Source organism: Triticum aestivum, chromosome 6D (genome assembly GCF_018294505.1).
Source record: "Triticum aestivum cultivar Chinese Spring chromosome 6D, IWGSC CS RefSeq v2.1, whole genome shotgun sequence".
Lineage (NCBI taxonomy): Eukaryota > Viridiplantae > Streptophyta > Magnoliopsida > Poales > Poaceae > Triticum > Triticum aestivum.
In genome coordinates this window covers 432,476,858-432,536,915 of record NC_057811.1, presented here as the reverse complement: position 1 = coordinate 432,536,915, position 60,058 = coordinate 432,476,858, and the positions used below count along the sequence as shown (strand labels likewise).

Here is a 60,058-nt window from a genome sequence, read left to right as displayed (position 1 = left end):
CCCCCAAACGATTTTACCTAGCTCCGCCAGTGGTTACCAAAGAATGAAAAGTACCCGTTTTAATTAGTTGAGTGACCAAATTTTGACGATTTTGAATTGAGGGCACGTTTGGTTCCTGGGAAAGCGGTCGCCTTGCCTCGCGAAGCAAAAAGCAGACAACCTGTTTGGCAAACGAAGGGAAGGGGAATAGGAGTTTAACTCTAATTCCCTTTCCCCATCTCAATTACCAGCCCTCCCCCAGGTAATAGATAAGTGGGACTTTTAGGCCAACTCCATCGCACGACCCCAAACGGGCGTCCGGTTTTGACCGGATTTTGTCCCTTTGGGATGGCAATGGGTTCGCCCATGTCCACTTCTGTCCGTTGGGTCGTGGGTGCACCCAACGCGTGGCCGCACCCCAAATCATGTCCGTGTTGGACGTGATTAAAAAAACAGAAAAAGGTAAAATAAAATGCCTAAAAAAGTAAATAAACGCAAATAAAAACATAATTAACATAAGTTAGGGTTCACGGCCACAAAACGGCCCAGTTTCACGGTTCGCATTGCCATAATTAACATAAAAACAAAATAAAAACGGTCGCTGCCCGCGCGCTCCTGCCATGCCCGTCGAAGCCGTCGCTGTCGCCGTCTTCAGTGGCCGCCGGTGTCGTCGTCGTCGCTGACGAGGTCGACGTAGTCCGGCGGCGTCCAGAGGTGGACCGGCGATGCGTGGTAGACGGGTGCGGGCTGGAAGGCGGCAGGTGCCTGCACCACCTCCTCCCGTGGCGACGCCTCCCGCTCCGGTGACCGCGGCGGCGTGGGGCACCAGTTCACGCCCCCCACGGCGTCCACCATCTCCGGAGCCGTACACAACCAGCTCCACTGCTGGCCCACCAAGACCGGGTGGAACGCAGCCACCAGCACCTCCTCCATCACCTCATCCTTCGCCACCATCTCCAGCTCGGGGATGGAGACGTCGCCGGCCGCAGAGAGGGCCATCATCTCCTCGAGGCCCTCCCATTGGCGCTCATCGTGCGTGCGCATGGAGTCCTCCAAGACACGCGCCATGAGATGAGCCTCCTCCCCGCTGTCATGCGAGGAGGTGGTGGTGGCGACGGAGATGGCGAAGGTGACGGCGTGGGCGTGAGGCCGCGCACCCGCGTACGCCCGCGCACCTGGGGAGCACGCTCTGGACGTGGCCGCCGCGGCCCCGTCGACGTCCCGGCGAAGAAGGATGCCCACCGTGTGTCGTGCTCGTCCCGGAACCACGTGTCCCACAAGGGCGAGTCAAGGGCGTGATACGTCTCCAACGTATCTATAATTTATGAAGTATTCATGCTATTATATTATCTGTTTTGGATGTTTATGGGATTTATTAAACACTTTTATATTATTTTTGGGACTAACCTATTAACCCAGAGCCCAGTGCCAGTTTCTGTTTTTTCCCTTGTTTCAGTGTTTCGCAGAAAAGGAATATCAAACGTAGTCCAAACGGAATGAAACCTTCGGGAGAGTTATTTTTGAAACGGAAGCAATCCAGGAGACTTGGAGTGTACGTAAGGGAAGCAACAAGGAAGGCACGAGGCAGGGGGCGCACCCTCCACCCTCGTGGGCCCCTCGTGGCTTCCCTGACCGACTTCTTTCGCCTATATGTCCATATACCCTAAAAACATCGGGGAACAGAATAGATCAGGAGTTCCATCGCTGCAAGCCTCTGTAGCCACCAAAAACCAATCGGGACCCTGTTCCGGCACCCTGCCGGAGGGGGAACCCTCACCGGTGGCCATCTTCATCATCCCAGCGCTCTCCATGACGAGGAGGGAGTAGTTCACCCTCGGGGCTGAGGGTATGTACCAGTAGCTATGTGTTTGATCTCTCTCCCTCGTGTTCTTGAGGTGATACGATCTTGATGTATCGCGAGCTTTGCTATCATAGTTGGATCTTATGATGTTTCTCCCCCTCTACTCTCTTGTAATGGATTGAGTTTTCCCTTTGAAGTTATCTTATCGGATTGAGTCTTTAAGGATTTGAGAACACTTGATGTATGTCTTGCATGTGCTTATCTGTGGTGACAATGGGATATCACGTGATCTACTTGATGTATGTTTTGGTGATCAACTTGCGGGTTCCGCCCATGAACCTATGCATAGGGGTTGGCACACGTTTTCGTCTTGACTTTCCGCTAGAAACTTTGGGGCACTCTTTGAAGTTCTTTGTGTTGGTTGAATAGATGAATCTGAGATTGTGTGATGCATATCGTATAATCATACCCACGGATACTTGAGGTGACATTGGAGTATCTAGGTGACATTAGGGTTTTGGTTGATTTGTGTCTTAAGGTGTTATTCTAGTACGAACTCTATGTTAGATCGAACGGAAAGAATAGCTTCATGTTATTTTACTACGGACTCTTGAATAGATCGATCAGAAAGGATAACTTTGAGGTGGTTTCGTACCCTACCATAATCTCTTCGTTTGATTCTCCACTATTAGTGACTTTGGAGTGACTCTTTGTTGCATGTTGAGGGATAGTTATATGATCCAATTATGTTATTATTGTTGAGAGAACTTGCACTAGTGAAAATATGAACCCTAGGCCTTGTTTCCTAGCATTGCAATACCGTTTGTGCTCACTTTTATCATTAGTTACCTTGCTGTTTTTATATTTTCAGATTACAAAAACCTATATCTACCATCCATATTGCACTTGTATCACCATCTCTTCGCCGAACTAGTGCACCTATACAATTTACCATTGTATTGGGTGTGTTGGGGACACAAGAGAATCTTTGTTATTTGGTTGCAGGGTTGCTTGAGAGAGACCATCTTCATCCTATGCCTCCCGCGGATTGATAAACCTTAGGTCATCCACTTGAGGGAAATTTGCTACTGTCCTACAAACCTCTGCACTTGGAGGCCCAACAACGTCTACAAGAAGAAGGTTGAGTAGTAGACATCAAGCTCTTTTCTGGCGCCGTTGCCGGGGAGGTGAGTGCTTGAAGGTATATCTTTAGATCTTGCAATCGAATCTTTTTGTTTCTTGTTTTATCACTAGTTTAGTCTATAAAATAAAACTACAAAAAAATGGAATTGAGTTTGTCTCATACGTTTCATCTTTTTAATATCTTTCGTGAGTATGATGGAAAGGAAAATTGTGCCAAAGTGTTAGAAGAAGAATGCATTACAATGTTTGGCACTAAATCTTTGAATGATGAGCATGATTGCAATGGTGTTAGTATGAACTCCTTGAATATCTATGGTACTAATGATGATTGCACTAGTCATGATGAAAATATCTCTTATAAGCATGTCGATTTTTGTGGAGTGCATAGAGTTTGCAAATACATACCAAAAAGGGAAGATAGATTTTGCAAGAGGCATAAGCATTTAGAAACTAAATTGTTGCGAGAAAGGCTAGAGGTTTCTGCTGAAAATTAAAATTTTCTTAGCCGTACTTGTGAACTTTGCAATGAACGGGGTCATTTAACTCTCCGATGCAAATTGTTTCATGATCTAATCATGTCCAAAATTTGTGATGACTTGATTTCCCTTGCACGTTATAATGAACTTAGGTTGCTTATGGGTTACAAAGAAATGAAACGTATAACTAAGAATCTTCCAGAATTTGCCCGTTATAAACTTCTTGATTTTGATCTAGAGAAAATTTATATGTATTGTGCGGTGAATTGCATTGAAAATCCTTATATTGCCAATTACATAAAGACAAGAAAACAAATAGAAGATGAAGAGAATACTAATGAAAGGGAAGAGACTTCCCAATATCCTCCTATTCTTATGATGAATCAGGTAACGAGGAGGAGCCTTCTATTCAACCAATCTCATTAATAAGGAGCTTCAAAAAGAGTATTGAACCCACACATGATGTGGTGAAGAAGAAGAAAAGAAAAAGGAAGAGAGGTAAAAAGATATCTCTCCCAAATAATGTTGCTCCTATTATTGTTTTTTTAACCACTGAAGCAGTAGGAGAGGCTCCTACTGCTAATTAAATAAAAGAATCAGCAACTGTACATGAGTGTTATGTTACAAATCCATCCCACTTTGTGGGTGGAAGGGAGGGGGTGGAGCTACACTTAGATCTTTATTACAAGGTTTGCAAAAAGGAAAGTAAGAAGGGTTTATTCTTATCTCCCACCCTATAGGTAAGGAGAGCTAGGTCTTCTTTCAATCTGGAGAGCCAGGAGCTTGTGGATGGGGTTATGCCTCCAAAGTGTTTATTGTTCCTTTCTTTCCAAATGCTCCAAGCAGATTGAAGGAGAATCTCCACAAATAAGGGTCTGTTCCAAGAAGTTTTAGCAGATTCCACCCAGTCCAACCTATTACCTTGAGTGGTCCCTTGCATTCCAATTTTGGCCCAACAATGCAAGCTAAAGGGACATTCAAAGAATAGGTGCTCCACTGTTTCATCAGTGCATGTAGGGCAAAGCAGGCAGCCGAAAGTGTTACCAATGTTATAATGTCTGTGTTTTAACATGTTTCTGGTGTTCAGCCTGTCTGAAAGTAGGAGCCACCCAAAAACTTTGAGTTTCATCGTGGTTTTTGACTTCCATAGCCACGAAAATGCAGGGTGAGCTTGGATGTCTCTGAAGTAGAAATCATAAAATTTGTTGGCCGTGTAGAAGTTGGAACCCCAGGTGTAGATCCATTCATCATGTATTAGTTGATCTTCGAGCTGAACGTCTGAGGTCAAGTGATGTAAGTCTCTGGTTTCGGTGTGTGCCTGCTCAGACAGAGGCAGGTGAAACGTTTCTTGCAAACTGGTGGTTCCCAGAAACGCAGGAACAGAGATGTCTTCATCCTTTGCAAAAGAGAAGGCGCGTGGGTGGGTTTCAGCCAGGATTTACCCATCCACATATCTTTCCAGAAGAGCGTGGTTGCACCATTATTCACATTCACCTGGGTGATTCCTCTATACATAGGCATTAACTTTGAAACGTTCCGCCACCAGAAGGAACCACAAAGATCGGTTGCATGGGGTATCCGGGAGGTGCAATAAGAGTTCCAAATCAGCTCCACCCAGGGTAGATCGCAATGATTGTAAAACTTATGAAGGAACTTGAGTAGAAGGGCCTCATTCTAGATTTTAAGATTTAGAACCCCAAGTCCACCACACTTCTTGGCTTGCAAACCATATCCCATGCAGCTAGGGAAGTGCATTTGTCACCTTGATCCGTTTTCTTTGTCCACAGACATTTTCTTCTTATCTTGTCCAAAAGTTCAGCAATTCCAGCTGGAAGCTTGAGTGTGCACATAGCGAAAATGAGCAGGGAGGTAATAACTGAGTTGAGCAGGGATAGCTTGCCAATGTAGGATATCATATTCAGTGTGGCAGATAACCTCCTTTCCAGCCGACAAACCAGAGGCATGAGATCGTGCAGGGAAGGTTTAGTAGTCCCCATGGGGAGGCCGAGGTACGTAAATGGCATCTTTCCCACCACACATCCAAAAATATGCGCCAGGTTGTTGTAAAGCGTTTCATCACAGTTGATCGGGACAAGTGTGGATTTGTGGAAGTTTATTTTTAAGCCAATAGAAGTGGCATAGTCGGTCAGAATGCCTTTGATGATTGTAGCCTGAGAGGGACAAGCCGGCATTGCAAGGATCGTGTCGTCCGCATATTGAATAATAGGGTATTCAGTTTGGGTAGTGCATGGGAAGGGTAACTTCATGAGGACTCAAGCAAATGCATCATTAATTGCAGCTTGTAGCAGATCCGCGACTAGGACAAAAATGAGGGGGGACAAAGGGTCACCTTGGCGAACACCACATTTGCAATGAAATTGTCTCCCGGGTACGCCATTAAGTAAGACAGCTGACTTTCCCGAGGCAAAGATGCACTTAATCCATCCAAGCCACTTTTCATTAAATCCCATGTGGCGCATGATCTCAATCATGGCATCATGATCAATGGTGTCGAAGGCCTTAGCAAAATCCAGTTTAAGTAGTATGATCTCTTTCTTGGAGGCTTGGCACTGATAGATGTATTTGAAGGCCCAGGCTAGACAGTCTTGGATCGTGCGCCCCTTGAGGAAACCATATTGATTGCGGTGCACAATTTTTAGGACGATTCATTGCAGTCGGTTAGCCAGCAGTTTAGTTATTACCTTAAGACAGCAATTAAGTAGTGATCGGTCTGTATTCATTAATTGTTGAAGGCGCATTAACTTTTGGAATGAGGGTGATTAGGCCTTCATTGATGCTCTCTAGGTTCAGATTACCCTCAAAGAACTGGTTGCAAAGCTTGTAAAAGTCCTCCTTGATCACCTCCCAGCAAGTTTTAAGGAATACACTTGTAAATCCATCAGGGCCCGGAGCCCGATCGGCCGACATCGTTTTGATCACATGGTCTATCTCTGCCACTGTGAAAGGTACAGTGAGTTCATCAAGGCCATCAATTTTTTTGATGAGTCTGGGCAAGTCAAACTTCATGTCATGCTTGGTTTTAGTGCCAAGTCGATCCTTGAAGGTCTGAAAGATGATGGCATCTTTGCTTGCGTGGTCCTCCGCACAAAAACCAGAATCAGTGGTGAGGGAGGGTATGTTGTTTCTGCGATATCTCTCTGAAGCCATTGCTTGAATTTTTTTTTGAATTTTCATCACCAAACTGGACCCACCGAATTGTGCAACGCTTCTTCCAGTATTGCCGTTGATATGAGAGAAGCCTGTGCCCTGAAATTGGCTTCTGGTGTTGTGAGATGTCTCTTGTTTTCCAAGCCATCAATTTCAAGCAGAGCCTTATTAGTGTTCTCAATAGCGATGGATAACTTAGAGATGTTCTTGCTCCAGCTTTTGAGGTCGTGTCTTAGGTGTTTAAGCTTTTTCCACAGATTTGACGCCATATTTGTAGAGTGCACAGGTTTGGCCCGGGCCCTCTTGACAATATCTAGAAACCCCGGGTGATGGATGCAATAAGATTCAAATCTGAACAACTTGGAGCGTGGGATCTTCGTTTCAATAGCGATGACACAAGGAATATGATCAGAGACCGGCCTACTGAGGGGTTTAACAATAGTGTTGGGATATGAGGTGGTCCAATGATTACTAGTGAAGAACCAATCAATTTGCTCGAGGAGGGGTTCAGTTTGCATGTTGCTCCAAGTGTAGGCTCTGCCTTTGATTGGCAATTCAATTAAAGCCTGTGATCTGATGAAATCATTGAAAGTTATCATGTCGCCAAAATGACCACCTGGTTTGTTACGATTCTCGGGCCCTCTAATGAAATTGAAATCTCCACATAGGAGCCAGTCTTCATGAGCAGGTATATCGAGTGAAAATAGCCATGCAATGAAGTTATTTCTTGGCTCCTATTATTGTTGTGCCTCATGAAAATGAATCAAAAATAATTGTGGAAGATGATGCACTTAATGATGATCTCGTTATGCCTATTGCTTGTTGTGATGATTATGATTGGGAAGATAATGATACTTCTTATGATCTTGAAAATCTTTTTGGCACTTGCTTGGAAGAATATGATAATAATGTTTGCTATATTATTGGTGCTATCCATACTATTAATGATGAGAGTGATTATGCTTATGATATGAAAAGGCCCAAGCTTGGGGATGCTATGTTTGATGAGAATGACATGTTTGAGAATGTATTTGCTGAAATTAATGTTTGTCCCAAGCTTGGGGATGCTACGTTTAATGAAGATGATATTTTTAGCCTCCCAAGTTTTGATGAGCAAATCTATTATGAGGATAGCATGCCTCCTACTTATGATGATTATATTGATGAAAGTAGGTTTGGAAGAGTGTCAACTTTAGGAAGTAATGATCCCACTATTTTGGAGGATGTTTAATCTTATTGTGATGAATATGAAAGTGGATTTGGAGAGGTCATGACTTTATTTAGTGATGATTCCACTATCTTGGAAGAGGTTTCACTCGATTATGATGAGAACAAAGTTGCTACTTATGATGATTATTGTGATGAAACTTATGCTATAAAAAGTAGTGATGACTATATTTATAAAACTTTTCATGATTATGATTCCCCTTTTTCTGAACATTACTCTTTTAATGTGGAAACAATTTATAGTATTCAAGTCTCTTATGATACTCCCACTATCCCGAATGAGAAGAATTTTGCTTATGTGGAGAGTAGTAAATTTTCTATGCTTGTTGATCATGAAAAGAATGCTTTAGGTGCTGGTTATATTGTTGAATTTATTCATGATGCTACTGAAAATTATTATGAGGGAGGAATATATGCTTGTAGGAATTGCAATAATATCAAGTTTCCTCTCTATGTGCTTAAAGTTTTGAAGTTATGCTTGTTTTGCCTTCCTATGCTAGTTGATTATTGTTCCCATTAGTTGTTTGCTCCCAAAATCCCTATGCATAGGAAGTGGGTTAGACTTAAATGTGCTTGCCATGTGTTTCATGATGCTCTCTTTATGTTTCAATTCTTATCTCTTATGTGAGCATCATTCAAATCATCATGCCTAGCTAGGGGCGTTAAACGTTAGCGCTTGTTGGGAGGCAACCCAATTTTATTTTAGTATCTTGCTTTTTGGTTCTGTTTAGTAATAAATAACCCATCTAGCTTCTGTTAAGATGTGGTTTTATGTTTTAATTAGTGTTTGTGACAAGTAAGACCTATAGGATCTTCTTGGATGATAGTTATTTGATCTTGCTGAAAATTCCAGAAACTTTCTGTTCACGAAAACAATTGTTTAAAATCATCAGGAAGTGATAAAATACTGATTCCAATTTCAGAAGATCAATAATCAAATTATCTAGGTCGTCCTATTTTGGTAGAATTTTTTGAGTTCCAGAAGTTTGCGTTAGTTACAGATTACTACAGACTGTTCTGTTTTTGATAGATTCTGTTTTTCGTGTGTTGTTTGCTTATTTTGATGAATCCATGGCTAGTAAAATAGTTTATAAACCATAGAGAAGTTGTAATACAGTAGATTTAACACCAATACAAATAAATAATGAGTTCATTACAGTATCTTTAAGTGGTGTTTTGTTTTCTTTCGCTAACGGAGCTTACGAGTTTTCTGTTGAGTTTTGTGTTGTGAAGTTTTCAAGTTTTGGGTGAAGATTCGATGGACTATGGAATAAGGAGTGGCAAGAGCCTAAGATTGGGGATGCCCAAGGCACCCCAAGGTAATATTCAAGGATAACCAAGAGCCTAAGCTTGGGGATGCCCCGGAAGGCATCCCCTCTTTCGTCTTCGTTCATCGGTAACTTTACTTGGAGCTATATTTTTATTCACCACATGATATGTGTTTTGCTTGGAGCGTCAATTTATTTTATTTTGTTTTGCTTGCTGTTTGAATAAAATATCAAGATCTGAAATTTTTTAAATGTTAGAGAATCTTCACACAGTTACATAATTATTTAACTACTCATTGATCTTCACTTATATCTTTTTGGAGTAGTTTGTCATTTACTCGTGTGCTTCACTTATATCCTATGAGTAAATGGTTGAATGATTTGAATGTCATAAATCTGAAATTATATATGTTTCATATGCTTATCCTATGGGGAGTAATGACTCTACATATAAGAAGTAGAGGTGGTAAATTTCTTGAAGGTTAGCAAACATTGTATTGGTCACTTGAACAATTCATGAAAGAATATTGAAAGAAGAGAGATTTCACATATAAATATACTATCTTGGACATCTTTTGTAATTGTGAGCACTCATTAAAATATGACATGCTAAAAGGTTGATGTTGGACAAGGAAGACAACGTAATGGGTTATGTTTTCTTATATCCGAAATAAAGTATATTGTCATGGATCGCCCAACACGTTGAGCTTGCCTTTCCCCCTCATGCTAGCCAAATTCTTTGCACCAAGTAGAGATACTACTTGTGCTTCCAAACATCCCTTAAACCAATATTGCCATGAGAGTCCACCATACTTACCTATGGATTGAGTAAGATCCTTCAAGTAAGTTTTCATCGGTGCATGCAATAAAAATTGCTCTCTAAATATGTATTCCGGAACTTCCCTCTAAATGGGAAGGCCCTTACGTTATCGAGGAGGTCTACCCTTGGGGGCACTTGGGCAGGAAAACTTGTCTCTAAATGGGAAGGCCCTTACGTTATCAAGGAGGTCTATCGTTCCGGTGCCATAAAAATCAACAACTTCGAAGGCACAAATCCGAAGGTGGTGAACGGTCAAAGAATTAAACATTATATCTCAGGTAATCCTATAAATGTTGAAACCAATGTTATTGAAACCATAACCCGGGAGGAATACATAAGGGACACTTTCCGGAACGTTTCAGACTCTGAAAAGGAATAGGTATGTGGTACGGTAAGTAAACCGACTCCAAAACAATTTTTATGGCAATATTTCTCCGTTTTGGAATTTTTAGAAAAATAGAAAAATAAGAAGCAGTCTGGGAAGGACACGAGGTCTCCACGAGGGTGGAGGGCGCGCCCTACCCTACTGGGCGCGCCCCCCCTACCTCGTGGGCACCTCGTGTGCTCTCCGAACTCCGTTTTCTTGCACGATACGTATTTTGGTCGGTAAAAATTCATTATATAATCCCCCGAAGGTTTTGACCCCTGTATCACGCAAATATCCTCTGTTCTTGTTTCGAGCTGTTTTTCTGACAGATCTAGATTATCATGAAGTCTCCAAGTGCCCCCAAGGACAAGTTCTTCGAGAAGGTCATCAACCCTTACCTCGCGGAGGTGCTGCGACACCCTCAAACCATTGAGATGCGTGATGGGTTGCTGCACATCCGCGATGTTGAGGGACCGAAGGGGACCGGAAGCGTGGAGACGAGGCTCGAAGCAATGGAGCAACAAGTTTTCAGGTGCCAAGGGATGGTGGAACGTGGTCTCAACTCCAACCACATGATGATCGCGGAGTTCACCAACAACCACAAGCTGGATGCCAACAACATCGGGGAGACCATCTTCAAGCTTCACGAGAAGATCGAGCACCTTCAAGCCCAAATCTATGACCTACAAAACCAAAACTGTGAGTATGAATATAGATTCAAAAGGATGAGTTTGGCTGCAGATTTGAGGATCCCGGAGACTCGATCATCCTTCTATGATGGTGAGCCTATGCCTTGGAAGATGGACGACAAGCCCGCATCATCACCTTCCTCGCCAACAAAGGAGACATAATCACATGGGTATGGGCACTCCCCTTGGCAACTGCCAAGCTTGGGGGAGATTCCCCGGTATCGTATCACCATCACACTCCTATCTTTACCGTTTTTATTAGTCAGATCCTATTAGTAGTATCTTGATCTAGTAGAATAAAGTTTATGGCATGATCTAGTTTTGAGTTTTGCTTTATGATCTCTCTATGTAATCGAGTCTGTGAGATATATAATAAAGATTAGTGTTGAGTCAAGGGCTTGATTATTTTGCCATGGTCTTGAGTGAATAAAAGAAACGAGAAAAAGAATAAAATGAAATAAAGAGATCATATTGATCTTATTGAGAGTAATGACTTCACATAGAAAGAGTATGATGATTAACAGTTGTTGGGAGTTGGCAAACATTAGCTTTGGTCATTGTTGCAATTAATAGGAAGTAATAAAGAAAGAGAGGTTTCACATATAAAGATACTATCTTGGACATCTTTTATGATTGGGAGCACTCATTAAAATATGACATGCTAAAGAGTTGATGTTGGACAAGGAAGACAATGTAATGGGTTATGTTTTCTTATATCTGAGATAAAGTATATTGTCATGGATCATCCAACATGTTGAGCTTGCCATTCCCCCTCATGCTAGCCAAATTCTTTGCACCAAGTAGAGATACTACTTGTGCTTCCAAAAACCCTTAAACCAGTTTTGTCATGAGAGTCCACCATATCTACCTATGGATTGAGTAAGATCCTTCAAGTTGTCATCGGTGCAAGCAATAAAAATTTCTCTCTAAATATGTATGATTGATTGGTGTGGAGGTAATAAGCTTTATACGATCTTGTGATGTGGAAGAAATAAAAGCGACGGACTGCATAATAAAGGTTCATATCACAAGTGGCAATATAAAGTGACGTTCTTTCGCATTAAGATTTTGTGCATCCAACCTTGAAAGCGCATGGCAACCTCTGCTTCCCTCTGCGAAGGGACTATCTTTTATTACCTTCTACCTTATGCAAGAGTCATGGTGATCTTCACCTTTCCTTTTTATATTTTATCCTTTGGCAAGCACAGGGTGTTGGAAAGATCCTGATAGATATATCTAATTGGATGTAAGTCAGCATGAGTTATTATTGTTGACATTACCCTTGAGGTAAAAGGTTGGGAGGTGAAACTATAAGCCCCTATCTTTCTCTGTGTCTGATTAAAACTCCATAACCACAAGTATTGCGTGAGTGTTAGCAATTATGAAAGACTAAATGATAGTTGAGTATGTGGACTTGCTAGAAAGCTCTGACATAGACTCTTTCTGATGTTATGATAAATTGCAATTGCTTCAATGACTGAGATTATAGTTTGTTAGTTCTCAATAAAGTTTCTGATTCGTACTTTTGCATTGTGAGTAGATTATTACTTGAGCATAAGAAATCATATGACAATATCCATATATGTTGCTGCTATGAGAATAATCATGATGCCCTCATGTCCGTATTTTATTTTATCGACACCTCTACCTCTAAACATGTGGACATATTTATCGTTATCGGCTTCCGCTTGAGGACAAGCGAGGTCTAAGCTTGGTGGAGTTGATACGTCCATTTTGTATCATGCTTTTATATCGATATTTATCGCATTATGGGTTGTTATTACACGTTATGTCACAATAATTATGCCTATTCTCTCTTATTTTACAAGGTTTACATAAGGAGGGAGAATGCCGGCAGCTGGAATTCTGAGCTGGAAAAGGAGCAAATATTAGAGACCTATTCTGCACAACTCCAAAAGTCCTGAAACTCCATGAAAGTTATTTTTGGAAATAATAAAAAATACTGAGCGGAAGAAATACGTCAGGGGGGCCACCACCTGTCCACGAGGGTGGGGGCGCCCCTACCCCCCAGGGCGCGCCCCCCTGCCTCGTGGGCCCCCTGTTGGCTCTCCGGTGGCCATCTTCTGCTATATGAAGTCTTTCGTCCGAAGAAAAATCATAAGCAACCTTTCGGGACGAGACTCCGCCGCCATGAGGCGGAACCTTGGCGGAACCCATCTAGGGCTCCGGCAGAGCTGTTCTGCCGGGGACACTTCCCTCCGGGAGGGGGAAATCATCGCCATCGTCATCACCAACGCTCCTCTCATCGGGAGAGGGCAATCTCCATCAACATCTTCACCAGCACCATCTCCTTTCAAAACCCTAGTTCATCTCTTGTATCCAATTCTTGTCTCCAAGTCCGGGATTGGTACTAGTAGTGTTGATTACTTCTTGTAGTTGATGCTAGTTGGTTTATTTGGTGGAAGATCATATGTTCAGATCCTATATGCATATTAATACCCCTCTGATTATGAACATGAATATGCTTTGTGAGTAGTTACGTTTGTTCCTGAGGACATGGGAGAAGTCTTGCTATTAGTAGTCATGTGAATTTGGTATTCGTTCGATATTTTGATGAGATGTATGTTGTCTATCCTCTAGTGGTGTTATGTGAACGTCGACTACATGACACTTCACCATTATTTGGGCCTAGAGGAAGGCATTGGGAAGTAATAAGTAGATGATGGGTTGCTAGAGTGACAGAAGCTTAACCCCTAGTTTATGCGTTGCTTCGTAAGGGGCTGATTTCGATCCATATGTTTCATGCTATGGTTAGGTTTACCTTAATACTTTTGTTGTAGTTGCGGATGCTTGCAATAGAGGTTAATCATAAGTGGGATGCTTGTTCAAGTAAGAACAGCACCCAAGCACCGGTCCACCCACATATCAAATTATCAAAGTACCGAACGCGAATCATATGAACGTGATGAAAACTAGCTTGACGATAATTCCCATGTGTCCTCGGGAGCGCTTTTCTCTATATAAGAGTTTGTCCAGGCTTGTCCTTTGCTACAAAAAGGATTGGGCCACCTTGCTGCACTTTATTTACTTTTGTTACTTGTTGCTCGTTACAAATTATCCTATCACAAAACTATCTGTTACCACTTATTTCAGTACTTGCAAAGAATACCTTGCTGAAAACCGCTTATCATTTCCTTCTGCTCCTCGTTGGGTTCGACACTCTTACTTATCGAAAGGACTACGATAGATCCCCTATACTTGTGGGTCATCAGGGGGAACCCTCACCGGTGGCCATCTTCATCATCCCGGCGCTCTCCATGACGAGGAGGGAGTAGTTCACCCTCGGGGCTGAGGGTATGTACCAATAGCTATGTGTTTGATCTCTCTCTCTCTCGTGTTCTTGAGGTGATACGATCTTGATGTATCGCGAGCTTTGCTATCATAGTTGGATCTTATGATGTTTCTCCCCCTCTACTCTCTTGTAATGGATTGAGTTTTCCCTTTGAAGTTATCTTATCGGATTGAGTCTTTAAGGATTTGAGAACACTTGATGTATGTCTTGTCGTGCTTATCTGTGGTGACAATGGGATATCACGTGTGTTGGGGATCGTTGCAGAATTTTAAAATTTTCTACGCATCACCAAGATCCATCTATGGAGTTTACTAGCAACGAGAGGGAAGGAGTGCATCTACATACCCTTGTAGATCGCGAGCGGAAGCGTTCAAGTGAACGGGGTTGATGGAGTCGTACTCATGGTGATCCAAATCACCGATGACCGAGTGCCGAACGGACGGCACCTCCGCGTTCAACACACGTATGGAGCAGCGACGTCTCCTCCTTCTTGATCCAGCAAGGGGGAAGGAGAGGTTGATGGAGATCCAGCAGCACGACGGCGTGGTGGTGGAAGTAGCGGGGATCCCGGCAGGGCTTCGCCAAGCGCAAGCGGGAGGGAGAGGTGTCACGGGAGGGAGAGGGAGGCGCCAGGGGCTAGGGTACAGCAGACCTCCCTCCCCCCCACTATTTATAGGGGCCCTGGGGGGCGCCGACCCCCTGGAGATCCCATCTGAGGGGGGGCGGCGGCCAAGGGGGGTGGCTTGCCCCCCAAGCCAAGTGGGGCGCCCCCCCACCCCAGGGTTTCCAACCCTAGGCACAGGGGAGGCCCATGGGGGGCGCACCAGCCCACCAGTGGCTGGTTTCCCTCCCCACTTCAGCCCATGGGGCCCTCCGGGATAGGTGGCCCCACCCGGTGGACCCCCGGGACCCTTCCGGTGGTCCCGGTACAATACCGATAACCCCCGAAACTTTCCCGGTGGCCGAAACTGGACTTCCTATATATAATTCTTCACCTCCGGACCATTCCGGAACTCCTTGTGACGTTCGGGATCTCATCCGGGACTCCGAACAACTTTCGGGATTCCGCATACTAATATCTCTACAACCCTAGCGTCACCGAACCTTAAGTGTGTAGACCCTACGGGTTCGGGAGACATGCAGACATGACCGAGACGCCTCTCCGGTCAATAACCAACAGCGGGATCTGGATACCCATGTTGGCTCCCACATGTTCCACGATGATCTCATCGGATGAACCACGATGTCGAGGATTCAATCAATCCCGTATACAATTCCCTTTGTCAATCGGTACGTTACTTGCCCGAGATTCGATCGTCGGTATCCCAATACCTTGTTCAATCTCGTTACCGGCAAGTCACTTTACTCGTACCGTAATGCATGATCCCGTGGCTAACTCCTTAGTCACATTGAGCTCATTATGATGATGCATTACCGAGCGGGCCCAGAGATACCTCTCCGTCACACGGAGTGACAAATCCCAGTCTCGATCCGTGCCAACCCAACAGACACTTTCGGAGATACCCGTAGTGCACCTTCATAGTCACCCAGTTACGTTGTGACGTTTGGCACACCCAAAGCACTCCTACGGCATCCGGGAGTTGCACGATCTCATGGTCTAAGGAAATGACACTTGACATTAGAAAAGCTCTAGCAAACGAACTACACGATCTTTGTGCTATGCTTAGGATTGGGTCTTGTCCATCACATCATTCTCCTAATGATGTGATCCCGTTATCAATGACATCCAATGTCCATAGTCAGGAAACCATGACTATCTGTTGATCAACGAGCTAGTCAACTAGAGGCTTACTAGGGACACGTTGTGGTCTATGTATTCACACATGTATTACGATTTCCGGATAACACAATTACAGCATGAACAATAGACAATTATCATGAACAAGGAAATATAATAATAACCATTTATTATTGCCTCTAGGGCATATTTCCAACAGTCTCCCACTTGCACTAGAGTCAATAATCTAGTTACATTGTGATGAATCGAACACCCATAGAGTTCTGGTGTTGATCATGTTTTGCTCTAGGGAGAGGTTTAGTCAACGGATCTGCTACATTCAGGTCCGTATGTACTTTACAAATATCTATGTCTCCATTTTGAACACTTTCACGAATGGAGTTGAAGCGACGCTTGATATGCCTGGTCTTCCTGTGAAACCTGGGCTCCTTGGCAAGGGCAATAGCTCCAGTGTTGTCACAGAAGAGAGTCATCGGGCCCGACGCATTGGGAATCACCCCTAGGTCGGTAATGAACTCCTTCATCCAGATTGCTTCTTGCGCTGCCTCTGAGGCTGCCATGTACTCCGCTTCACATGTAGATCCCGCCACGACGCTTTGCTTGCAACTGCACCAGCTTACTGCCCCTCCATTCAAAATATACACGTATCCGGTTTGTGACTTTGAGTCATCCAGATCTGTGTCGAAGCTAGCATCGACGTAACCCTTTACGACGAGCTCTTCGTCACCTCCATATACGAGAAACATATCCTTAGTCCTTTTCAGGTACTTCAGGATATTCTTGACCGCTGTCCAGTGTTCCATGCCGGGATTACTTTGGTACCTTCCTACCAAACTTACGGCAAGGTTTACATCAGGTCTGGTACACAGCATGGCATACATAATAGACCCTATGGCCGAGGCATAGGGGATGACACTCATCTTTTCTCTATCTTCTGCCGTGGTCGGGCATTGAGCCGTGCTCAATTGCACACCTTGCAATACAGGCAAGAACCCCTTCTTGGACTGATCCATATTGAACTTCTTCAATATCTTGTCAAGGTACGTACTCTGTGAAAGACCAATGAGGCGTCTTGATCTATCTCTATAGATCTTGATGCCTAATATATAAGCAGCTTCTCCAAGGTCCTTCATTGAAAAACACTTATTCAAGTAGGCCTTTATACTTTCCAAGAATTCTATATCATTTCCCATCAATAGTATGTCATCCACATATAATATGAGAAATGCTACAGAGCTCCCACTCACTTTCTTGTAAACACAGGCTTCTCCATAAGTCTGTGTAAACCCAAACGCTTTGATCATCTCATCAAATCGAATGTTCCAACTCCGAGATGCTTGCACCAGCCCATAGATGGAGCGCTGGAGCTTGCATACCTTGTTAGCATTCTTAGGATCGACAAAACCTTCCGGCTGCATCATATACAATTCTTCCTTAAGAAAGCCGTTAAGGAATGCCGTTTTGACGTCCATTTGCCATATCTCATAATCATAGAATGCGGCAATTGCTAACATGATTTGGACGGACTTCAGCTTCGCTACGGGTGAGAAAGTCTCATCGTAGTCAACCCCTTGAACTTGTCGATAACCCTTAGCGACAAGTCGAGCCTTATAGATGGTCACATTACCATCCGCGTCTGTCTTCTTCTTAAAGATCCATTTATTTTCTATTGCTCGCCGATCATCGGGCAAGTCAGTCAAAGTCCATACTTCATTTTCATACATGGATCCTATCTCGGATTTCATGGCTTCTAGCCATTCGTCGGAATCCGGGCCCGCCATCGCTTCTTCATAGTTCGAAGGTTCACCGTCGTCTAACAACATGATTTCCAGGACAGGGGTGCCGTACCACTCTGGTGCGGAACGTGTCCTTGTGGACCTTCGAAGTTCAGCAGTAACTTGATCCGAAGCTTCATGATCATCATCATTAACTTCCTCCCCAGTCGGTGTAGGCACCACAGGAACATCTTCCCGCGCTGCGCTACTTTCCGGTTCGGAAGGGGTGACTATCACCTCATCAAGTTCCACTTTCCTCCCACTCAATTCTTTCGAGAGAAACTCTTTCTCCAGAAAGGACCCATTCTTGGCAACAAAGATTTTGCCTTCGGATCTGAGGTAGAAGGTATACCCAATGGTTTCCTTCCTATGAAGACGCATTTTTCCGACTTGGGTTCGAGCTTTTCAGGTTGAAGTTTCTTGACATAAGCATCGCATCCCCAAACTTTTAGAAACGACAGCTTAGGTTTCTTCCCAAACCATAATTCATACGGTGTCGTCTCAACGGATTTCGACGGAGCCCTATTTAAAGTGAATGCGGCTGTCTCTAAAGCATAGCCCCAAAATGAGAGCGGTAGATCGGTAAGAGACATCATAGATCGCACCATATCCAATAGGGTGCGATTACGACGTTCGGACACACAATTTCGCTGAGGTGTTCCAGGCGACGTGAGTTGTGAAACGATTCCACATTTCCTTAAGTGTGTGCCAAATTCGTGACTTAAATATTCCCCTCCACGATCTGATCGCAAGAACTTTATTTTCCTGTCACGTTGATTCTCAACCTCACTCTGAAATTCCTTGAACTTTTCAAAGGTTTCAGACTTGTGTTTCATTAGGTAGACATACCCATATCTACTTAAGTCATCAGTGAGAGTGAGAACATAACGATAGCCGCCGCGAGCCTCAACACTCATTGGACCGCACACATCAGTATGTATGATTTCCAATAAGTTGGTTGCTCGCTCCATTGTTCCGGAGAACGGAGTCTTGGTCATCTTACCCATGAGGCATGGTTCGCACGTGTCAAATGATTCGTAATCAAGAGACTCCAAAAGTCCATCTGCATGGAGCTTCTTCATGCGTTTGACACCAATGTGACCAAGGCGGCAGTGCCACAAGTATGTGGGACTATCGTTATCAACTTTACATCTTTTGGTATTCACACTATGAATATGTGTAACATCACGTTCGAGATTCATCAAGAATAAACCATTGACCAGCGGGGCATGACCATAAAACATATCTCTCATATAAATAGAACAACCATTATTCTCGGATTTAAATGAGTAGCCATCTCGAATTAAACGAGATCCAGATACAATGTTCATGCTCAAAGCTGGCACTAAATAACAATTATTGAGGTTTAAAACTAATCCCGTAGGTAAATGTAGAGGTAGCGTGCCGACGGCGATCACATCGACCTTGGAACCATTCCCGACGCGCATCGTCACCTCGTCCTTCGCCAGTCTCCGCTTATTCCGCAGCTCCTGTTTTGAGTTACAAATATGAGCAACCGCACCGGTATCAAATACCCAGGAGCTACTACGAGTACTGGTAAGGTACACATCAATTACATTTATATCACATATACCTTTGGTGTTGCCGGCCTTCTTGTCCGCTAAGTATTTGGGGAAGTTCCGCTTTCAGTGACCACTTCCCTTGCAATAAAAGCACTCAGTCTCAGGCTTGGGTCCATTCTTTGACTTCTTCCCGGCAACTGGCTTACCGGGCGCGGCAACTCCCTTGCCGTCCTTCTTGAAGTTCTTCTTACCCTTGCCTTTCTTGAACTTAGTGGTTTTATTCACCATCAACACTTGATGTTCCTTTTTGATCTCCACCTCCGCTGATTTCAGCATTGAATATACCTCAGGAATGGTCTTTTCCATCCCCTGCATATTGAAGTTCATCACAAAGCTCTTGTAGCTTGGTGGAAGCGACTGAAGGATTCTGTCAATGACCGCGTCATCCGGGAGATTCACTCCCAGCTGAGACAAGCGGTTGTGTAACCCAGACATTCTGAGTATGTGCTCACTGACAGAACTATTTTCCTCCATTTTACAACTGAAGAACTTGTCGGAGACTTCATATCTCTCGACCCGGGCATGAGCTTGGAAAACCATTTTCAGCTCTTCGAACATCTCATATGCTCCATGTTTCTCAAAACGCTTTTGGAGCCCCGGTTCTAAGCTGTAAAGCATGCCGCACTGAACGAGGGAGTAATCATCAGCACGTGATTGCCAAGCGTTCATAACGTCTTGGTTCTCTGGGATGGGTGCTTCACCTAGCGGTGCTTCTAGGACATAATCTTTCTTGGCAGCTATGAGGATGATCCTCAGGTTCCGGACCCAGTCCGTATAGTTGCTGCCATCATCTTTCAGCTTGGTTTTCTCTAGGAACGCGTTGAAGTTGAGGACAACGTGGGCCATTTGATCTACAAGACATATTGTAAAGATTTTAGACTAAGTTCATGATAATTAAGTTCATCTAATCAAATTATTCAATGAACTCCCACTCAGATAGACATCCCTCTAGTCATCTAAGTGAAACATGATCCGAGTTAACTAGGCCGTGTCCGATCATCACGTGAGACGGACTAGTCAAGATCGGTGAACATCTTCATGTTGATCGTATCTTCTATACGACTCATGCTCGACCTTTCGGTCTTCCGTGTTCCGAGGCCATGTCTGTACATGCTAGGCTCGTCAAGTCAACCTAAGTGTATTGCGTGTGTTCCGAGGCCATGTCTGTACATGCTAGGCTCGTCAACACCCGTTGTATGCGAACGTTAGAATCTATCACACCCGATCATCACGTGGTGCTTCGAAACAACGAACCTTCGCAACGGTGCACAGTTAGGGGGAACACTTTCTTGAAATTATTATAAGGGATCATCTTACTTACTACCGTCGTTCTAAGCAAATAAGATGCAAAACATGATAAACATCACATGCAATCAAATAGTGACATGATATGGCCAATATCATTTTGATCCTTTGATCTCCATCTTCGGGGCGCCATGATCATCTTCGTCACCGGCATGACACCATGATCTCCATCATCGTGTCTTCATGAAGTTGTCACGCCAACGATTACTTCTACTTCTATGGCTAACGCGTTTAGCAATAAAGTAAAGTAATTTACATGGCGTTATTCAATGACACGCAGGTCATACAAAAATAAAGACAACTCCTATGGCTCCTGCCGGTTGTCATACTCATCGACATGCAAGTCGTGATTCCTATTACAAGAATATGATCAATCTCATACATCACATATATCTCATTCATCACATCCTTTTGGCCATATCTCGTCACAAGGCACATGCTGCAAAAACTAGTTAGACGTCCTCTAATTGTTGTTGCAAGTTTTTACGTGGCTTCTATAGGTTTCTAGCAAGAACGTTTCTTACCTACGTAAAACCACAACGTGATATGCCAATTTCTATTTACCCTTCATAAGGACCCTTTTCATCGAATCCGTTCCGACTAAAGTGGGAGAGACAGACACCCGCTAGCCACCTTATGCAACTAGTGCATGTCAGTCGGTGGAACCTGTCTCACGTAAGCGTACGTGTAAGGTCAGTCCGGGCCGCTTCATCCCACAATACCGCCGAAACAAGATAAGACTAGTAGTGGCAAGAAAAATTGGCAACATCTACGCCCACAACTGCTTTGTGTTCTACTCGTGCATAGTAACTACGCATAGGCCTGGCTCATGATGCCACTGTTGGGGATCGTTGCAGAATTTTAAAATTTTCTACGCATCACCAAGATCCATCTATGGAGTTTACTAGCAACGAGAGGGAAGGAGTGCATCTACATACCCTTGTAGATCGCGAGCGGAAGCATTCAAGTGAACGGGGTTGATGGAGTCGCACTCGTCGTGATCCAAATCACCAATGACCGAGTGCCGAACGGACGGCACCTCCGCGTTCAACACACGTACGGAGCAGCGACGTCTCCTCCTTCTTGATCTAGCAAGGGGGAAGGAGAGGTTGATGGAGATCCAGCAGCACGACGGCGTGGTGGTGGAAGTAGCGGGGATCCCGGCAGGGCTTCGCCAAGCGCAAGCGGGAGGGAGAGGTGTCACGGGAGGGAGAGGGAGGCGCCAGGGGCTAGGGTACAGCAGCCCTCCCTTCCCCCCACTATTTATAGGGTCCCTGGGGGGCGCCGGCCCCCTGGAGATCCCATCTGAGGGGGGGCGGCGGCCAAGGGGGGTGGCTTGCCCCCCAAGCCAAGTGGGGCGCCCCCCCACCCCAGGGTTTCCAACCCTAGGCGCAGGGGAGGCCCATGGGGGGTGCACCAGCCCACCAGTGGCTGGTTTCCCTCCCCACTTCAGCCCATGGGGCCCTCCGGGATAGGTGGCCCCACCCGGTGGACCCCCGGGACCCTTCCGGTGGTCCCGGTACAATACCGATAACCCCCGAAACTTTCCCGGTGGCCGAAACTGGACTTCCTATATAATTCTTCACCTCCGGACCATTCCGGAACTCCTCGTGACGTCCGGGATCTCATCCGGGACTCCGAACAACTTTAGGGTTTCCGCATACTAATATGTCTACAACCCTAGCGTCACCGAACCTTAAGTGTGTAGACCCTACGGGTTCGGGAGACATGCAGACATGACCGAGACGCCTCTCCGGTCAATAACCAACAGCGGGATCTGGATACCCATGTTGGCTCCCACATGTTCCACGATGATCTCATCGGATGAACCACGATGTCGAGGATTCAATCAATCCCGTATACAATTCCCTTTGTCAATCGGTACGTTACTTGCCCGAGATTTGATCGTCGGTATCCGAGTACCTTGTTCAATCTCGTTACCGGCAAGTCACTTTACTCGTACCGTAATGCATGATCCCGTGGCTAACTCCTTAGTCACATTGAGCTCATTATGATGATGCATTACCGAGCGGGCCCAGAGATACCTCTCCAGTCACACGGAGTGACAAATCCCAGTCTCGATCCGTGCCAACCCAACAGACACTTTCGGAGATACCCGTAGTGCACCTTTATAGTCACCCAGTTACGTTGTGACGTTTGGCACACCCAAAGCACTCCTACGGCATCCGGGAGTTGCACGATCTCATGGTCTAAGGAAATGATACTTGACATTAGAAAAGCTCTAGCAAACAAACTACACGATCTTTGTGCTATGCTTAGGATTGGGTCTTGTCCATCACATCATTCTCCTAATGATGTGATCCCGTTATCAATGACATCCAATGTCCATAGTCAGGAAACCATGACTATCTGTTGATCAACGAGCTAGTCAACTAGAGGCTTACTAGGGACACGTTGTGGCCTATGTATTCACACATGTATTACGATTTCCGGATAACACAATTATAGCATGAATAATAGACAATTATCATGAACAAGGAAATATAATAATAACCATTTATTATTGCCTCTAGGGCATATTTCCAACAACGTGATCTGCTTGATGTATGTTTTGGTGATCAACCTGCGGGTTCCGCCCATGAACCTATGCATAGGGGTTGGCACACGTTTTCGTCTTGACTTTCCGGTAGAAACTTTGGGGCACTCTTTGAAATTCTTTGTGTTGGTCGAATAGATGAATCTGAGATTGTGTGATGCATATCGTATAATCATACCCACGGATACTTGAGGTGACATTGGAGTATCTAGGTGACATTAGGGTTTTGGTTGATTTGTGTCTTAAGGTGTTATCCTAGTACGAACTCTATGATAGATCGAACGGAAAGAATAGCTTCATGTTATTTTACTACGGACTCTTGAATAGATCGATCAGAAAGGATAACTTTGAGGTGGTTTCGTACCCTACCATAATCTCTTCGTTTGATTCTCCGCTATTAGTGACTTTGGAGTGACTCTTTGTTGCATGTTGATGGATATTTATATGATCCAATTATGTTATTATTGTTGAGAGAACTTGCACTAGTGAAAGTATGAACCCTAGGCCTTGTTTCCTAGCATTGCAATACCGTTTGTGCTCACTTTTATCATTAGTTACCTCGCTGTTTTTATATTTTCAGATTACAAAAACCTATATCTACCATCCATATTGCACTTGTATCACCATCTCTTCGCCGAACTAGTGCACCTATACAATTTACCATTGTATTGGGTGTGTTGGGGACACAAGAGACTCTTTGTTATTTGGTTGCGGGGTTGCTTGAGAGAGACCATCTTCATCCTACGCCTCCCACGGATTGATAAACCTTAGGTCATCCACTTGAGGGAAATTTGCTACTGTCCTACAAACCTCTGCACTTGGAGGCCCAACAACGTCTACAAGAAGAAGGTTGAGTAGTAGACATCAGGGCGTACCTGGCGTCGTAGTAGAGGTCGTCCGGGAGGAGGCGGCGGCGGAGCTCACAGCCGCTCACCGGGACCGGCGGGATCGGCACGTGGCCGGCGGACAAGTGCCAGTTGTTGGGGAGGTGGACATCGCTCCAGGGGAGCGGCGTCCTCGTCTCCCAATAGCGGCGGCATACGGCGGCCTCGATGTAGTGCCGGTCGCGCTCGTCGGGGCCCGTGGGGGCGATGGAGAACGCGGGCGGCGCGGGGGCCCGACGCGGTGGTGATGCGGGCTCCTCCTTCTTCACGGAGCCGCGGCGGCGTCCCGACGAGGAGCCAGCCTCCCGGTCGTGCTTCCCCTTGCGGCCGTAGTTCCATAGCCCCATGGCTGCGAGGCTGCCGGCCGGCGAGTTCGAGGCTAGGGTTTTGGGGTTTGGGGTTGTCGGGTTTCGAGGAGGCCGCGGGGTGGAGTGGGCGAGTGTGGACGACGACCGGTCCACGGCTTCCCCATTTAAGAAGGACCGTGACCGTTCGCTTGGGGGATGACAGGCGGGCCCGGCCGCGCGTGCGCGTTGATGTTGGCGGGTGGGAGGTAGGTGGCCGCCTGCCACGCGGCCCCGACGCGGACGAGTGACGCGTCCGTTTGGTGTCCGCCGCGACCCAAACCCGGCACATGTTTGCGCTCGAAATGGGTCGGCCCGGACACAAAACGGACCAGATGGGTCCGGGTCGTCACACGCTGGGCCGCCTCATTTGTTCCTTTTACCCCAAACGGACGGGGCCGGACGGGATGGGGTCGCGCGGTGGAGTTGGCCTTACACGTGAATATTCCCCTTCCACTTCCCTGTTGAATTCCCCTTCCACCTAAACAAACAAAGGAATAAAACTCTCTAAGCCTTAAACTCCCATTCCGTCTCCTCAATTCCACCGAACCAAACACGCTGAGAAGGTTTGGTTCCACGGCCATCTTGTCTCGTTGCCTGCAGTTTCCAGCTTTTTCCTCGTTTACTTGAGCGAGCCGATTAGGTTGGCCTCCGTTGGCAAGGCTAGCCTTGCCTAGCTAGGTGCGTGGGCATGGGATCCAAACACGCCCATATTTATTCCTCAGCTAGGCCAGGCTCCATCAGATGACTCGTAGAGAACACAAAAATGCTGCGAGTAACCAAAGAGGGATGAGCGTAGGAACTTTTGCCCGTCACTAGTGAAGTCTGTTTTAAACCTTGTGGATGTAGAGCGTGACGTAAATGAACCCCGACGTTTAAATCCTTGAAGTCCATACCCTAACCTCTCTAATCCTGGTTGTAATCGCCCCTACGCCAGGATTAGGACTGGATGTGCTGACGTGGCATCGGTAAAGGATGGGATTGCAAATTAAAAATGTCACACGAACGCCGCCGCCGCCGCCGCTCCAGCTGCCATCGAGCTCCTTTGCTAGCTCTGCCCCTGCGCCAACCCGCGCAACACCGCTACCGGCATCACCAGTTCGTCTTGGCGTCTGTGGCGTTTTGAGGTGGTGGCTTGCAATTGAAACCAAAACGCTAGTCCATTAGATCAAATTCAGAGATTCTGATTTCTGAAGGCACGTCATCTGAATCTCAGTTCCAGTGGCTGCGTTGGAATGCATGCCACACCATCCATGATTTTTCTCAGGGTTTTTTTGACCACTCAATCATGACATTTTTCATGCAAATAATTGTAACTCGTATGCCTTTCTTTTGACATCCTGTAACTTGTATGCCTGACTGTTTGCTAACACTCATTCTGGTTTCACCAATCAAATCGCAAACAGTGGTCAATATTTTCCCCTTAAATAAAATAGACTGTACACAAATCATTATGATACAGACAGAAGAACAGAGGTAAGAAGGGGGCTGAGCAGCTGAGCTCCGACCATGATCACACGGCGGCGGCATGTATGAATCCAACGGCGATGTGGGCCATGCGGCCGTACTCACAGTCGTGGGCGGCCACGGGGACAGCGTTTGCCGGGGTTGAGGGCGTCCTCGCTGCTCCGCTTGGACGCCACCAGCGCCACCATGAGCTGCCCACAGGTCCGGCCGTACACGTTGACCTGCAGGTTGTCAAGCGCGTGGCGGAGCAGGTCGGCGGTGCCGCCGTAATGCTCATGCAGTGGTCGAACCGCGCGCTGTGCGACCAGTCGGTGTCGGCGGCGTCATCAGCCTCGAGCTCCACCAGGCACCAGATCGCCGATCTTGGGCTCCGTGCTGGCGGCATGTCGACGGCGATCCTTTGGCGAGCATCGCAGGCCTTGGATCACCGACGCGGCGGAGGCCTCGGCGTTGCGCGGGTCCACGTCAAGGGAGCGCACCCAGAGGTCGTAGTCCACGTCGTGGTCGTAGTCCGTAGAGCAAGCCAGGCAACCATGGGACCCACGCAGGTAGTCAACTCACCTCAATCCCGTCATTTCCCGAGCCATGTAGGAATCCCGTGTTTGGATAGGACCTGAAGGTCAAAAACGACTGTGATAAACAAGGTCAGGGTATGGACTTCAGGGATTTGGACTTCATTTGCGTCGCCCTCTACATTCTGAGGGTTTAAAACAGACTTCACTCCATCACGGACAGGCCAGGTGTGCGATGGCGCGATCGGTCTCGCCTCGCGCACGCATGGCGCACCTGCACGCACGGCTGCACCCCGTCCCCGTGTCAATGCCCGACTGATTCGCCCATGCAGATGCACAGGACTAGGTACCCAGCCGCCAAACGCTCCCCAGCACCCGCGCTCGTCTCTTCAACTCGATCACTCCTCCCTGCCTGACACTAACTGACCACAGATCTCCCTCTGCACTGCCGCACCGACGTACGTCCGATGCACGTGTTGGCGGCGGTCATGGGCGCCGCCGCCGCGGCCATCTGTTGCGTGGCGATGGCGGCATACCTGTACGTCCACGAGAGGAACAAGAAGAAGAGGAAGGGGGAACTCAACAACGGCGAGTGGCTGCCGGAGTACCGCTCTCCCGCCACCGGCGGCGGCGGCGGCAGGTCGTTCTCGTTCGCCGAGATCAAGGCGGCGACCCGGAACTTCAGCGAGGCGCAGGTGGTCGGCGTGGGCCGGCGGGGGAAGGTGTTCCGCGGCGTCGTGGACGGCGGCACCGCGGTGGCCATCAAGCTGGCGGCCGACCCGTCGCCGGGCCGGAGCGCGCGCGAGTTCCGGGCGGAGATCGAGGCGCTGCCCGACCTGCGGCACCGGCACCTCGTCCCCATCCTCGGCTTCTGCTCGGACAGGGACGAGACGATCCTCGTGTACCGGTACATGCCGCGCGGCACGCTGCGGGAGCACCTGCGAGGCAAGAACGGCAAGCCGGCGATGCCCTGGTGGCGCCGCCTCGACGCGTGCATGGGCGCCGCGCGGGGCCTGCACTGCCTGCACGCCGGCGGCGTCGTCCACGGCGACGTCAAGGCCACCACCGTCCTCCTCGACGAGAACTGGGTCGCCAAGCTCTCGGACTTCGGCCTCTCCAACTCGAAGCACGTCACGATGAAGTCCGACGTCTACTCCTTCGGCGTCGTGCTCTTCGAGGCGCTCATGGCGCGGCGACCGGCGCTGCTGACTGGGGACCAGGCCGTCAGCCTCGCCGAGCACGCGCTCGCATGCCACCGGAACGGCACCCTGCCGGACGCCGTCGACGCGGCGATCAAGGACCAGGTCGCGCCGGAATGCCTTGAGAAGTTCGCTGAGACCGCCGTGGAGTGCCTCGCGCACCAAGTCACGGAGCGGCCGGCCATGGGCGACGTGCTATGGAACCTAGAGTTGTCGATGCAGCTGCAGCTGATTAATCCCAAGAGGACGTAACAACGAGCCATCGTGTACAGCAAAATCAAATGTTCGCCGTGGGGTGGTTTTGGTGCTAAATTATTTTCCCAGTTTTGCTGGACGTAAGTCGCTGAATTTAGAATTTGGATCAGTTAATTCGGTAGAGAAGGAGGCAGCAGCTGCAGAGCACACTGGAGGCAGGTTTGATCTCATCACACATTTCTAGGCAAAACCGATGATGTGGCTAGTAATTAATGAGGAAAGAGAGGCATGCGGTAACATAACTAGTTACTGTAACATCACGCATACCAAGACAAGATGAATCAACAACCTAATAAATGAAGTGTTGCATGACACCACACATATGTTACTCCCCACTATAGACTAGTAACATATTTTTTCGAAACGGAGGCAAAAGCTTTGCCTCATCTCATTAATAAAGAAGAAGGTTTAACAGAGTCTTTAAGTGAGGGCCATCACCCCTCCACAGATGGAAAAAAGAAGCCTACTCTCGCGGCATGATATAACTCAAATGCTTTGCCCCAGCCGAGATCCAATCCTTGGCCTCACATTTGATGCGATCAATGATGAGCGATGGCAAGGTGGACTTGTTTCTGAAGACCCTCGCGTTTCTCTCATTCCAGATCTCCCAAATGACCAACATCAGTGGAGTGGTCATCGCACGTCTTCTGTGGCCATCCCTGAGAGTCGTGGCCTCCCACCAGGCGCGGACCGAGGGAAACGCCTACCACGCAACAGTGTCAATCTCCGGCGCCCCTATCCAAGATTTGACCGCGTTCCAAATGCGAGTGGAGAACCTACATTTGAACAACATGTGCGCCACTGACTCCGGCTCATGTTTGCATAGCTGACATAAGCCACAGTTTGGCCAACCTTGCTTCTCTAGACGATCTGCCATCCAAATTTTGTTTTTGAGGACAAGCCAAGCGAAAAATTTGCATTTGGGGGAGCCCAGTTGCCCCACACTGCAGGCACCATGACCGAGTCAACCGTCCCAAGAAACTGAGCTTTGTAGGCGGACGCCGCAAAGTATTTTTCGTTGGCGGTGAACTTCCAAACAATGTCGTCGGTGATGCCATCTTGAAGCTGCACTTGCTCTAGGCTAGACCACAGAGCACAAAATTGCACAATGTGGTTGACCGAGAGCCCGCTAGCCATGTTAATGTTCCTGAGCCAAAGGAGGTCGTGCATCGCGTCCCTCACAGTGAGGTTCTTGCCCTTGGAGATTTCGAAGATCAGAGGAGCGATGTCCCTAGGCTTCGCCCCAAGCAGCCATGGGGAGTGCCAAAATTTGGCGGTTTTGTCGTCGCCCACAGTGATGGTTGTAGCAGCATAAAATAGGTCCATGTCCACCTTATTACATGGTTTCCCCAATCCAACCCAGGCCCTGTCAGGTTCTTTCCATTCGTACCACAGCCACCGCAGCCGGAGCGCGCGGGCGTACTTTCGGAGGTCCAAAATCCCCAATCCGCCGTATTTTTTTGGCCTGCAGACAATCCAGTTAACCTTGCATTTTCCACCAGAGACCTTGTCGGAGCCCGCCCAGAGGAAAGCGCGCTCAATCTTCTCAACTGCATCAAGGGTCCCTTCCGAGAGGATGAGGGGCGTGATATGATAGGTAGCCTGCGCCGTAAGGACCGCCTTGACGAGTGCGGCCCTACCGACGGCCGTGATGTGCCCACCTTGCCAGGGGACAAGCTTCACAGCCACCTTGTCGACCAGGGGTTGAAGATCAATCCTTCGGAGCCGGTGCACAGAGAGGGGCAGCCCGAGGTACTTCATGGGGAAAGTGGCCCGCTTAACCGGGAAGCTGTCAAGCACCGCGTCGAGATCGATGCCAGCACAACGAATGGGAGCCACAAGAGTCTTCTCCAAATTGGTAACGAGGCCCGTAACCTCCCCAAATCCGTGCAGTATGGCGGTCAAGCGCATGATGTCCTCACGAATAGGAGCCACAAAAATGGCCGCGTCGTCGGCGTAAAGTGAGGTGCGGAGGCAAGCTGCCCGGTCGCCCACGGGGTGCAGCTGGTTCTTGCGTGTGGCTATGTCCAGAAGGTTCTGCAGAGGGTCTATGGCAAGCACAAACAACAGCGGGGAGAGGGGGTCTCCCTGACGGAGGCCAATATGGTGCTGGATGGGATCCCCTGGAACCCCGTTGAGGGAAACTCTAGAGGTCGACGTTCTCAACAAGGCAGCAATCATGTCTCTGAACCTCACCGGAAAACCACGACGGCAAAGGAGGTCAAGCAGATAATCCCAGCGGGCGGAGTCAAAAGCTTTCTTGATGTCTAGCTTGAAGAGAAGGGAGGGCTTTTTCAAACGGTGCAGCCTGCGCGCCAAATTCCGAACGTAAAGGAAGTTGTCATGGATGCTCCGCGTCTTGATGAAGGCGCTCTGGGACCTAGAGACAAGCAGGTGCATAAAGGGCGCGAGCCGCGAGGCCATCATCTTGGCCACAATTTTGGCAATCGCGTGGATGAGGCTAATAGGCCGAAAATCTGAGATCCACTCGGCGCCCTCTTTCTTGGGAAGAAGCACAATGTTGGCTGAATTGACCCAGTGGAAGTGCTCCGCGCGCAGGTTCGAAAAATTATTAATCACAACCATGACATCTCCCCTGATGGTGTCCTAGCAAGCTTTGAAAAAGGCCATAGAGAAGCCATCAGGGCCGGGCGCCTTGTCCTTACTAGTCTAAGTTACTACCCATTGTGACTAGTCTTAGGGGTGCATCAGGGTGCAGGTTCACCGAAGAAATTAGGTCCTTGAGTTATTAAGAAAAATACTTTTGAGAAAGAACGCACCATCACTTACTTTTAAAAAAAGTTGGTCTCGTTTTAAGAGTAAACATCCCCTTGGCCGCCGCCTCGGAAACAAGCATACTAACCTCACATCCATGTCGAGTTTCGACGTTTTGAGAGGGAAGTCTCACCTCTCGACCAGGGGAGGAGATCTACCAATACCTATACTCATTCCGTAGCTCTGGTGCTCAATTTGAAATTGAAATCAACATCCACGCTTTGTGGATTCCCTCGATCTCAATTCACCCTCTCCCTCCTCCCCCCGCTCTCTCTCCCTCTCCCCCCCCCTTCCCTCTCTCTCTCTCTCTCTCGGGTGTGTCTCAGGGGAGGAACTCACTTACTAGTGCCAACATCTCAGGAAAGTTTGCAGGGAAGTGGGGCATAGGGTGTTTATCTGTGCCAAGAAAAAGCCATTGAGGCAGATACAGACCCCGAGAGAAAAAAAAAAGAAAAAGAGTGAAAAGTTCTATTATGATCCCGAGCTCAAATGCACCCTGGTGACAGTAAAATAAAAAAAATAGTAAAGAAATTCAAAAAAATCTGATTTTTTTTGGTAAACTTTGACAAATGTTTTATATGCTTAATAATTTTAGTACGAAATAACATTCATGGAAGTCTATACAAGATATAGTTGGGGTAGCACCAATTGAAGAGAAGCTTGTCCAACATCATTTGAAGATGGTTTGGGCATATTCAGCGCAGGCCTCCAGAAGCTCCAGTGCATAGCGGGCGGCTAAAGCGTGCGGAGAATGTCAAGAGAGGCCGGGGTAGACCAAATTTGATATGGGAGGAGTCCGTTAAGAAAGACCTGAAGGATTGGAGTATCACCAGAGAACTACCTATGGACAGGGGTGCGTGGAAGCTTGCTATTCATGTGCCAGAACCATGAATTGGTCGCGAGATCTTATGGGTTTCACCTCTAGCCTATCCCAACTTGTTTGAGACTAAAGGCTTAGTTGTTGGAGAGAGGCGTTTTGGAGGCCGAGCTACATGGGTCTCTTTATCTTGTCCAGACGTTGTCTTGTTGCGATCTATGCAGCCTGTCTTTCTTGGGTATAATACGCAGACTAGTTTGTGGAAGTACATCGGTGCCATGCGTTGGTGTACATGGGCGATGGATATGTCCGGTCATGCTTACGGCTGGCTGCTCTATGTGTCAGAGCAGATGTTTGTGTTGCTGCGACCGCAGAGAGACCATGCATGCAGCTGCTGAACTATGCGTGTCAGAGCAGATTTATGCTATAGACTAAACAAAAAATGGGTTTACTGTGACAAATACCAGAACATACAAAAAAACGTTGCTAACTTGTTGGAAAAATATGATAACAAAATGTGAAGTAAACAAGGGAATCCAACGACAAACTAGTTGTGCTGGGAAAACTAAAAAATGTTTGACACAACTGGTGAATTGTTTTTCTATCTTGGAAATGTGGTACTCCTTCCGATCCAAATTAATTGCGCAGGTTCTGCAACCTCTATAGTACAATCTTGTATAGACGTTACGTCAATTAATTAACATCGAAGGGAGCAGCAAACTTGGTACGAGGTAATCTCTGTGCAAAAACGAGATAGTACATTAAATTCTCTTCTTCTTCTTTTTTGCGGGGAAGTACATTAAATTCTCTGGCTATGGCATGATCGGGAGGAGAAAAACCGACAATCGGTCAGCATTGTCTCCTAGCACAATAGAAGTGTGTGTGTGTGTGTGTGTGCGCGCGCGCGTGCGCGTGTGTGTCTCAGAAAATTAAAATACATCAATTAAGAAGAATATTTTATGTGTAAAATATTGGTCCGGTGAAAATTTTGTTCCGGATGAGGTAGAGATAAACTAGTTTTGTAATGGTACTGTGTGTGCATTGCCGCTATACGGTTGCCGTGATTTATGTACAAAAATGTTATCACTTTGTGTTTGACAATTTAGAAAGCGGTGACGGGTGCGCTTTTTGGCAGCGTGCGTTGATATTGTCAGCGACACAGTTTTTTCATTGATTGCAAATTTTTTGAGAGATGCGGGACGTGCTTTATAAGGCTTGATTTTTTTAATAAAACGATAAACAAAAAATATGAGATACGATATGCCCAGTCACACAAAAAATGAGAAAAATCACTTTCGCATGCATTCGGACCGAACGATGGTTTTGGAGTTTGAGATTTTCATATTGTATTTATTATTGATTGATCTTCAAGTTCATATGGTTGCTTATATCGGCCACAGAAAATTTGTGACTCGGCTCGAATTTGATACATGACGCTTTTCGGACAATTTTTTCATGGTCATTATACCAGCATCAACCCCTCTCTTTTTTTGTTGTTGTGAAAGCACCATCCCCTCTCGTCTAGTATACTCAAACTAGTAGTGGGAAGTGACAAAATGCTCCGGTTTTCACAGATCAGATTCAAATGAATAATTATGGGGGTGTAATAATGGTGCATGTCTGTCGCCTGGCGATAGCTCATTCATGATGGTTGTATGGCACGTGTGGCGCCCGTAAGACCTGACATGGGAAAGCACTGTTGATAAAGGGAGAATACAGTTGCCTGTAAATGCTGAAGGATTAAATACGTGAGACTAATAATGGCCTGTGCCTGATCTCCATAAAGACTAACGCACTAAGATACCGAGCACCATGTAGCTCGGCCACCAAACGGCATTTCCGTAGTTGTTGTTGTTATAACATTCGTGGAAGTCGTGGCAAAGAAAAACAAAAATCAGCACTCCAAAATATTTTCAAAACTATTCCCTCAGTCCCATAATAGTAGCATTTTTGGAGCATTGATTTTTTTTTTTTGCCACAACTTCCACAAATGTCATTCTGTGTTGAAATTTGCAAGCATACAAAACATTTCTCAAAGTTTATCACAAAAAAATTCATAATTTTTTGAATGCTTTTACTTTTTTTTTTACTATTTATGAGGGAGCATTTGAGCTCGGGAGCAGATACTCCCCGTTCAAAAGAGTGCCCTTTTATTCGCCCAAAAAAGGCGATCAACTTGAGAAGGGAGAAACTCACTTACTGTTGAGGGGATTAGTTCTTCCATACTTCTCATGCGAAAGCAGAGGCCCTTTTCGGTTTCTGTATCATCAGCGTGTCATGAGAGGATAGCATGCACTTAAGTTTTATAAGGTTCACAATGTTAATATGCACTGCATCCAAGATTTCTCTTTTATAGCTTTCGTGTGTGTGACTCGCAACCCCATGTTCATATGTGACTGGCAATGCATTTTACATGAAAATAGCACAGGAGCTTGGTGATCAACTCGCTGATAACAGGAACACAGAAAACCAACTAGCAGAGTGGAAAAGTGGGCCGTGGCCGTGAGCTGAATCATCATTGGATTTAGTTCATCTACACCACGTCCCTTGGCCCCTGCACCTCAACAAGCCTGCCTCAAAGGAGCCCCTTTTGCTTTCATCAAATCGTCTAATCTAAGTTTTACATCATATACACCAAGGAAAACAAAACGGTGTCATGGCAAATGAAAGAATCGGTATATGAAGGTTTGTCAGTGCAAATCTCCCAGTCTCTGAACGAGCTGCTCACGCGCTGGTGACACCCGACATCCAGGGCACAACAACAGGGGCTCTCGGATGAGAATCTCTGTAGGACTCGGAATACTTGTCTTTGAAGTTCAGTTTAGGCTGGTCAGCCTGCAAAGCATCACAAGATAATTAGGCTGTGCGAAGAAGAACAATCAACAGCTCATGTCATCTTAAAAGAAAATAGAAGTTAACAATGTGGAGTACATCAGTTTAAATTAAATGAATGATTTGACTATATAACAAAGCCTCGTGCGTAGGTAAACATTGACAAAGAAAAACAGCGGTAGTGCATATCACAAAAGTATCTGCCCGGCAATGTAGCAAGTGCAGCAAGACTGAACCATACTCCAAACAATCATATGGTCACAAACCAGACTTGTGCAAGATAACAGCAAGAAATTACAACCAGTATAACATGAGGAGACAAATGGCTGTTACCAGAACTGAAGTTTCAACAGTTGTACAATGACAGTGGGTAAACACAAAGCAATCAGTATCAGCAACATGTAAAACAGGCAACGGTGCAACCATACACTAGCACCATTTATGGCATGGCATGTTTTGCTGTAGATAGATTTATATTCTTTATATATTTAGCCCATTAACAATGTACCACAAACTTGTCCAATGCATCATCCTAAATCATTACTGAGACTAGTTAAAAAGTTCAACACAACAAAGGGAGCTTGGCTAAAAATAAAATAAAACGCACTTGAAAGTGTACAGGCTTCAGTCAGCTGCAGGAGCACAGTTGACTACAATTTCAAGAATTATAGCGGATAACTAATGTTGCTGTTTAAACTATTAGGACAGGATTGTTGCATCACATGTAGAATAGTAACCCATGTATAAGCATGATCCATATTTTGTTTTTGTTATTCCAAATCACTAACTATAATTCATAAACATTGGTTTCTCTCCCCATTCCCGTACAGTAAGGACACATGTACACACATGACCTATGTTTTGTTTCCCCTATTAAAATGACTGACTACCATTCATAAACACCATTTTCTCCCTAATTCTATAATAAAGTGCTCCTAACTAAACAGCAAACTACCATTTCACATACAACATTCATTAAAATATCAGATGCAGGTCCATGAAGCAGGAAGAATCACATAATTCTAACACCGCTCCAAACAAGATATGGTTAATAATGCAAACATATAGGGTAATCGATTCAATGGTTAGACACAGACTCGCAAAAAGGCAGGCGTACCTGTTTCAACCAGCACTCCTGATGTTTATGCTCATATTTATCTGGTGAATAGCAACCAAACTCTGATGGGCAATATACCCATATATTGCACTTCAATTCACCTGGCTTGGCATTCCTAGCCTGGTCTAGACATGCTTGACAGCAATCAGCAGCAGATTCTTTGTGGTGCGTTAATCCCCATCTCACAGCAGCACCACCATAATCGGCATGTAGCTCAGTGTTGCATTGTGGATGCAAAGGTGGACCAGCTATTATTTCTTCTTCTGCAACAATTTATTTGAGACTCAATCTCTCTGAGAAATACGAAAGCTATTCTGTAACTATAATTCTAACACAATGGGTCAGACTTTGGCACCACAATGCGGAGCTTCATGAAACATAATTAACATAGGCAATGGTAGAGAAGCAACCTTCTGGTTCATTCTCAGGTTTGTCATCATGCTCGGTGTGTGGGACTTCTGGTGAAATCCAAAGACCAATATCCTCCAATAGCGCATGCCAGTTGAACTCCAGGGCTCGCTTTAACAATCCTGTAGATAAGGGTGAAACCAAACTATTACCGTTGAGAATTGTGAAACAAAAGAAAAAGAAAACGCTTAGAAGCACCCAATATGTACCAAATTATTATGAAGGAATTGGAATACATAGAAGTGAGTATATATTGTTTAACACTAAAGTTCACATGTACCAAATTATTATGAAGGAATCTGGACACATAGAAGTGAGTATATATTGTTTAACAGTAAAGCTCACATACGTGCTTCCTCACTGGAGAGGCCCAAATTTGATGAATTCCGAGTAGATGCACTTTTTGCATCTTTTAGCGTCTCAACACGCCATGATTCCAGAGCTTCTGTCAAATGTTTGGAATAGAAACATAAGCACTTCAATTTATCACTAATCAAGACAACAAATAATCCATGAACTCTATTTCTAACAGATGTAAAATAAATCCAGATTTTATATGCAGCAAAAGCAAGTAACAAACAGTAAAAACATGTATTCAGTTTTAGCGTTAATTTATAACGTCACACAGAACATAAATGGAACAAAATAATGGCAACTCCAGACAGCTGATACCATCAAGGAGACACAGACACACACAAATGGAATATACCCTTTTTTCTACTAAACAGGTCAATCAATATGCAGCACTTGCTCATCAAATTATCGCAGCTGGCATCACTGCTAGGTTGATACACCAATTGGCCAGTCACACACACAAAGGCAAAATATATGACAAGTCGACTAAAAAGAGGGAATCATCTCATGTGGTTGTCATATGTTCAGTTGTTTCAGTCAGGAGGGTTGCTTGTCCTGATCACAGATAGAATGTCATAAACTTGTAGTATTCAAATCCCGCAACTCCATGCCTATGTAAGACTATAACAGTGAAAAAAATCAACTACAACAGAAGTTCACACTTGCAAGAAAGCACTTAGCAATGCAAGAGATATCTGACAAACTAGTCGAAATAAATAGTACTAGTAGATATCCTCCAGACAAGCTATTCAGCCCTCACTGAACTCGTCAAACGGCATGCTGACAGAAATAGCCAGCGTGTGTCAAAGCTGTCGACTAACAACCGGACAAGATAAACATACAAGTCCAAGTTATGCACACATATTATGGAATATTACAGTCAGATTCAAATTACTGGAGGAAAATCAGGAGCTCACTTGATTCTACACAAAACAGTACTACACTACTATTGCTAATTCAAAACCAGTATGCAAATATACCTCGTTGCTGGATGGCAGTGCCGTTATCCCCTAGGCCGTTCAGCCGCCCCACGAGCTCATACGATACCCTCAGCTTCAGCTCGAGAGGCAGCTCCTTCCGCCTTTTCTCCTCCCGTGCGAAAACCTTCCGCAGCTTCTTCACCTTCAGCACCCAAAAATCCCCAGGGATTAGATCACAAAGCCATAATAACAAGTTTCACTAATCAACTATAAACACCATCGAATTCTGCAATAGGCTTTCAAGAGCGGTACCGCCTGGACGAGCTCGACGGGCTCGGCCTCGCGGCGAATCCGGATCGACTCCTCCACCCTCCTAATCTGCTCCTCCGTGTACTGCACCACCTCAACACCTGAAAAACAAATCGAAAAAATAACAGAGTCAGATCGCGGATACTGCCAGAGTCGTCGTGGGCACGACGATGGGCCGCGAGAGCGGGCGCCTCACGTTTGGGCGCGGGGGCGAAGGAGGTGAGGGAGCGGAGCACGAGCAGCGCGGCGACGAGGTTGGCGATGCAGACGGCCACGGTGATGCGCCGGTACGAGAACCACCCCGCCGCAGCCGCGCGGCCGCCGAACGACGCCGCCCGCGCTATGCCCCTCGCCATGTCGCCGCCGTCTCCTCCGCCGCCATCCCTACCGCCGACGGCGCGGCATTGCGCTCCGCCGCGGCCGCCCCCGATTCGCGAGCTCCCCGCCTCCTCGATCTCGCCGGCGGCCGCAGGAGCACGCGCCGCGCGGGCCGGCACGCCGCGCTACAGCCCCGCCCCCGGCGCTCGGGGTGCTATGGTGCTGGAAGCTTCTGGAATCCCGGCCGGGCAGGGCAGGAGCCTCTCTCCGCGTTCGCTTGGGCCTTCCCGTTTCCGCAAATGGAAGTTGGGGAGGGACTCGAGGGGGGTGGAGAGATAGCATGGAGGGTGGAGGCGTGAAGGTGGTAGTGCGGGATTTTCCTCCTCTCTGGCGCGTGGGCCCCGGCACGTGGCAGCGCCGTTGGGCCCAGTTGGCAGTGAAGGAACTGCCGACAACGCGTAGGTTAGGGTAAAAAGGTCGAACGGTTGTGGCAGATTTGTTGTGGTCGGTGAGATTACAGCGGATCGATGGAGCTGCGTGGAGGATTTCCATTGGGCGCCGTAATTCTTCCAATTTTTAGCAGAACACGCATAGTGTGGCAAAAATGCCAGAATGGTTTGCTCTGATTGCAAGCAACTCTGATTCTAATCACAGACAGAATAGAGTAATTACAGACAGAACAGAGCAGAACAAATAGTAAAACAGTTCCTATGAATACATATTTGTCTTTCTTTTACGCCATGTGTGTATAATGTTATGAAATCTGTACATACATACTCCCTCCGTCCCATAATATAAGAGTGTTTTTTATACTAGTGTAGTGTCAAAAATGTTCTTATATTATGGGACGGAGGGAATAGTATACATGTGTATGTATGTTTGTGAAAAAATCAAAAAAAAAATCAGTGTGTAGAAAATGATATTTCGAAACCGAGCTCCATGGAGCTCAGCCTCCCGCAAAAAAAAATGTCTGGACCTTCATAGAAATACATAGCACGCATTGGAGAGCGACAGCAGAAAAGTTTTGATTGATGAAGCAGCATCAGGCTGATAATCAATCGGGGAGAAGTATCAATAAAGCAAAGCAGATCTTAATTTCTTTCTGCCAACAAATGCGGCAAGACATGGCTTTCATCAACCGCAGAACCAACCAACTCAATCAGAATCCAGGCAGTCAGTCAGAATTCAGGCCTACCCGCAACAACCAAGGGGGCTGATCTGATCTGCAAGCTCACCCTATAATCCCAACAACGATGCAAAACTTTGTATATAATCTATGCATCAACCTACTGATGTATCAAGAAAAAAAAGTGTAGTTTTGCACTTGGAGTTTGATTGGACCATGTGTAGTCCCAGAAAAAAAATGCAGGTTCTGCCGTCCCTGCCATCCAGCCTTTCACTCATTGACCTCTTTGTTCTCCGGCCGGGCTTAACACTGCGTCAGTATTTCCACGCCGTCTTCAGTGATCAGTAGCGTGTGCTCAAACTGCGCTGACAGGCTCCCGTCCTCCGTCACCGCAGTCCAGTCGTCGGACCATATGGTCGAGTTTGTGCTCCCTATGGTTAGCATCGGCTCTGAATCGACACACAAACAGGCAGGCGAATCTGTTAGTGTTCATATACTTCTTATGAAGGCTAGTGAGCCTTATAAATTAATATAAGTACACTTGACTGAAGCTATGTCTACAAGGAACACAGTTCCGATTTATGAAGTAATCAAAGCTAATGTGCACAAGCATGCAGATTCTTTAATCCCTAGCTGATTATTGATACAAGGACACACCATGTGCACAGACTGTAGCGACAGTGGAGAAATGTACCTATGGTAAATGTTTGGTTCAAAATCATGCGGCCCTTTTCATTATTGCCTGTAAATTCAAGAGACGTTAGTCCATGGCAGCACATATATATATCTACACTGAAGTAGAGCAAATGCAATGGTTTTCATGTCAAACTCACGGAAATGAAGCACTGCAGGCTCAGCATGAAACACTTTGCCTACCCCATGGCCCACAAATTGTTGAACTACACCATACTTGAATTTGTCTGCATGATCCCTTCAAAGTTTGAAATCTTCAGTAAGATGGTGCGTTTGAAGAAATGACGACGATATCCAGTAAGCACAATATATAATAATTACAGGTCTACAGAAGGAATAAGCTTTCGATTTAATTATGTCCAACAAACTCAACCAGTACTCAGTCTACCTCTATCAGTGTGTCACTGTATCGGATACTGCCACAAAATATCCAAATTCTAACAAGCCAAGTTCAGTGCAACACAAGCTAACATGGCAAGGAAAGTATGTTTAGGCCCAGTTCTTCTGGCTGCAGCTTGTGCAGAAACAGCTTCTCCAGAGCTGCCCAGAGAAACTGCGGTGGGAATATAAGCTCTAGAGAAACCAAAATAGTTTGTTTCAAGGACACAATTAGTTATTGCTTTTCAAAAAAAAAAGAATCCATTCTTATGTCCACTGTAATCAAAGTCCAAGAAAATGGGTACTATCAATATGTGCTAGATGCAAAAGAACCAAACAGCACCGATTTCTGACTTTTGCCGCAGAAAGTTTCTGAAACATAGAATCCCCTGGTCACAGAATCAACATATTGCGAAACAGTGATGAGAAAAATACAAGTGTGCAAGCCTCCCATTTACTTACTGTATGGTTCTACCAATGCGGTTGATCTCCACCCCAGGAGCACAGATTGATATAGCCTTGTCAAGAGATTCTTTTGTTACCTGGTTGGGAAAAAGAACATTCATAAAACTTTGAAACAAAATAATGCATAAAGAACCTTTAGCTTCTCTAAGAAAAACTTATGTGATCTTATTGCTATCTGACTGAAAATAATTACATCTCTAACATGCAAACAAATTATGTCCAGATTGCATTGGTACTTATTCCCCATTGTATAGCTATATACAACTGCTTAAAGATGGAAGAGAGGACAGACATATACCTGTGAAAGTACAAGAGCCAAAAAACAAGAAAAAAAATGGAAGAGAGTACAGGCATATCGCTAATGCCAGCAAACAGCTGGAGTTCCTGCCTTCATAGACTAATGCATATCTAGAGACAGAGTATTAGACCGAATATTCTTATGAGAGAATTGAGATAACCTGAACTAACTTCTTAGCTTCATCATCAACATCACCACAGAGAAATGTAGCAGATGTATCACCATGGTAACCCTGGAATCAAATATGCATAGACCACAAAAAGGGAATGGGTCAATTTAGATACCAACTATAGCTTCAGAGTTTATATTTAAAAAACTACAATACTCCATATATATATAAAAACAGATGGAATTAAAGTAATATATCAACTGAATCTGCGCCCAACGTAGATTTTGCATTCTCTCATATAGAAAAAGGAATGTTGGATGTTTGTTCACAACAAGCAAGAAACCACTAGAACGAAATATCCTCTAGAAAATCATCACAAAGGATATCTACCACAAATAAGCACTTCAGTTTCTTTCTTTACTTGTACTTTGTCTGTGAGGGAAGCACAGCGACTTAACAATAGTCAGTTCAGGAGATGTATAGACTATCTTTGGCTTACATTGAGATAGACAGTAACATCGATGTTGATGATATCGCCATCCTGTCCAAAGAAAGATTAAATGTAAGTTGATTGGTATGTATTCAAAGTAATTATCTCCAGATGCTGGATAGCTTACCTCAAGTGGACGAGAATCCGGTATCCCATGACAGATGCATTCATTCACTGAAGTGCAAACACTCTTCGGGAATCCACAATAACCAAGAGGTGACGGGTATGCACCGTTATCTATTATCATTTGGTGCACCGCTTTATCTATCTCATCAGTTGTGATGCCTGGCTGTAAATAAGAACCGATCAATTTTTGACACTCGAGTCTTAGACCACCCGAGTCTATGGGCTAATTTTCAGAAATGCAGTACTTTATGAGGAGGGACTTCTACTTCACAAACTACTTAAAAGGTGTCTAAAATGTGTATCAGATGTGTCCTGCCTTAACCTTTACCAGAGGATCCATTTGCCCGCTGTGCTCTTTTCTCTTAACAAAGTATTGGATGAATGGAATGAGATTTCCGTTGTGAATGTAACGTTCCACAACTAAAAAAGAATATTCAGGTACCGGTGCCAATAACAACATTACATTTACAAGTGTTCCAGCAAACTTCAAAACTTGCGCGGCAAGCTTTCCAGAAGCTCTCATGCATTCGATCCCTTTTTCATCATGTATTTCAGGTCCATCGTTCATCTGAGGTCTTTGACGAGAATTGACATAAGGAGGCCGCTGTATATGACTGGGAACAGTTAGACGAGGAGACACTTTCCCAGGTCGTAGGCGCCTAGGGTTACTTTCCAGTGAGTCATCCCGACTTCTGTAGAAGTCCAAAAAAAGCGTAACTGTGAATCTACATGTATGCTCCATACAACAGTAAATGTACCAGAGATCTACAAACAATGGACACAATTTAAAGGCAGAGACCAATTCAACCGTACTCTCCACACACTATAAGTAATATATGTAACAGGCACAGCATAAAGTATGCCTTGATTTTCACCATACAAACATATACGAGCAACACAGAGTATACAGTACAGACAGGCACAATCCATATTTCACAAGATCAGTAAACTCAGGGAACTTTGTACCCGTTTATCTAACGATACTTCGAATATTGTTTATCTAACTCTGACACAAGCATTATCTCACTTCTTAGCACATCTCCTTGAAATTAAAGCACCACAGTAATGTTTTCAGAAAGAAAATATTCAGTCAGATCATATCACCAGAACAAGAATTTATTACTACTGTTGACAACAGAAGTAGTTCCCTGTCGGGCCTTGTGTTCCAAAATGGCAGCATGAACAATTTAGTTCACCCTCTCGAGTTTTTGTTGCAAGGGGACATTATGTGCAACTTTCTAAGATGATCAAAATGCATGATGCATCTTAAAACATCTTCGTGAGTATGAAGATATGACCAATTTCCATGGATTGGCACAAGCCGCACGACATCCCTGATGGGTACTCACACATACAAAACAGTACATGTAAGGAGAGGCACCTATGTGGCTATGCGCCAGGTGCCTGAAAAAGGAGGCACCTATGCACCAGGTGCCTGAAAAAACTTTTGCTTTCGGTCGATTTTTTAGGCCCCTCCAGCCCCAACCCAAACCAGTCAAGGTTCTTCCTCTGCTCTGGCCACGACGCCTCGGCGAGCCCCATCGTCCCCACCTCCAGCGAGGTCCTGGTAAAGCCCTCGCCAGCGACCCCGGCTCAATCTCGGGCGCTTCTAATCTTTCTCGGGGGAGGGGGGGGGGGTCAAACCCCTGCCTCCGGTCGGCTCTAACTCGTTGCTGCACTGCTCTCTTTCATCGAAAACCGACTGATTCGATATTTCTTTTAAGTTGGCCAATGAATAGCAACTGCATATATGTAAATGTTGTATTGAACCACTACCATCCAAACCTTAACGAAGCTACCAATGCAGGGTATAATCCCCTGAAATCAACAAGCAATAAACGTATCTCCCTATGTGGTCAAGGTCAATGCACCAAGTTGTGGATTCGGGCTGCTATGTACTGGATAAAGGCAATCAATAAACTGGCATTTCAGCTTCAGCTTCAGTTTAGAGCGGTTGGTATAAAAGATGGGAAATACATGTGTTCCTCCAAGATAGGCAAAATCAGGCCATTATGAATCACTACAAAGGTGTGTTTATCGTAACCCTACGCATACCAGGTTGCAGATGACCACTCTGTCCGCCCAAAAAATAACAGCTCGCAGGTAATCTAGTGTTGTCGTCACTATCCGACAGGCAGGGCAGGGAATGGCGACCGGGGAGCTCACCTCCTGTTGAAGAGGGCGTCCACCAGGCTGGAGAGCGTTCTCGTGGCCTGGCACGTCACCCGCCTGTGCCCTGCAAGAGGAGACCCGAGCCGTCTTCTCAGCGAATGTTTCCCCCGGAGGAGCTGACGCGACAAGCGTTTGAGCCGAAGCGCGAATGGGGGAGGGGCGCGTACCTCTGCCTGGGGCGGCGGTGCGGAGGAGCGGCCTGGCGGAGAGGGCGGCGAGGCGGTCGCCGAGGAGGGCGCAGAGCAGGCGCGGCGACGGCGGGCTCGCCATGGGCACTGCGCCGCACGCGCGAGCGGGATATGGGAGCGGACGAAAGCGAGAGCTGTGGTCGAGACGGATCCGGTCCAGACTTGGATCATAGATCCGGTAAACCGCCGTCTCGCAAATTTTGTTTACCGTAACGAACCGGCTGAATAAATCTCGTAAACATTGCCGGAGTTCTTACTTAATTTGAAACTACTAGTTCACGTCATGTTAAACATCATCAGAGTTGCGCAAACATAGTTCATACAAGCAAATTAAATATAGTTCCCTACATACCACGTCACTTGCTAGATATATATAGTACAAACTTAAGAGCATCTTTAATAGATAGTCCATATGTAAAAATAGCTAACTTTTGAAGATTCGAGAGCAGAAAGTGCAGCTCCAACAGACGGTCCATATGTAAAAAAATTGGACCACTGCCTCTCGGTGATGTAGAATTCAACACCCCGCGGTGCAAATTTACATCACGAGATACAATTGAGTAAAACCGCGGCCGCCCGCGAAACGACCAACCGCCAGTTCCTTAGCCTTCCCGCCCGCGACCCGCCCGTCTGCCGCCGCCATGGTCGAAGCCGGCGACCCCGCCGCCTTCACCGCCGCCCCGCAGCCGGTGGGCTGACCCACGTCGCCGCCTCCGCCGCCGCGTCCATGCCACCGCCCTTCGCCCGCCGCCTCGGCCAAGCACCATCGCGCCGGCGGTTCCTACGAAGGCGACGAAGACACGAGGCGGAGGCAAACGGCCGGCGAATCGCGCCCGGAACTCGGCCGAAAGTGCGGCTCGGCCAGCCAAAATCTCGAAGGCAGCCGTGGCGGCTCGGGCCACCGACTCGCAGCCACGGCCGGCGGCGTCCTCCAGCAGCCAAGGAGTCGTTCCTCCACCTTCGTCGCCACCACCGCCGACCGTACAGTGGCTGAACAGCAGCCGCGCGGCCGGTTTACATCTTCGTTTTGGACCATCTGTTGGAGTTGCTCTCTTTTTTACATCTTCGTTTTGGACCATCTGTTGGAGTTGAGCCTTTTTCAGAGATGTAAAAAACACTTTTTGGTGCTCCAAATTTGGACCATCACCGGTTTGGACCGCCAAAGTATACATCATCTATTGGAGATGCTCTAAACTTAAACTAGACTAGATCTAAAACTTAAACATAAACTATACTAGATGGATCACCGGAGTTCTACTCGTCTTCATCCTCGCCATCATCGGAGCCAGAGTCGGACTTGTCGTGCCGAGGTGGTGCTCCACGAGGGAGTTGCAGAGCACGTACGCGAGGTCGTACTCCTCCCGAAGCGTCGGCACCCGCGCCGCTGCGACTTCGTCCCCGGCGGCGGCCACCTCCTTCGCCTCGAACCAGGCGTGCTCGGCCGCTCGGCGGCATTGCTGCGCCGGATCAAAGATGTGGTGAAGACGGTCGAAGTTTGTCCATGCCCGTGCACAGGCGCTGCAGGACCGTGCGCCGTGGCAGCACGCCTGCTCCTTGCGCCATTCCTCCACCGAAGGGCAGAGGGAGGAGTGCTACCTCTTAAGCACTGCGTTGGTTTTCCCTTGAAGAGAAAAGGGTGATGCAGTAAAGTAGCGTAAGTATTTCCCTCAGTTTTTGAGAACCAATGTATCAATCCAGTAGGAGACCACGCTCAAGTCCCACGCACCTACACAAACAAATAAGAACCTTGCAACCAACGCGATAAAGGGTTGTCAATCCCTTCACGGCCACTTGCAAAAGTGAGATCTGATAGAGATGATAAGATAATATTTTTGGTATTTTTATGGTAAAGACTAAAAGTAAAGAAAGCAAAATAAACGGTAATAGAAATAACTTGTTGACAGGAGATTAATATGATGGAAAATAGACCCGGGGGCCATAGGTTTCACTAGTGGCTTCTCTCAAGATAGCATAAGTATTACGGTGGGTAATCAAATTACTGTCAAGCAATTGATAGAATTGAGCATAGTTATGAGAATATCTAGGTATGATCATGTATATAGGCATCACGTCCGTGACAAGTAGACCGACTCCTGCCTGCATCTACTACTATTACTCCACACATCGACCGCTATCCAGCATGCATCTAGAGTATTAAGTTCATAAGAACGGAGTAACGCTTTAAGCAAGATGACATGATGTAGAGGGATAAACTCATGCAATATGATATAAACCCCATCTTTTTATCCTCGATGGCAACAATACAATACGTGTCGTTTCCCCTTCTGTCACTGGGATCCAGCACCGCAAGATTGAACCCAAAGCTAAGCACTTCTCCCATTGCAAGAAAGATCAATCTAGTAGGCCAAACCAAACTGATAATTCGAAGAGACTTGCAAAGATAACCAATTATACATAAAAGAATTCAGAGGAGATTCAAATATTGTTCATAGATAATCTTGATCATAAACCCACAATTCATCGGATCTCGACAAACACACCGCAAAAGAAGATTACATCGAATAGATCTCCAAGAGAATCGAGGAGAACTTTGTATTGAGATCCAAAGAGAGAGAAGAAGTCATCTAGCTAATAACTATGGACCCGAAGGTCTGAGGTAAACTACTCACACATCATCGGAGAGGCTATGGTGTTGATGTAGAAGCCCTCCGTGATCGATGCCCCCTCCGGCGGAGCGCCAGAAAAGGCCCCAAGATGGGATCTCATGGGTACAAAAGGTTGCGGCGGTGGAAATAGGGTTTTTGCTCCGTATCTGATGTTTTCGGGGTACGTAGGTATATATAGGAGGAAGAAGTAGGTCGGTGGAGCTACGAGGGGCCCACGAGGGTGGAGGCGCGCCCCCTGCCTCGTGGCCTCCTTGTTGATTGCTTGATGTCCACTCCAAGTCCTCTGGATCACGTTTGTTCCGAAAATCACGTAAGATTTCATTCCGTTTGGACTCCGTTTGGTATTCCTTTCCTTCGAAACACTGAAATAGGTAAAAAAAACAGCAATTTGGGTTGGGCCTCCGGTTAATAGGCTAGTGCCAAAAATAATATAAAAGTGTATAATAAAGCTCATTAAATGTTCAAAACAGAATATATAATAGCATGGAACAATAAAAAATTATAGATATGTTGGAGACGTATCAAGGAGCTCCAGGCCTCCTTCTCGTGGCCGCGCTTGCGAGGAGGCCCGCCGCCTTGGCCATCAAGTCCCCCTCGGCCACCCCGACCCGCACCCGCCGCCGACATCTCTGCTCGCTTTCTGTGAAAAAACTCGCCGCAAAACGCTGCCGGATCTTGGTCGATTTATCACTGGAGTAGAAGAAAAGCGGCAGAGAGGGATGGAGAAAAAGGCGGACGGATACACTAAAGAGCCCCGGCACAGGCATATATAGCAGATTGGAGGGCGGTTTACGGGTTGGGCCGTTTTAGCGAACCTGTTTGGGCCATCATTTTCGCCCGTCCCGTAAAACCGCCTGAAAAACGACCCCCCCCCCCCCCCCCCGCCGCTTTTACGAGATCTGGTAGAAATGCTCTTATTGGATGAGGCCCAATGGACCATCATTTTTTCTTCTAGGGGAGCGGGGCGAGGTAACCCATGTAAGGACGGCCCGCGTATTTACGACTGCGACATGGCCGGCATGGGGTGCCTCTGGTGACAGTCAGGGCCTGTTTTGTTCATGTCCTCAGCTTCGTGCCTGGTAAAATCTGATGCCTGGTGTTGGACCGAGAAAAAGAAGATTTTTTGCCTAGCCAGACATGTGTGCACACATGATATTTGGTTGAGGACCTGGCCTGAGACAAATAATTAAACAACAAAAAAATAGATTTGAAGGCTGATTTGACAGAAAGTGAAGCACGCAAGTAATACTAATGAGCCTAAAATTGCATTTGTCTGGAACCCAGGCGTCCGCCACCGTCGGCCCGGACCAGGCTAAGCAATCTGCCTGGGAGCTAGCCAGGCTAATCTAGCTGCAACGAGCTTCAGGCCAGGCACGTGTCCGTGAATCCAGGTAGCCAACCAAACAATGTCAACGCACATCTTAGGGATGTCTCAGGCCAGGCAAATTTGTCCCTGGATTGCGAGCGTGTTTGGTTTGTGTCCACAGTGCAACATGCCTAGCCTGGACCTTCCCTGAAATGTGCCTGGTACTTGTTTGGACTGATAACCTGAGAGACAAAGCGGGTGCCTGGCCTGGCCATGCCAGAGGGGTGGTTAGCCTGGCTGAGTTGAAGAAAAAGTAATATTTTAATCCAGGCATCATAGTTAGCCGGACCCAGACGTCCCTTTCCTTGCGCCTGGGCATGCCACAGTGGTTGCCTGGCAGTAATCAGAGGCTCTAGTTGTACTGTCTAATGTTAAAATATTCTTTAAATACATGTGTGACATCAGCATGCCATGGACATGAACCAAACAACATGCGCCAGGCAAGCCTGGCCAGGCATAAAACTTCTGTCGTCTCAGGCTCCCCCTAGGCTCCTCGTTTTCCCAGGCACAACATCCAGGCCTTTAAGAGCATCTCCAGCCGCGCCCCCAACAGGCCCTTCCCAAGCGGTTTTTGCCGCGTCGGCGTCGAAAAAACGGCCCAGTCGCCCCTTCAGAAGCCCGTTTTCGCCGGCTCGGGACGAATCTGGTGCCGGCGGACCCAGGCAGAACCCGGCGCCCTGGGGGCGCCTGGGGCGCCGGCACAAGCGAAAAGGCGCGCGTGGGTCCGCCCTGTCGGCGAGTCGAGCGCCTCTTCCCGCCGTTTCTCCCCGCTTTTCCCCCAGTTCCCTTCCATTTTCTCCTTTTCTCCCGCCATTCTCTCTCCCGCTCGCCTCCCAGCCGGCCGCCATGGCACCGAAGAAGTACGTCATCCCCCGCGCCGCGGCAACCGCGACCGCCTCCGTCGCCCAGCCGAAGCAGAGGAAGCCGAGGGCGCCGCCGTCCAAGCCGCTGGGCATGACAAACGCCGATTGGAGGGTAGAAGTACAGCGACGGGAGGCCGTCACCGCCGACCGGCGGAACAGGGCCCTCGCCAAGAAGGCCCGTGACAACGCGGCACGCGCGGCTGCGGGTGCCGCTGCCGCTTCCGCGGACCAGGCCGAGGCCGAGGCGGCACGCGCGGTGATGATGAATCCCCCCGGCAACCACACGCCGTACGCGCCCTGGGGCCAGCAAGGTGTCGGGTCTCCGACGCCGCAGCCATGGGGATCGTCGGGCTACACCGACGGGGACGTGCACGGTGGGTTCAACCCAAATGTCACGTTCCCCCATGGACACCCGGCCCAGCGCATGCCCTCGCCCGCCTTCACCGGCGTGTAGTACCCTCCATACAACTACTCGCCGTCCGCGTACGCGTCCTCCCCGACGCCCCTTCTCCGCCGTTGCGCACTGCCCTTCTCGCACCTCGGCGACGCCGACGAGACCGAGACCGACATGGACGACATCATCAAGTGGGCGTCCAAGGAGGAGGAATGCCTCGCCGAGGCATGGAAAGTCGTCTGCCTCGACCCGACCACCGGCGCGAACCAGAGCATCGACACGTACTGGGCGCGCATCAAGGCCGAGTTCGATGAGCGCAAGCTCGTCGACCCCTACTTCAAAGGCGTCTACATGCAGCGCGGGTCGAAGGCGATGGCGAACCATTGGGGGTGCATACAGGGGGCGTGCAACAAATGACATGGTGTCGTCGAGGAGGTGGCCGCTCGCCCGGAGAGCGGCGCCAGCATTGAGGATCAGGTATGCCACGCCGGTCTCTTGTCTCTCTTCGCCGTGTGCGCCCGCCAACTGTTTGTTCGTCCCCGCGCAGTTGCTGCGCATGTTCGGCCTGTATAGGCAGAGCAACAACGACGCCGAGTTCAAGTACCTCCACGTTTACAAGCGCATTGACAAGTGCGACAGGTGGGCGGAAGTCCGGCGCACCCTCAAGAAGGCCAAGGAGACATACAAGCCGGACGCGCCGGCTCCGGGCGCGTCAGAAGGGCGGCCGGACGGCAACAAAGGTGCCAAGAAGGGGAAACACGCCGACGCGGCCATCGCTCGCGTGCAGGAATCCATCCAGCACTACCTCGCCGACGCACAGGCCCGGGCCGTCCTTCGTGAAGAGAAGACCGAGGCGCGGTGGTCGGCGTTGATGTCAACAAGCGCCGTCAAGCTCGACCTACTCCGGACCAACGTCGCCGCGAAGAAGAGGAACACCGACCTGGCTTTCCTGCTGGGCGGGGCGGATATGCTCCAGAGCACCGACGAGGCGGTCAAGGCGTGGTACAGGGCGCATGTCGGCCTCATCCTGGACCAGCTTCCCTCGACGACGCCGCCCACGCCCACGCCCACGACGACGCCGCCCACGCCCACGCGCACGCCGACGCCGCCAACAAGCCCGACCGATGATGCCGCCGAGACTGCCCGCAGCGCAGAAGCCACGCCGCCAAGCACAGAGACCCCGTCAAGCCCGCGCACGCCGACTCCGCCGACGCCGGAGGCCGACCTCGCCGTCTGATGCGCGTTTCTGTTCTGATTTTTGTACGCCGAACTTTTCATCGATCGCCGATCACCGCTTGATCGCCGGATTGTGGCGTTTATTTTTGGGCGCGGGAATGAACTATGTTTGAATTTGCCAAGGCTGGGGCGCCTGGGGCCGTGGCTGGGAGCTAGGCCGCCCCCAGGGGCCGAACTAGCGCCGGCTCGCCCCCAGGGCGCAGTTTTTCGGCGCCCTGGGGGGCCGAACGGCTGGAGATGCTCTAACCAAACAGGCCCTGCAACCAAACTGACCCCAATGTCGGAGGTGACTTGACCCGCGCGAGGACGGCATACTTGTTCATGGTCGTGCTGTGCACAACAGTGTTGCCAGCAGAGCGGCACTGTCGGCCCTCGCGTCGGTGTCGCTGCATGCCGGGGGTGAGTCGGAGCTGTCCCGGACGACGGCGCGAGGACGTCGTGGCATGCATTGGTGCATAGCGGCATGTCCGGTACAACAAGCGCCACCACGGTCCTGCGCCGATGCCGATGGATGCCGGGAGTGAGTCAGAGCTGACCTGGACGACGGCGCGAGGACGTCGTGGCATGCATTGGTGCATAGCGGCATGTCCGGTACAACAAGCGCCACCACAGTCCTGCGTCGATGCCGCTGGATGCCGGGAGTGAGTCAGAGCTGACCCGGACGACGGCGCGAGGACGTCGTGGCATGCATTGGTGCATAGCGGCATGTCCGGTACAACAAGCGCCACCACGGTCTTGCGTCGATGCTAGAGGTGAGAGCCTCTATAGCCACATATGATAAATATGGTCCCTCAAACGCCCGTACAAAGACATGCGGGCACGCCTCAAATTTCACTTGTTGCATTCGGACATCTCATACTCGATTCTTATCTCCATACAAAGACATGCAAAAGGGAGTAGAACATACGTACTACGTCGATCCTAGCTACTCCTCGTCGGAGATCACGACGATCTCCGTGCCCGGCTCCGGCAGCATGGGCGACAACTGCAGCTCCGGCTCCTCCGGCTGCTCCGCTCCGGCCTCCTCCGCTTCTATCTCCGCGTCGAATTCGGCGAAGAGCGCGTTGGACTCCGCCTGCTCCTGCCGGAGAAACGCCCAGTTGGTCTCCACATAGGCCTCATCCTGGATGGACTCCAGGACCGCCTGATGGTCGGCCATCTCGTCGGACTGGGCGACGGCAAACTTCGCCTCCGCCTGCTCCATGTTGAAGGCCGACACCTGCTGGTCTGACTCCTCCACCTCCATCGGAGCCATCTCCTCCTCCTCCTCTTCCCCCGACTGCGCCTCCTCCTTCTCCGGCTCCGGCGAGTCCGAAGGCAGCCCGACAGCGATGCGGGCGGCGCGCGCGGCTTGCCTCGCGCCGGATCTCCTTCTGGATCTCGTAGGGGCGCTCCGGCGTCAGCATGGCGTAGTAGGTGATCTTGCTCCGGACCATGGCGGAGTGCCGGAGCGTGGGCGGAGCGTCCGACCGTGGGCAGAGCGCCGTAGCGGGATAGGGAGGACTTGGATGGGCTCGGATTGGCGGCGCAGAGAGGGGGGGAGGTGGATGGGTTATGGTTGTGGGACACCGGCTGGCTTAAATAGGCGGATTTGGTCTTGGGCGGCGAGCCAGAGCGGCGCCACGCGGCGTTCACACCATGGCGACGGACGCGGCGTCTGTCGACCGTCGGGTTTCCGGGCGTTTTCGCGTGGGACCCCGTCGTCAGACCGACGTGGCGGGCGTGCCCATATCCGTCCCATATTTAGGCTGGATACGAGGGTGCCGGTCAGTCCGGACGTTTGAGGCTCGTTTAAGGAGCTCGTTTGAGTAAAAAAATGACCGGACAATGAACAGACGACCTGTTTAAGCGTATGAGACGGGTTTGAGAGGTCTGATTGTAGATGCTCTGAGTTCGGCCGACCAGAAAGGAGGACGCTGCTGCATGCATGGCGGCCGTGGTTCGGCGGCGAAAGGAGATGCCCGGAGCTGAGAGCCGACGGTGCGCAGCTCACTGGCCAGCAGTAGCACTGCCTGCCTCGAGCGGCCACTGAAGTGGACAGAAGAAAATACACACAAACCCATCCAATACAAAGATTGAAAAAAGTACGGGCACTTGGTATTTTCTTTGCTGGAAAAAAGACGCGGGGGAGAAGATTTAATCTGATCGTTGGATGGAGAATGGACGCAGGGGAGCACGGGGGGAGCATTAGGCAAGCCCCGTCCAGACTTGCCTGCCAAGTCGAACCACGCTAGTATAAAACCGAACCGAAGCCAGCGAGCCGGAGAGCGCGATGGAGAGGCGGATCCAGGCGAGCTGCTGCAAAGTGGTGGAGGTTGGTGGTGCGCGGGCGCTGATGGTGGCGGCGGCTCGAGCTCAGCCATGGAGGCGGCGGCGCCGAGGAGGCCCAGCCAGGAAGGAGATCCTGCGGGCAGCGGGCGGCCGGCTGCCTCCTCGTGAGGGGCTTGCGGTGGTGCTCTCGGAGGCGCGGGCGCTGGATTGTGGATGGAGGTGCGGGCCGGATCTGAATCGTCTCAGATTCGATCTGGGTCTTTGGTGCTGTCTCCATCGCCTGGCAGTCCCTGGTGCGGGTGAAGGCCGACGTGGTGGAGTAGGCCCTTGCACGGCGTGGTAGAATGCGGCGGCTCCTCGTCGGGATTGTTGGTGGCGTGTTCTCTCGGCAGTGCTGGTGTTGGAGGATCACGGCTGTGCAGCTTCGTCGGCAATTTGCTGCAGTGACGGCGGTGCGAGGATTCATGGACAGTGCCTCCCCAAACTTTAAGGCGTGGAGATGAGTGACATTACGGATGAAAATCCTGTCCGGTTCTGGTCGGGCCGGCGGCGATGGCACCTGCGGGTGTCGTTCCCCTCCCTGGAGGCGTCGCTGAGTGTGTCGCCATTTTCCTTGTCTTCTTGGTGTTGGCCGTTGTCTCCGGGCGAAAGCCTTGATTTGGTGTGGAATCGGCACGATGGCGACGTCTTCGATGTCGTCTCTCTGTTGGGAGCATTGTGCCAGGAGACATGGTTTGGAGGTCCTATGTTGCGCTCCACCGGTGTTCGCCGCTGCCCTAGTTCGTTCTTCTCCGGCGCAATGTACGGTCGTTGGTGGTGAATCCAAGACGGTGCCTTTCTCATATCGGATCGAGTCCTGCCATCCTCTTGCCACCTCCTTTAGGCATCAAGGGGGGATGGCGCGTTGACGAGGGAAGCTTGGCGAGAGTTGCTGTTCTTCGGAGGTGATTGACGTCGGTCGAGACGCGGCGAGGTTTTCAAATTAGGGTAGGGCCTTCTGCGTTGTAGTTGTGTTGTCGTTGCTAGCTGTCCTTAGACTAGCCGGTTGTGGAGTGGGTGCTACGCTCGTTGTTCGCAGCGAGTGGTAGTCGTTTTGTACTTGCAATTCTCTTCTTTTATAAAGCTATGGTACGCAATTTGGGTATTAAAAAAACCGAATCGAAGCTGGCGAGACCAGAGCAGACCCGACCCGACCAAACCCAAACCCCAAACCCCCGTGTTCGCCACCTCTATTCCCGGAACCCCATCGCCGTCGGCCATGGCGGCGACGCAGCCGTCGGCGGACGTGGAGGGCGCGCTCCTCGCCCACCTCAACGCCAACGGCGAGATCCCCGACTCGCGCGCCCTCGCCTCCTATCAAGAGACTCCGCGCCTTCCACATCATCGAGAGCACGGTACGGCATGGCGTCGTCCCTGCCTTCCCCGAGTTGTTCCGCCGAGACCTGACGAGCCGTGCTTGCTTTCCTGCCCGCAGGACATCACCAGGGAGGCGTGGGTGCTCACCGACGAGGCCAAGGGCTACGCCGCCGGGGGCTCCCGCGAGGTGCATCTCGTCGCGGCCATCCCGCCCGAGGGTGCCTCCAGGGCCGCGCTCAAGGTGAATTCCCTCTCTGTGCCCTTTAGGAGGTGCTCGATTCGAGCCGATAGTTTCGGTTCCGGGGTTCTCTGACGCTCAGAGTGCTGCATTGTAGGAGGAATTCGGGGACGTCGTCTTCGATATTGCACGGAAGGCTGCAGCCAAGAACAAGTGGATTAGATTTGAGAGAGGGATCGTGCTGAGAACGGTATAGAGCTGAGCTCGTTTCGTCTCTTCTCTTTGTTGTCGTCGGAGAGATATAGAGCTCAGTTCAGTGTGTATTTGTATTGAAAACTTGCCTGGCATGTTCTCAACTCGCCAATGTCTGGGTTGTAGATGCAGAAAACAATTGCCTCATCATCATAGTTCAACTATTTCAATGTGCAATAGTTACATCCATGTTCACTGAAGGTCTCTGGGCGTGCGTGCGTGCCTTTATCTGTCTTGAGCTTTGGCATGACATTGTGTAATTTCTTCTCGTTTTATTCAGGTCGAGGATACCACGGATGAGATGCAAGAGCTGCTTAAAAGAGTGGAGAATGGGGAGGTTTGTGTTGCTTATTGCTTGTTGTTCCTCCTATATTTTGCATTACCATTTGGAGCCATTTACTGGATTGTGTGATGGCATGGCACAATTACAGGATGAGGTGCAAGAGCAGCTTAAAAGACTGGAGAAAGGGAAGGTTGGTGTTGCTTATTGCTTGTTGTTCCTCCTATATTTTGCATTTCCACTTGGAACCATTTACTGGATTGTGTGGCATGGCACAATTATTTATTAGGTACAATATCAAATAGTTCTTTACCCCTTCTTAAGAAAAAAGGTCTTTCATGTAGGTTGTTCCTGATCTAATAAAGGAGTTGAAGAGAAGAAAGCTTGTAACAAAAGAGTAAGTATCTGTTTTGAAGATATCTCTTTTACAGTTTCAATAAATGCTAGCCAAGTACAGTATCAAATAGTCGATTATCCCCAACTTTTACACCTGCTTCGCTGTTTTTCAGAAAAGTTATTTGGTATTCACTGAAGAAGGGACCTGAATTTGTTGTAAAGAGAAAAACGTTGGCTACCGATGTGACACGAGAACATCTCAAGAGGTAATTTGATGTCACTTCTCAAGCTAATTTCCAAAATTGAGCAGTAAACTATAATGTACCATGAGCAATTGAAAACTACATAGAAGACTCCTCATTGCTTTTTCTCTTGTACATAGTCCAGCTGTACTTATCCTATCTGTCAAAGGCTACATTAAACTTATTGTCATGTTAAAATCGGCTTTTAAGATCAATTTTGTATGTACCTATTAATGGATAACAGTAACAGACTTCTGATATATTTTCCTTTTAAATGGTTTTTCTTTCCTAAAGTGGCGACTGGAAGGATCTGGAATTTAAAGATTATAACTATGAAGCTCAAGGGCAACCTATTGCGATAGGATACAGTCAACCCTTGTTGGAGGTACTTCAAATCTTTATGGTGTTCCGTTTTTTCATACAGCTTTATCTGATAAACCAGATAAATCATAACTGTTATTTCGTGGATTTTCTTCAGGTCCGTGAAGCAATCCAGAACATTTTTCTTGAGATGGGGTAAATAAAAATATTTTGTTCATGATATTTGCAGTTCAAGGCAATATTCAGAAAATGGATTAATTCATTTTATCACTTGATGTAACAGGTTCAGTGAGATGCCTACAAACATGTTTGTAGAGAGCAGGTAAAATACAATATAAGACAAGATATTGTTTTTTTTCTGTTCTCATACCTGTTTGTTGTCAATTTCTTGTACTGGTAGATCTTCTCTACAAACTTGGAAGTTATTTTAGGTTTTAGGATTGATAGATTGGTGACAACACCGTGTTATGAGTATATGACAAGGCAATGTAGTGTATAGCATATCATAGTTTCCTAGATAAAGATCCATATATTGTAAAAAAGAAGAAGATAAAGATCCATATGTATGGCTGTCTTTCCTTTGGTAGCTTCTGGAATTTCGATGCACTGTTCCAGCCACAACAGCATCCTGCTCGTGATTCGCACGATACATTTTTCCTCAAAGGTAAAGGTTTGTAACTTATGTTCAGCCAACAGTTGGATTTAAACATATTTAATCAATCAACTTTTTTGCAGCCCCTGCTACAACAACACAATTACCTGATGACTATCTTGAGAAAGTGAAGCAAGTCCATCAATCTGGTGGTTATGGCTCCAAAGGGTATGTTGTGGTGTCTTTGCTGCAGTTTAGCCAAAGAGTTCTTAATTTGAGGTTGCTGTCTGCAGATATGGTTATGATTGGAAGCGAGACGAGGCGGAGAAAAACCTGCTTCGTACTCACACAACTGCAGTTTCCGCAAGGATGCTATACAAGCTAGCACAGGAGGTATAGCAATTAAGTGATGCTTATTTTATGTCTGTAATTCCATTGTAGTTATATTGTCTTAGTTTGACTAAATTAGTGTAGGCGATATCAGTTGTTTTTTCTGTTCTGTTGAATGGTTCGCGAGGTCTGTTTTTCTTGACAAACCACCATGGTTGTTCAGGAACATTTTGCTCCTAACTCCTAAGAGATACTATTCTATTGATCGTGTTTTCTGGAATGAAGCTGTGGACCGAACTCATCTTGCAGAATTCCACCAGATAGAAGGTAACCATTCTCTTGTTTCTTTCCTATGGGGTGTTCAATTGATTGATATTTAGTTCATCTTGGGTGTCACACACACATAACCCTTTTAACAAGGAAGCTACTTCCAATGCTTCTGATTTCAGGTCTTATTTGTGACTATGGTTTGACGCTTGGTGTTCTGATAGGTGTACTGGAGGATTTCTTCTCCAGGCTAGGTGCTAAACCAAAGCCATCAACTTTATTATACTCCCCCCGTTCCTAGATATTTGTCTTTTTAGAGATTTTTAGAGATTTCAAATGAACTACCACATACGGATGTATATAGACATATTTTAGAGTGTAGATTCACTCATTTTCCTCCGTATATAGTAACTTGTTGAAATCTCTAGAAAGACAAATATTTATGAACGGAGGGAGTAATATTTATGGATGCATGGTGATTTAATAATGCCACCTCTCCTTTTCTGGCTCTTAGGCATGTCAAAGCTGCGCTTCAAACCTGCCTACAATCCATACACTGAACCAAGCATGGAGATTTTCGGGTCAGAACAACTTTGATCGCTATTGTTTTCAAGGTTATTGTGATCCCATGAATCATCGTTATGTTTTTTTTTCCAGCTACCATGAAGATCTGAAGAAATGGGTGGAAATAGGCAACTCGGGCATGTTCAGACCTGAAATGTTACTTCCCATGGGACTGCCAGAGGGTGTTAATGTTATCGCATGGGGTCTTTCACTTGAAAGGTAAAACTGGCACAGTTTCTATACGAATGATTCCTTTATGTGCATCTCTATGTTAAATTGGGGTCTTTTTCACTTGAAAGGTAAAACCGGCACAGTTTCCATCAGTCGTGGAGACGAGCCTAGTAATAACAACCCTTGCAATTCATTCTTATGAAGTATAGAAAATCATCATAGGGCATCACAACTCAAGATAGCTTAGCCCTAGGCTTTACCCAATGCTAGCTCCGGCCCTGGTTTCCATATGAATGATCCCTTTATGTGCATCTATACATGTTAAACTGAAGTTTTTTTTCTAAAATAATTAAATAAATCACCTTCGCAATCCTTGTTTTGCAACTAATGTATCGGATAGAAGTGCAAGAGAAATCTTTGCTTTATCTGTCGAATTGCAGGAGATGTGTGCTGACCACATTTTGGTGCTGAATGCAGGCCAACAATGATTCTGCGTAACATTGACAACATACGGAAGCTCTTTGGGCCAAAGGTATTGTGCTTATTAACTTTGTCTTATACCACGAGCCTATGCAATATTAATTATGATCTTTACAGGTCGACTTCAAAGTGATTAAGGACTGGCCGATTTGCCGCGTGGGGATCAGCTGTAGTGAGCCGGATGGGACTTTAGCTGGAGGTAACATGACTGACATGCCATGTTTGAGTTGATGAGCTGCTGGATGCGAATGGTGTTTCCTTGTGGTTGTTATACCTTTGAAGATCAGTACTTGTGCATTTAACAGAGGGAGTGCAGAAACGCAACATATGTTGTACTCCTAGCTCTGAATTGCAACTTTGAGGTGTTCATGTCCGATACTACTGATGCTTGTGTTCCCTTTAACAAAGGGCAGCGCACACAACCCTCTACGGAAACGCATACACACGGTTGGAAAAGAAAGCAATCAAGGGCTTCAGGCATAAATTTCCTAATATTATCTCCCATGTCATTTTGAAGCCTGTCCTGTCTATTTCCAACCACGCCCAACTGTGCAGACTACTATAGAACATCATTGCAAGTTGGAGCGGGCTCTCCGGCATTTTATTCATTCAGCGGTAACCTGTCTGAGCTCAAGCTGACCAGGGATTACTATAGAACATCAGAGTAGTTTACAACACTCTTGTAAAAGAGCTTCTTTTGCACAACAATGTGCTTACATAATTAATAAGTAGACCGGCTGACATGATGAAGCTCAAATCCCATTAGATTTCCCCTCGGATTGCCTACCCCAGAGCTGTTTTGCGATTAGACTCAATCAGTACTGACGTGAGCCCTGTTTCTCGTGCCAGCGACATTACCATCACGGCAAGCCGCCGGCCCCAGGGTCGCCCCCAGACGCGGTTTTTTTTAAACAAAAACGAATTCGGCAAAGTTCGGCAAATTGGACAAAACGTTTAGCTGAAGTTCGGCAAACTTGATATATATTCGACATGTTCGACGTTACATAATAAGTTATAAAAAAACCAACTAAGGGGCGAAGAAGTCGCTGAGCGCGCCGACGTCGCCGCCATCCTCGTCGTCGTCGGCCTTCTCCTTCTTGATGCGGCCACCCCTGCTGGATCCCTGCCCGTCGTCGTCGCTGTCGCCGAGGACAACGACGCCTCCCTCGTCCCGGCCACGACGCCGAGCTTCGAACCGCTCGTAGGCGAGGCGCTGGCGCTCTAGCTCCGTGCGCGCCCAGTCTTCACGCGCCCACTTGAGGGCCGCCGCGTCGTCGAGCTCCTCCTTGACGCCGCCAGCGAGCCCGAGCTCCATCTTCACGATGGGGAGTCCCGGCTCCGTCTTGACGGCGGCGAGCCCCGGCTCCGTCTTTGGTTTGACGTAGCGCGGAGGAGCCGAGGAGGAGGCGCGCCTGCCACCCTCGTTGATAATGATGCCGGCGTTGCGGGTGCGCCGGCCGAGCGGCGTCTCCGCGGCGGGCTCGGCCTTGACGTCGAAAAGCGCCGGCGAGCCCGAGGAATGGGAGGAGGAGCGGGAGGAGGACTGAGAGGAGGAAGACGAGGAGGAGCCGAACCTCCTGGGCATCCATTGCCCGGTGCTCCGGCGCGGGGGCGGGGCGGCCGCTGCGGCAGGGTATGCCAGCGGCGGGTCATTGCCGCCCTCGAGGTATGCCAGCACCTCGTGGAGCGTGCGGCCGGGCGCGCCCCTCGCTGTTCTTGACGCCGCCCATCACCGGCGCCCCATTGGTGGACGCCAGCCGCTGCGCCTGCCGGCGCTGCGGGTGCGCTAGCCGAGCGGCGTCTCCGCGGCGGGCTCGGCCTTGACGTCGAACAGCGCCGGCGAGCCCGAGGAATGGGAGGAGGAGCGGGAGGAGGACTGAGAGGAGGAAGACGAGGAGGAGCCGAACCTCCTGGGCATCCATTGCCCGGTGCTCCGGCGCGGGGGCGGGGCGGCCGCTGCAGCAGGGTATGCCAGCGGCGGGTCATTGCCGCCCTCGAGGTATGCCAGCACCTCGTGGAGCGTGCGGCCGGGGGCGCCCCTCGCTGTTCTTGACGCCGCCCACCACCGGCGCCCCGTTGGTGGACGCCAGCCACTGCGCCTGCCGGCGCGGCGAGTGCGCCGGCCGAGCGGCGTCTCCGCGGGGGG

At 48.0% G+C, this 60,058-nt stretch overlaps 3 protein-coding genes and 1 pseudogene across 4 annotated transcripts; 2 read left to right on the top strand and 2 right to left on the bottom strand.

The window, feature by feature from the left end:
• Positions 1–26,834: 26,834 nt before the first annotated feature.
• On the top strand, positions 26,835–27,921 carry LOC123141854 (receptor-like protein kinase FERONIA). The gene has a single exon (XM_044560920.1). It carries the CDS (start codon positions 26,905–26,907, stop codon positions 27,886–27,888), a length of 984 nt encoding a protein of 327 aa, XP_044416855.1. The 5' UTR covers positions 26,835–26,904; the 3' UTR covers positions 27,889–27,921.
• Positions 27,922–33,965: 6,044 nt separating this feature from the next.
• Positions 33,966–38,070, bottom strand: LOC123145617 (uncharacterized). Its single transcript, XM_044565081.1, has 7 exons — positions 37,620–38,070; positions 37,427–37,524; positions 37,175–37,316; positions 36,190–36,285; positions 35,843–35,962; positions 35,433–35,695; positions 33,966–34,318 (listed from the first exon to the last, which is right to left on the bottom strand). Exons 1-7 carry the CDS (start codon positions 37,777–37,779, stop codon positions 34,208–34,210), a joined length of 990 nt encoding a protein of 329 aa, XP_044421016.1. The 5' UTR covers positions 37,780–38,070; the 3' UTR covers positions 33,966–34,207.
• Positions 38,071–38,816: 746 nt separating this feature from the next.
• LOC123145616 (methionine aminopeptidase 1D, chloroplastic/mitochondrial) lies at positions 38,817–43,993 on the bottom strand. Of its 2 annotated transcripts, none has more exons than XM_044565079.1 (10): positions 43,766–43,993; positions 43,593–43,662; positions 41,755–42,118; positions 41,428–41,589; positions 41,310–41,351; positions 40,862–40,933; positions 40,401–40,480; positions 39,701–39,798; positions 39,562–39,609; positions 38,817–39,316 (listed from the first exon to the last, which is right to left on the bottom strand). In XM_044565079.1, exons 1-10 carry the CDS (start codon positions 43,866–43,868, stop codon positions 39,171–39,173), a joined length of 1,185 nt encoding a protein of 394 aa, XP_044421014.1. In that variant the 5' UTR covers positions 43,869–43,993; the 3' UTR covers positions 38,817–39,170. The 2 variants fall into 2 exon arrangements, with proteins under 2 accessions (XP_044421014.1, XP_044421015.1); XM_044565080.1 differs by having other exon boundaries at positions 41,890–42,118.
• Positions 43,994–53,704: 9,711 nt separating this feature from the next.
• LOC123145615 (phenylalanine--tRNA ligase alpha subunit, cytoplasmic-like) lies at positions 53,705–58,653 on the top strand (annotated as a pseudogene).
• Positions 58,654–60,058: the final 1,405 nt, after the last annotated feature.

Bases quoted from the DNA above. Each gene is read 5' to 3' on its own strand.
- LOC123141854 (XM_044560920.1), top strand. From the start codon at position 26,905: ATGCACGTGTTGGCGGCGGTCATGGGCGCCGCCGCCGCGGCCATCTGT.
- LOC123145617 (XM_044565081.1), bottom strand. From the start codon at position 37,779: ATGGCGAGGGGCATAGCGCGGGCGGCGTCGTTCGGCGGCCGCGCGGCT. The intron at 37,317-37,426 runs GTACCGCTCTTG...TGGGTGCTGAAG, and splicing joins CCGTCGAGCTCGTCCAGGCG to GTGAAGAAGCTGCGGAAGGT. The intron at 34,319-35,432 runs GTACGCCTGCCT...GATGCTTTGCAG, and splicing joins AGGAGTGCTGGTTGAAACAG to GCTGACCAGCCTAAACTGAA.
- LOC123145616 (XM_044565079.1), bottom strand. From the start codon at position 43,868: ATGGCGAGCCCGCCGTCGCCGCGCCTGCTCTGCGCCCTCCTCGGCGAC. The intron at 40,481-40,861 runs GTTATCTCAATT...TTTCCCAACCAG, and splicing joins AAGCTAAGAAGTTAGTTCAG to GTAACAAAAGAATCTCTTGA. The intron at 39,317-39,561 runs GTACATTTCTCC...GTGTCGATTCAG, and splicing joins GAACCAAACATTTACCATAG to AGCCGATGCTAACCATAGGG.